The 72089-nt window shown below is 41.6% G+C and overlaps 2 protein-coding genes across 7 annotated transcripts; both read left to right on the forward strand.

Moving 5' to 3' along the window:
- Positions 1–2428: 2428 nt before the first annotated feature.
- On the forward strand, positions 2429–5045 carry LOC106590033 (ATP synthase F(0) complex subunit C3, mitochondrial). 4 transcript variants are annotated; one of them, XM_014180525.3, is made up of 5 exons: positions 2429–2534; positions 2745–2840; positions 3963–4040; positions 4352–4542; positions 4727–5045. In XM_014180525.3, the coding sequence occupies exons 2-5, from the start codon at positions 2802–2804 to the stop codon at positions 4839–4841; spliced, it is 423 nt and encodes a 140-aa protein (XP_014036000.1). In that variant the 5' UTR covers positions 2429–2534; positions 2745–2801; the 3' UTR covers positions 4842–5045. The 4 variants fall into 4 exon arrangements, with proteins under 4 accessions (XP_014036000.1, XP_045566656.1, XP_045566654.1 ...); XM_045710698.2 differs by lacking the exon at positions 2429–2534 and adding an exon at positions 2541–2559; XM_014180526.3 differs by lacking the exon at positions 2429–2534 and adding an exon at positions 2548–2633.
- A 1902-nt stretch (positions 5046–6947) lies between these two features.
- Positions 6948–51249, forward strand: LOC106590032 (N-chimaerin). Of its 3 annotated transcripts, XM_014180521.3 has the most exons (15): positions 6948–7076; positions 7394–7467; positions 9206–9244; positions 9334–9389; positions 20380–20411; positions 20505–20618; positions 22558–22846; positions 26415–26492; positions 31139–31223; positions 42544–42717; positions 42910–42987; positions 43361–43498; positions 43603–43708; positions 46952–47081; positions 51074–51249. In XM_014180521.3, exons 1-15 carry the CDS (start codon positions 6979–6981, stop codon positions 51188–51190), a joined length of 1608 nt encoding a protein of 535 aa, XP_014035996.1. In that variant the 5' UTR covers positions 6948–6978; the 3' UTR covers positions 51191–51249. The 3 variants fall into 3 exon arrangements, with proteins under 3 accessions (XP_014035996.1, XP_014035997.1, XP_082826769.1); XM_014180522.3 differs by lacking the exon at positions 51074–51249 and having other exon boundaries at positions 46952–47401; XM_082970643.1 differs by lacking the exons at positions 6948–7076; positions 7394–7467 and adding an exon at positions 8444–8673.
- The last annotated feature ends 20840 nt before the right edge of the window (positions 51250–72089 follow it).

The raw sequence follows: 72089 nt of genomic DNA on the forward strand, positions 1-72089 counted from the left end.
GACAGAACCGGAGACCACTAATCAAGCCTGTCTATTAGCCTGCTGTCAGATTGCCAGCCAACCGGTAACCCATGGCAACAGAATGAAAAGTGAAGATTAGCCAGTCAATTTGAGATCAGTGTGCTGTAAACAGCCTTATAACTGGCCTTGTGGTGCTCCAGAAGGAAAAAGGATATGTCTATATACCAACAAACATGATTTTATGTATTTTTTTAATGTTGCGTTTCAAATACAATTGTGGAAACTAGGACTGGTTTCCCTCCACACTTGAGTTTGTACTTTCAAATTACCTTTTTTAAGAGGACTCTAATAACCTGAAGAGTCAATTGGCCCAGTTGGGCTGTACAAAAGCATTGATAGTTGCATCTAAAGCTACATTCTGGAATTCGAAAAACAACAAAACGGTAACGCTGACATTTTTTCATTTACTGAGGTATAGTTCTCGTTATCCCCTCTCAAATTCATAGACAGTGCTCTAGATGCAAGAACTGACAGTTCATGACATCTTATCCACATGCTGGTTTTTAAAAAGGAATACAACCTTTTACTAGGAAATCGATATACAAAAAAATGAGGGTTCCTCAATGATTCTTTGGGAAGGGTGAAGACTCTATGTGGAACCATAATGATTCAAAAAAACATTTGAGTTCTTCAATGGTTCTTTACAGTTCTTTGCTCTTTTAGTGGTAATTAAAATGTAGGGGAGGAGGCTTGTTACAATATTATGGGGCGTGGTTTGCTCACAGCTGTTTTTGTGCAACCGTAAGTAAGATTCACGTTTATCTAATGTGTTGTGTTATGGGGGAATATATTATATATATATATAAATGTCGTATTGATGTGAGGAAAAGGTCAAGCACAATACATTAATGATACATATCTCCAAGCCTTTTAATCAGCTTCAGACTGCCGTTATTTAAGAACCATGGAGATGCAGTATAATATCTTTATTTAAATGTTTTACCTCTATCCTTATTTTAGAGGTAAGTTCACTGAGAACACATTCTGATTTACAGCAATGACCCGGGGAACAGTGACAGGGGAGAGGAGGGGGGATGAATGAGCCAATTGGAAGCTGGGGAGGATTAGGTGGCCATGATGGTATGAGGACCAGATTGGGAATTTAGCCAGGCTACATCTACATGTCCTTGAAGACAAAGGCAGAGACCCTGTCTATGAACCAATCATTGCATGTCCGTCCACCCCTGTCATTCCCTCACATACCCAAGTACAGGCATGGACCCAGACACACACACACGCACAGCTTTAGAGCTGCCAATCATGTTGAGGACAGATCTTTGAGGGAGGTAAGGGCATGAAAATAGTAGTTTATAATTATTTCGCTCTCATCTCTAAGTCCATTCATTTCAGGGACAAGGAATGTCGAGCCAATTCTTTTTTTAAAGCTGGTCATATGTTTGTGTGTGTGTATGCATGTATGCACCTACTTAATACACAGTGGCCAAATCTCAATTTTAATCATAAGACCCTACGGCCTTCAAACTCATTCTGGACTTCGAACCCAGTTTGACTACATTTTTCCATTGTTCCCGTCTAATCAGGGACTGATGCAGACCTGGGACACTAAGTGTGTGCAAATAATTATCACGTATAACAGGAAACTAGCAGGCTCCGGACCTAGTAGGGTAACAGTTAAATACCCCTGCCCTACACCCTGTGCAGTTTGGATATCTGAAAGGGCATGGCATAGGTATGGTAATAGCTCCACCTAGGCTTCAGATAGGCTAGTTAGGTTTAATGCCATATTGCTAACACCTGTCAAACCTTCTCAGATCTCTGAAGTGCACAGGGCGTTAGGGTTGAAGTTTCACATTGGGATTGGGTCAGTATAGCAGGAATGATACCTTGCCTAGCTGCCGCTACATAACATAGGCCTACACAACAGATCTCTCTGCTGGACATGGATCATGTTACAACTGATCTGCTCCAAATAGTGAAAACCAAACTCTATAAATAAATCTTATGGTTTTATCAATTTTTGTTAAATTCTAATAGACAAGAGAACATTTGAAAAGGATGGCACTGGGTATATATGAATACAACAAAAGGCTAAAGAGCAGGAAAACTAGAATTCAAAATGATTATTGGGTTAAAACAAATATGTGGGGTAAAACTGATACATACATTCCCTGAGAATTAGAAAATAGCATTTCAACATCATTGGTGAACAGTGTGGCACACACACAAGTAGAAAGAAACCCTTTTGAGTTTGTCCTACTACCACCTTGAGTTTGAGTTTGAGTTTATTATCACTAGTAGCATGAGTAAAACATGTCACATTTTCATTGAAACGAATACAATAGATATTTGATTGATATATAGAAACATAGATGGTTGATAGAAACAACATTGAAAACGCTGTGATTGTACTTTTGTACTTTTTTCTTTCCAATGTTCCAATAAAGCTGTTAGGGAATGACGTCTGATGTCGTAAATCGCAATATCCGGGAATCTGAGTAAACACGGCTTCTGGCATGCGCAGTTGTTCCTCGGCGCTTCGACCTCTGCAGCCGGTAAGTGAAGGGGAGACTATTGGAGGTCTGCGCGGAAACATTTTAACAATCGATCTTCTATCTAAAGTCGTTTTGGATCCACACCGACATATACTTTATGTGAAGACAGTTGTTTTGCACATATAATAATTAATGGATTCGCTGTTTTTTTAGATTTTTTTTGTGAAATTCTCATTGACCTTAGCAACTGTTGTCTCTCTTTTTTTTTAGAGACAAAACCAGGTGACTCGTCTTCAGTTGATGTATCAGTGAACACATTAAACCAATATGTACGCCTGTGCGAAGTTCGTCACTACACCTGCACTGGTGAGTTGTGAAAGTAATGATAACGTTACATATAAGTTGTCATAGCATAATGTTGATTAGGTACGTGGGCCTGCTGAACTTGTACTTATTTTTTGACTTAGGAACTGCTGTAACGTTTCAGTGCATGCAATTGTGCACACTGAATGGCAAGTAACTTGGTTTAAGTCTATTATTTTTTAAACCAGCTCTTGGAAAATAACGTTACTTGTCACCTAAGCTAGGTAGCTAGTTTTAGCTATGCTAACGTTAGGTTGCTAACCAGCGCTCGTTAGGTAGCTAATGAGCTTTCTTTGTAATTTCAAGGTCATGCAGAAATAAAGCACCAAAGACAGCCAAATGAAGCCCTTCGTATTTCAGAAGCAATGTGAATTGGGGTGGGTATAATTTGTGGACCGTTCCAGCAGGATCTGTTCCAAAAACTTCATAAATAACAAGGTTGCCAACAAACAACGCATACAAAGTTGTATAGCGGCCGAAATAGAGAGTGGGTGGGTATAATTTGTGGAACGTTCCAACAGGAATCTATTCCAAAAACTTCGTAAATAACAAGGTTTCCAAAAAACAACGCATACAAAGTTGTGTAGCGGCAGAATAAGATACCGGGTAGGGAGTGGTCTATTTCATTGCGTTTTTCACTCATCACGTCTATTCCGAAAAATGTCTCTCCTCACATGTCTGTTTGCCTATGGACAAACATTAAGAATAAGCTACGTGGTGAGTTGATGCCTATTCGGCAGCTAGTTAGCTAGGTTTGTATGCGTTGCTACTTTGTATGCGTTGTTGGTTGGCAACCTTTTACTTTAAGTTTTTTGGAACAGATTCCTGTTGGAACGTTCCACAAATTATACCGACCCAGTGGGTAGGGAGGGAGTGGGCTATTTCATTATGGTTTTCACTTACCACGTTTATTCTTAAAAATGGGGGCAAGCTACTAGTTATGTACCATGTGGTACTGCCCACATCTGACTTTTTAAAGTTGGTCAGTTGTGATGTACATGATATTGTCCATGTGTCCCCCTGTGACTCAATTAACAAATGTTTTTTTTGGGAGGTGGTGTGTTTGTAATCAAGTTGATGTTATGGAAGTTGCATCGCTTAATGTTACTGTTTTTTAATGTACAGGTCCGTTCTGGATCCAGGGCCTTATACAGACCCCTCTCTGCGTCTGTCCTTTCCCGACCGGATGTCAGAACAGGAGAGGTGAGTGTCTACCTGCCCCTTTACCCTTTAGTTCCCTTACCTCCAGGAACAACAACTTCTATGGACAACTGATGCTACCTTTCTAGATTTTTTTCCTTAGGTAAAATGTTGCAGATAGACATGTTATATAAGAAAACAACCCTCTGCTCTCTTCTAAATGATAATGATTCCCTCTGCAATGATCTGAATGTTGTCTTAATCTTACATGTTTAATATTTATCTTATACCTGTTTTTATGGTCATTTTAGTCCATTTTTTTTTTTTTAAATATGATTTTAATTTAAAAAACATTTTTTTTTTATTGCTCCCAGGCTAGTACTACCCTTGTGCCACAGAGCACCTTTTTCCAAGTAGCACTGAGGAGTTTCCAGACTAGCGCTGTGAGCAGAGACATTGACACAGCAGCCAAGTTCATTGGCGCTGGAGCTGCCACAGTTGGAGTGGCCGGTTCTGGTGCTGGAATCGGGACTGTGTTCGGCAGCCTTATCATCGGATATGCAAGGTAAATATTGCCATTAGTAGATATGGTGCCCTACTTTATACCCTCAACTATGTGAATTTTTGCTGATTTTTCTCAGATGCATTTTTGACAATGTTTAGGAAAATGGTTAACAATTGCTATGGCTGCAAGTCTCTCCCACAGCTTTGATTCATGGATCTAACAACCTTTTTGTTTTTCTCCCCAGGAACCCCTCCCTAAAACAGCAGCTTTTCTCTTATGCTATCCTGGGATTTGCCCTGTCTGAAGCCATGGGTCTGTTCTGCTTGATGGTTGCTTTCCTGATCCTGTTTGCCATGTAAATATATCTTCTGCTGATGGTGATCATGATTTTGAAACTACAGCTGTGATTACCTATTTTACTCGAGCAACCAAAATTGTTCCGTGTTGGTCATGAAATTGTACATTTTCCAAGTTTTTGTTGAAGGATAACAAAACCAAAAGGCATGTATTGTAAAGATGTTACCAATTACAGAATAAAAATGCATGTATTTCACTATTTAAAATGTATGAGTTATTTTGTGTATTTCCTTGCAAAACACTTTCAAAGGAACACCAGATTTCTCTCTAGTGTGTGCCCTTGAGCTCAAAACAAAGCATATAGTTATGTTAACTGCAGGTTGGCTTTTGATTAAGTGAGTTTTATTAAATTACACTGTACTTTTGGTTATCATGTGTTTCTTAATTGCAATAAATCAACTTTCACTGGTGTAATACAATTTCCTCTATTGCTGTTCCATGAGGATAAATTGTCAACATGATTCTGCTTTACATTTATTTTTAGTGCTTTTGGAACTTCCATTTGATATATGTTAAAGTTGCCCATAGATGCTGATCTTGGGTCAGTTTTGCATTAAGATTGGGGAAGTTGATCTGAGATCTTTACCTAGGGGAAAATGTATCCCAACGCCATACATTCCTCTCGATCTTGGAAAATATTTTAGATTTGGGATGAGATTTAGTTCAGCTGTTGGATTGTATTTCAATAGACACTTCCAATTTCTTTGTAGTGAGGTAGATCACAAACTTGCATTTTGAGATTATAAACTTCCTGAGCACTATATTAATAGCGGTAAGTAAATATCTTACAGCGGTTGGATCCTGTGCAGAGACATGAGCACTAGGCTTACTCCCTGTGACACAAGTGCCTGGGCTTTTGAATTGACCCCCACATTATAGCTCGCATTGCTTTGTAGTACTGGGATAGCCTTTGGAGCATACCTGTTGGCTTTGGCTTGGCACAAAGGAGGATGCAACTGGCTGTATGTGAGTGGACGGTGAGCTGTGCTGATGTCTCTGGACCTGTCTGATTCTGACCCCCCCCCCCCCCCCCCCCCAGCTATGACCATTATTCTTCAACCGCTCAGCCCATTGACACTTCCAAAAACAAACTGCTTCTGCTCCCATCCTGATTTAACTGTTTTTGTTTAATTACTTATGTGCTATGTATGTAATTCAGCTCTTAGCTGCCAACTACAGCCTACATGTGTAATAAAACAACTGCTATTATGGTGCCTGGCACAAGGCCTGGCCTTTATCTGGCTATCCTGCTCATGACCCTACAAGATCGAGTTGGTAGCACACACCTTCCATAGGTATTTTGTATTTCTGTTACTCTTCCTGGGGTCCAGCAAAATGAAGGCAGTTATACAACTTTTTTTTAAACATTGCATTCACAACATATTTCACAACATATTAAGTGTGTGCCCTCAGCCCCCTACTCTACCACATATTTATAACACAAAATCCATGTGTACGTGTGTAATGACCGGTGGCACAGGAAGTAGTGCTCTTGCCTCCGCACTGCAGGATCTATGAATCGATAGCTCAAACATTGCCTGTACTAGGCAACATTGCATGTAATAGGCTTATGGATTCTCTCCTTTTTTTTAAAATGTTTTTATTTCACCTTCATTTAACCAGGTAGGCAAGTTGAGAACAAGTTCTCATTTACAACTGCGACCTGGCCAAGATAAAGCAAAGCAGTTCGACACATATAACAACACAGAGTTACACATGGAGTAAAACAAACATACAGTCAATAATACAGTAGAAAAATAAGTCCATATACAATGTGAGGAAATGAGGTGAGATAAGGGAGGTAAAGGCAATAAAAAGGCCATGGTGGCGAAGTAAATACAATATAGCAATTAAAACACTGGAATGGTAGATTTGACAGTAGATGAGTGTGCAAAGTAGAAATACTGGGGTGCAAAGGAGCAAAATAAATAAATACAGTTATTTACAGGTATGTTTGGCAGCATATTCTCACATGGTGGAATTAACTGCATTGCTGCTGATGGTCCATGCTTTCCAGAATCCTTGGGACTTCCCAACTCTGACGTTACTTCATTGAAGTTGAAATTTAAAATGGGTAGGGACATCCTAAGGATCCCGGATAGCACTAACCCTGCCACATCCTATTCTGAGCAGCATCACATGGTAACCATGGTAACACTTCGGCCTAAAATTGAGGCTGATGGTCACGTGATATCACAAGATGGCGACTTCGTGAAAGATGGATACGGTGATGTGGTGTAAGTACAATGTGTTGGGCTCAACTATATTATCTATATGCATCGGATAGAATACATATGGACTTTATCCTCAATGCAGATAAATTAATGTTTGCATCTACGCCTGTTCGCGATCTTTGTATTTGTTTATTTATTTTTGCCATGAAGTCGGCGGCGTCTCACAGTGTGAGCAAACGCGTCAACGTTAAGTGGCTAGCGCTAGCTAGCCTGGACTGGCTCTGTTATTGAAGTAGAAACGTTTTATACAGCTTAACATTTTGTTGTTGCTATATGTTTTCTCGCAGATTAATATTTATTCACTGTATTCCCATTATCAGCTTTCTAACTGCGGTGGAAATTGTCATCTATTGCGCTTCAATTAACGCACCAAGAATGGCTCTAAATGTCTTTGGTAAGTTACCTAGCTAGCAAACTGTTCTCCTCTGTCAGTTTGATACCTCTCTAGTCCCAATACCAGCTACAACGTCATCTTCCTAGTAATGCATGTGACAGATATGCAAATGTTATGCTATAGAAATGTGGTCAGTGTTTGGCTATCCAGCTACCTTTTTTGGCCTTGTCGGAAGGCCTGTAGAGTTCTTTCGCGCGAGATGAAAACAACAGATTTGTAGATACGATGTTGGCTGGCTAACTAACAGTTTAGTCTAGTCATTATCAACGTTAATGAATTAGCGTTACAGCCTTTTAGGTAATGTCAAAACCCCCTTGATCACCAGAGGGCATCACATGGTGTTGAATGACACACTTTGTCAGCTTGTCTGTGATGATTGACAAAGGACCCTTTTCAAGAGCTGGAATAGTAGACTACAGGCTATTTCCTTGTTTTTGTCGTTGTTGCATCAAACAAAAAACATTGGCAATTTAGCAACAATGGTAGGGGGATGCTATACTGGGGTAGGCATCGACATGTCTGTCACTTTTGGTCCAACTAGGAAAGGGAGAGAAAATGCATAAAGAACAGTTAGGGGACAGGAAATTTAGTGCATTTCAAGTTTAAGATAGAGCTGACATCCAGGCTGTGGGGGATGAGACGGGAAGCTCTGTGCTTCTGACAGATATCCAGTGTATTCTGTCAGAACACGCATGTCATAGTCCTTTCAGGATGTGGGATGTGGTTGAAAGCACAGTCTGCAGCAGTCTGTTGTGCAGTAGTTATTTGAAGGTCAGAACATCCTTGTAGTAGCCTAATTCAAATCTTTGTTAGTAGCTATCTTTTAAAGGTATCCTACGCAATGGTATTGACCCAAACTGCATGTGCTACAGTAGTGGTACGGTTTAGTATAGAACAGTGGTAATTTTTTGTAAGGATATGTTGCTATGAGTGGAGACAGCGCGACCGTATCAACAATGGCGGACGTGTTAGAAGAGTTTTGTGTTCTGCCTCTTTTTTATGTTTATGCTTCCTATACTGCTATGTGGCTGAGGCATTAAAGGAGAGCATAACTGTCTCTTGAACTCTGCTCTACGAGTTAAATGACAACAAAACGGTGCATTACTGCCAGTCCACCACCAACATGGATGGATGTGCGGAGCCTATGCCATAACTCCATGGCCAGATACCGTGTCTTTGGGCCAGCTGCACCTCCTTTTTAGCGAGGTGAGCAGCGCTTAAAAAAGTGTAATATGAAACGTCAATTCCATGCCCCCATAAAACAGTTTGGCTTGGCACCATGATGTATAAATGTTTTAATGTATGCATGCTCTTACTTCTCAAGTACAATAAGTCTAAGCTAATACTAATGTTAGTTTTATTGTGAATGTGCATAAAATCCACTGCATTAGTTTGGTATTGTTGATTAGGCTAGTCTCAAAGTATCTTGCGTGTAGCCTAAAATGAGTAACCTATATTATTCTCGAAGGCAATTCACATGTGCTAAAGGCTCGCTAGTGTAATATATTTTTTTTGTAAAACATATCATGTCTGTGTTACTGAATCTGTTCACTTGCTGTAGATTTAGCAAATCAAATTTGTCAGGGTGGCTTAATCAGCACAGTTTAAGTGTAGTGTGATACAATGGCCACCCGGAGGCACTGTAAATCAGGAAACAAAGATTTTTGTTAGTCTGTCAATGTTTATTTAAACAATTTTATTTTTTTAAAGACTTGATATTATGTCATTCTTTCCTCAGACCATGATGAATACAGGCCACCAGTGTGGAAATCTTATCGTGAGTATAGATGTATTCTAATGATGAAAATATTGAAGGGAGCACTGTAATCATGATGTTTTACTGACTGTGTTCTGTTTTCGCACCAGTGTATCAGCTTCAACAGGAGGCACCACATCCACGGCGATTGACCTGCACCTGTGAGGTAAGCAAACAGATATAGAATACAGACAAATTGCAGGTATTCGTAATAGATCCTCAACCTTACTACAAGATTATTAAACAAAATGCTTCCAATATGACAATTTTATATGAACTGAAAACAATTTACTGCAACACTTGATGAACTGTGACAATATAGGTCTGCACAGGACTCATTTCTTCATCCTGCTCCCGCAGCTTTTTATACCACACCCACCACTTCCTGCTGTTTTTTTGTCTAACTCCCGCCTGCTCCTGCAACAACTGGTCCCACCCAACAGCAGTTCCAAAATGTTATTTTAGGTTAAGCTAACTTGGGAGCCCTGGTCTCAGCAATTTTGCCACCCTAGGCAATATCAAAATGCACAAAAACAGCCAAATAAATAGGTTAAATAATCAGATATTCTCACATGGACAGTTTTTATTTTAGGCTACTGGTAGGCTATTATTGGGTTACATATCAGCCAATAGGCTAGGGGTTATTTGAAAGAGATCCAGATTTGGAGAGAAGTAGAATAGAGTGGTTACTTGACTTGAGGTACGTTTGGCATAATTTTTAGGAGCGGGATGATTTTCAGGCGGAGACGTGTTATTTCCAGTCAATGTAGTAAACTACACTCACCGGCCAGTTAGTAGGTACACCCAGCCTGAGTTCTTCGGTGCATTCTACTAGGTGTCGGAAACATTTCACAGGGATGTTGGTCCATGCTGACACAATGGCATCATGCAGATGATGCAGATTGGATGCCAGTACATTCATGCCGCGAACAACCCGTTCCATCTCATCCCAAAGATGCTCTATTGGGTTGAGTTCTGGGGAGTGCGCAAGCCACTCAAATAAACTGAACATGCTGTCATGTTCTAGGCAATTTTTTTTCACTCCTCAATTGTCCAGTGTTGGTGATTGTGTGCCCACTGGAGCTGCTGCTTCTTGTTTTTAGCTGATAGAAGTGGAACACTGTTCACACCCCTCTTGTTGGGGAAGGTAAAATGTTGCAATTTGAACTTAATTTTGTGCAATTCAACCCATTTTGCATGGGGCAGAGATTTTTTGTTGTCGCTGTTTTTAAAGCTAATTTCCTGTAATTCTATGGGTTCTTCCATACCTTTTGTGTGTTTATATGATACCAGGGGTCAAAGCCCGGTCCGTATTGACCCCGTTATGAGTCCGGACCCGGTCCACAGTCCGCCAGTTGATTATGGAGGCCCGAGATAGACACTGTCATGCTTGAAAAACCCAGGAGGGTGGCAGTTTGGCCGGCAGCGACGAGCATACCACGCTTAAAGTTGCTTAGGTCAGTAGTTTTGCCCATTCTAATGTTCAATCAAACATTAACTGGGTGCTTGTCTGCCTACTTTATATAGCAAGCCACAGCCACGTGACTCACTGTAGGAGCGATTCATTTTCATGAACTGGGTGGTGTACCTAATAAACCATTAAACAGGTAAGGTGTCAATACAGGACAAAGATTGAGTCGTACTACACCTGCTCTGACGCTCGTCGGATGTGGCAGGGCTTGCAAACCATTACAGACTACAAAAGGAAGCACAGCCGGGAGCTGCCCAGTGACACGAGCCTACCACATGAGCTAAACTACTTCTGTGCTCGTTTTGAGGCAAATAACATTGAAACATGCATGGGAGCACCAGCTGTTCCGGGAGACTGTGATCACGATCTCCGCAGCCGATGTAAGACCTTTTAACCTCTCTGGGCTAGGTGGGACGCTTGCGTCCCACCTACTCAACAGCCAGTGTAATCCCATGGCGCGATATTCAAATACCTCAAATGCAAAAACTTCAATTTTTCAAACATATGACTATTTTACACCATTTTAAAGACAAGACTCTCGTTAATCTAACCACACTGTCCGATTTCAAAAAGGCTTTACAACGAAAGCAAAACATTAGATTATGTCAGCAGAGTACCCAGCCAGAAATAATCAGACACCCATTTTTCAAGCTAGCATATAATGTCACATAAACCCAAACCACAGCTAAATGCAGCACTAACCTTTTGATGATCTTCATCAGATGACAACCCTAGGACATTATGTTATACAATACATGCATATTTTGTTCAATCAAGTTCATATTTATATCAAAAACCAGCTTTTTACATTAGCATGTGACTAGCATTCCCACCGAACACTGCCGGTGAATTTACTAAATTACTCACGATAAACGTTCACAAAAAACATAACAATTATTTTAAGAATTATAGATACAGAACTCCTCTATGCACTCGCTATGTCCGATTTTAAAATAGCTTTTCGGTGAAAGCACATTTTGCAATATTCTCAGTAGATAGCCTGGCATCACAGGGCTAGCTATTTAGACACCCAGCAAGTTTAGCACTCACCAAAGTCAGATTTACTATAAGAAAAATATTATTACCTTTGCTGTTCTTCGTCAGAATGCACTCCCAGGACTTCTACTTCAATAACAAATGTTGGTTTGGTCCCAAATAATCCATTGTTATATCCAAATAGCGGCGTTTTGTTCGTGCGTTCAAGACACTATCCGAAAGGGTAAATAAGGGTGATGAGCACGGTGCATTTCGTGACAAAAAATGTCTAAATATTCCATTACCGTACTTCGAAGCATGTCAACCGCTGTTTAAAATCAATTTTTATGCCATTTTTCTCGTAAAAAAAGCGATAATATTCCGACCGGGAAAGCGTGTATACGTACAAAGAGAGAGAAAATAAAAACATCTCGTGCCCTCGTGCACGAGCCTGAGTCTCAGAGTACTCTGACTGGCCACTATCCAAACGCGATAATGTGTTTCAGCCTGGGGCTGCCTCGATATCATTCAGCTTTTTCCCGGGCTCTGAGAGCCTATGGGAGCCGTAGGAAGTGTCACGTTACAGCAAAGATCCTCAGTCTTCAATAAAAAGAGCCAAGATGAACAACAACTTGTCAGACAGGCCACTTCCTGTTCAGAATCTTCTCAGGTTTTTGCCTGCCATATGAGTTCTGTTATACTCACAGACACCATTCAAACAGTTTTAGAAACTTTAGGGTGTTTTCTATCCAAAGGCAATAATTATAGTTACTGGTTACTGGGCAGGAGTAGTAACCAGATTAAATCGGGTAAATTTTTTATACGGCCGTGTCAATACTGCCCCCTAGCCCTAACAGGTTAAACAGGTCAACATTCACAAGGCCGCAGGGCCGGACGGATTACCAGGACGTGTACTGTGAGCATGTGCTGACCAACTAGCAAGTGTCTTCACTGACATTGTCAATCTCTCCCTGTCCGAGTCTGTAATACCAACATGTTTTAAGCAGACCACCATAGTGCCTACGCCCAAGAACACTAAGGTATCCTTCCTAAATGACTACCGACCTGTAGCACTCACGTCTGTAGCCATGAAGTGCTTTGAAAGGCTGGTCATGGCTCACATCAACACCATTATCCCAGAAACCTTACCCCTGCTCCAATTTGCATACCACCCCAACAGATTCACAGATGACGCAATGTCTATTGCACTCCACACTGCCCTTTCCCACCTGGACAAAAGCAACACCTATGTGAGAATGCTATTCATTGACTACAGCTCAGCGTAGTAGCTAAGGACCCTGGGACTAAACACCTCCCTCTGCAACTGGATCCTGGACTTCCTGACGGGCCGCCCCCAGGTGGTAAGGGTGGGTAACCACATCCGCCACGCTGATCCTCAACACAGGGACTAAACCCTCAGGGGTGCGTGCTCAGTCCCCTCCTGCACTCCCTGTTCACTCATGACTGCATGGCCAGGCACGACACCAACACCATTAAATTTGCGAATGACACAACAGTGGTGATGTGTCACCGACAACGATTAGACAGCCTATAGGGAGGTGGTCAGAGTCCTGGCTGTGTGGTGCCAGGACAACAACCTCTCCCTAAACGTGATCAAGACAAAGGAGATGATTGTGGACTACAGGAAAAAGAGGACCGAGCACGCCCCCCCCCATTCTCATCGACGGGGCTGCAGTGGAGCAGGTTGAGAGCTTCAAATTCCTTGGTTTCCACATCACCAACAAACTTACATGGTCCAAGCACACCAAGGCAGTCGTGAAGAGGGCATGACAAAACCTATTCCCCCTCAGAAGACTGAAAAGATTTGGCATGGGTCCTCAGATCCTCAAAAGGTGCTACAGCTGCTCCATCGAGAGCATCCTGACTGGTTGCATCACTGCCTGGTATGGCAACTGCTCGGCCTCTGACCGCTAGGCACAACAGATTAGTGCGTATGGCCCAGTCCGTCACTGGGGCCAAGCTTCCTGCCATCCAGGACCTCTACCAGGCGATGTCAGAGGAAGACTCCAGTCACCCCACTCCAGTCATAGACTGTTCTCTCTGCTACCGCACGGCAAGTGGTAACGGAGCACTAAGTCTAGGTCCAAGAGGCTTCTAAACAGCTTCTACCCCCAAGCCATAAGACTCCTGAACATCTAATCAAATGGCTACCCAGACTATTTGCATTGCCCCTTCTCCCCCTCTTTTACACCACTGCTACTCTCTGTTATCATCTATGCATAGTCACTTTAATAACTCTACCTACATGTGTATATACTACCTCAACTAACCGGTGCCCCCGCACATTGACTCTGTACCAGTACCCCCCTGTATATAGTTTCGCTATTGTTATTTTACTGCTGCTCTTAATTACTTGTTACTTTTATTTCTTATTCTTATCTGAACTTTTTGAAACTGCATTGTTGGTTAGGAGCTCATAAGTAAGCATTTCACTGTAACCCATTTTATTCGGTGCATGTGACTAATACAATTTGATTTGACTTTAAACAGGTCTACCGCTTCTTAGACTTGCTTTCAATGAAAATAACAGATCTATAACTAAACATTTTTTCCAGGTCGCCCAAATAGTTACATATTGCAGCTTTAAGTGCTAAATAAATGAAAAGTTCTACAAATGATCTTACTTCATTGTCAGGTTGGTTCAGTATAAAACAGTAAAAAAGGAGAAAGCCCATTTAAAAACCACTTCACTCAAAACATATTTAAAACTTTTATTATGCAGTCCACAAGAGATTAGGAAGTTGGAGAATTGGCCCGTGCTTTTCCACCCATACCTATAGGCTACTTAATTGAGACCATACAAGTCGGCGCACTTCATATCACTCACCCAATATGGATAGGAACTTGAAACAGGAAGGATGAGTGTGTGAATATTGCGACAGAAGTGCTTTTAATTCAATAGATTATTTCAAAAACAATCTGCAGCATTGAACCATATTTAATCCCGACATTGTCTTGGCCACCTGCTCCTGCCCGCAGCATTAAATATGCAGACTGCGCCACAATGACCTCTATGGAGCTCTCTACTGTACAACAGATGTAGTACAAAGCCTGAATCATTACAGGTTAACTTCACATTGCATTTGGGACTTTTGTATTTCAACCACAACACAAGCTGTTCTGCAGCAGTGACACTGTTCCGTAGGTGGTTCCGTACCACCCTCTAGCCTAGAGAGCTCTGTAGGCTCCTTTAGACAGAATGAGCTGATTTGCTCTGTCTCATTGCAGCACACCCTGCCTGCCCCTTTATCGTCTGACCCCCACAACTCTACCTTTAGGGTTGACTGCTGAAAGTGTCTGTTTCTTCTACAACTGTGGTCACCAACCGGTCGATCATGATTGACTGGTCGATCTCCAAGGTATTTCTAGTCGATCACCAAACATTTCTGTAAAAAACCCAACGATCAAGCCTTGCGTTCCTGTATTTTTTTGCACTGTTGGTGGTAGGTGCACTTGATTCAGCAGCCATAGCGCCGGTATGGCAGTTTTCCCACTTTGAACCATTTCATGTGTCTGAAGGTAGAACTCTGCCTCCCTGACTCAATGAATACAGTCATGAGCTCATGTTTAAGTTATTCAGCACTATCAACACTGCACATTTTATGGCTTATAAAAAGGTGTTGAACATTCTCCCTACTTACAAACGCAACAACCAGCACTGAAGCTGCAATGAATGAGTATAGCCAAGTGTTCCGATAAGCTAGCTGCTTGTCTTAAAAAAAAAAGTAAAAACATTTATATTGAGAAATATTTAATCTTCTCTGGTTATAGGAGTAACAACATGAATTGGTATATGAGGCAGAAATAATGCAGTGGGACTTGAGTTTTGCCATCAGCTGGAAGACTGTCCCCTTTTCTCAGTGGAAAGATGGTGAGTCGGGTGATAGGCAGCCTCAACGCTGCTCTCTCCCCTCAGACTGACCATCAGCTGCAGGCCAGATCCAGTAAAAAAGTACAGAAGCAAATTATTATGCTCACTTAGCTGTGGCTCACAAGTAGTACAAAATATGATCTATTACCGTGGTCTGAGAACAACATTGGCAGAGCAATTCAAGCATAGGCAATATACAGTGATAATGTATTGGGCCTACGGCACTAACCTCTTTGCTACAGAACTGTTGTAATTGTTTAATGTTAAAAAAGAAATAGCATTTTTTTACTCTGATCTTGACTCAGAAAAGGTTGGTGACCACTGCTCTTCAAAGATGGGACAAAACCACAGAGAGGTGCTCTCATTGTCTGTGCTTGTGAAGTGCTGAACAGTAGCTGAGGTCTGTCTTTTGTGTCATAAGTGGTGATAAGCAGTATTGGTTTCCTCTACTAACCCACAGGGAGATAAAGTTTTGTTGAAAACCTGCTTACGCTAGCTGTTGTACAAAGAGATGTAATTGCTCTCTTGATGAGCCTACATCAAGCTTTTCCAGCCGCGAACTATGATCGATAATGTCAAAAGCCGCACTGAAGTCTAACAAGACAGCCCCCACAATCTTTTATCAGCAATTTCTCTCAGCCAATCATCAGTCATTTGTGTAAGTGCTGTGCTTGTTGAATGTCCTTCCCTATAAGCATGCAGAAAGTTGGTCAATTTGTTTACTGTAAAATAGCATTGTATCTGGTCAAACACCATTTTTTTCTAAAAGTTTACAAAGGGTTGGTAACAGGCAGATTGATCGGCTATTTGATCCAGTAAAGGGGGCTTTACTATTCTTAGGTAGCATAATGACTTTTGCCTGCCTCCAGGCCTGGGGGCAAACACTTTCTAGTAGGCTTAAATTGAAAATGTGGCGGTATCGTCCACTATTATCCTCAGTAATTTTCCATCCAAGTTGTGACAAGACAGAAGCCACTCTTCAGTAAAAGGCACACTTGGAGTGTGCCAAATGGCACCTAAAGACTCTCAGACCATGAGAGACAAGATTTTCTGGTCTGATGAAATCAATATTGAACTCTTTGGCCTGAATGCCAAGCATCACGTCTGGAGAAAATCTGGCACCATCCCTACGGTGTGCTGTGGGTATGTTTTTTAGTGGCATGGACTGAGAGACTAGTCAGGATCGAGGGGAAAGATGAACGGAGCAAAGTACAGAGAGATCCTTGATAACCTGTTCCAGAGCACTCGGGACCACAGACTGGGGCCAAGGTTCACCTTCCAACAGAACAACGATCCTAAGCACATAGCCATGACAACGCAGGAGTGGACACGTCTCTGAATGTCCTTGAGTGCCCCAGCCAGAGCCCGGACTTGAACCCGATCAAACATCTCTGGAGAGACCGGAAAATAGCTGTGCAGCAATGCTCCCCATCCAACCTGACAGTGCTTGAGAGGATCTGAAGAGAAGAATGGGAGAACTCTCCAAATACAGGTGTGCCAAGCTTATAGTGTCATACCCAAGAAGACTCGAGACTGTAATCGCTGCCAAATGTGCTTCAACATAGTACTGAGTAAAGGGTCTGAATACTTATGTAAATGTGAAAATAAGGTTAAATGTATAAATTAGCAAAATGTCTAAACCTGTTTTTACTTTGTCGTTATGGGGTATTGTGTAGATTGAAGGAAGAAAATAATAAAATAAATACATCTTAGAACAAAGTGGAAAAAGTCAAGGGGTCTGAATACTTTCCGAAAGCACTGTGCATTTTTTAAATATTTTATTATGTCGCCCCTTGTGTGCACATTCGGTATGACTGTATATCCTGGTATGGTACAGAAACGTTCTGAAAATATGAATACTACCCAACTGTAATTGCAACACAATAGTAGTACATTTTCAACACATTTTGATATGTGAATTTCCAGTAGGATAGGCCTAGACAACTACACTGGATTCTCTGATGTTGACCAGAATGATAGTCATGTCAGACACTTCTCGCAAACACTATCATTAATGCGACGATGGCTATTCATCAAATGATTACATACCAAATTCAATTATTACGCGATTAAATTAATCATAACAATTAAGTACCGTAATTTCCGGACTATTGAGCGCACCTGAATATAAGCCGCACCCACTGAATTAAAAAAAATATATATATTTTGAACATAAATAAGCCGCACATGTCTATAAGCCGCAGGTGCCTACCGGTACATTGAAACAAATTAACTTTACACAGGCTTTAACGAAACACGGCTTGTAACAAAAAATAAAAAATTTGCAGTAAGCTTTAGTTGTCTTTTTGCACTGAGTCAATTCCTCACGCTGCTGTTTCCAACGTCTTATCATCGACTCATTAAGACCAAGCTCCCGTGCAGCAGCTCTATTTCCTTTTCCAACAGCCAGATCAATCGCCTTCAACTTGAAAGCTGCATCATATGCATTTCTCCGTGTCTTTGCCATGAGGGTGACAAAATGACTACCATAATCAGAATGATGGGAAGTTTGAGAGCGCTCGATTTAATCTAAACAGTAAACAAAAAAGTTGTTTGACCTTAACCCGTTCGGCAATTTCATTGGTCTAATGAAAGCTTCATGCCGCCAAAAAACTGAGCACGTCACAGAAGGTGGGTTTTTTTGGAAGAAAAAAAATTGAAAGCGGGAAAAATCCATATTACCCGCGTCATTGTTTAAGCCGCGAGGTTCAAAGTGTGGGAAAAAAGTTGCGGCTTATAGTCCGGAAATTACGGTAGTAATCTGTGGCACCATAGGAAATGTATTTAACGAGTTTCCGTTTCTCAAATTAACTCAAGAATAGCTCTATACTATCCGTCATCCATCAATCATTTGCTCCTATTTCCGTCTCATTCTGAACGTCGTAATATTCTATAAATCTACACAAACCCTGGTCTACTTGACTCAGCGATACACAAATTGGCTTAGTTAATTTATTTACTAAATAATCACAGAATTACATAAACACACACACAGGATATATTATACATTTGATTACTTACATAATGCAATGAGAAGTCCCTGGTGGACTTTCCCGATATGACGGCTAGTTACACAATGAAAGGGGTGGGGTAAGAAAGAGCGGGAGGAGAGGCAAAGGAATTCAACTATCGTGCATAATACGCTCATTGTGGATATTTAGCACCCTAACAATCGCTCATTCGGATTTAGAAATGCAATGTACATATTTACGCTTATGTCTTTGTCTCTCTTTGTTGAACTCGCCAGGCCTATTTTATGGGGAGTCAGTCGACAAAGTCTTTGGTTGTCCACCAGAGGTCACCATGTCGTTTGTAGTCGTAACTTCTTGGCTTCGGAGTGTCTGTTAGAACCGGTCCTCCAAAGGTGTACCACGCGGTGTTCAGAGATGCTTGTTAGAATAGATCCTTTAGAGGTGAAAGGATATTGTTCCTTGTCTCTCGTCTTCGGTCAAGTTTCCTAGACTATTTTACATATACAGCTGCTGACTGAATGTGTAGTCTAGTTTTCACCTCCACTTGTCGAGAGTTTGAGGGTCTTACCATTTTCTGGTCTAGTAGTTTTAAATCATTTTACATGCCAGTAGCAACCCGGAATGTTTGAGTCTAACCATTCATGATATTCGGCTCAACACCGTCCGCCTGCTTGGTCTGTAGAGATATAACCATTTGTAAAGTATTCAGCTCGGGCTGCACGTATACTGGTCTAAATGGTTGATTATTCAGGGTACAGCTAGAACCACTACACACCGGTAACCCGTCACACCGGCAACCCGTCATTTTATGGTCTCTATTTAAATGGCAACCATTTCAACGTGTATCCACCGCTCCACATTTTCTGGTCTCATGTAAATTTCATTAGAGTCCTTTTTATAAGCACTCTGGAAAAAGGGGCGTTCCATCCTTGTTCATGCTCGTGTGGTTACTGTCTGGCTAAAATCCCATTTCATCTTCACACACAGTTTCATATTTAATCATAAGTTTTACAACATTTAGATGTAACTCTGACATACATTGTGATAGCTTGTAAAGTTACAATGTTTTCGTTATAACGTCTTTAATGATATCACAAATGATATGACATAATCATTGTTTGGATCCCCACCGACCATTTCCCACATTCTTTATGTTAGGAATATTGTTTCATTATCCATTTTTGGATGTTGAAGTTCTTTGGGCAAGAACCTCTGTATACCACTCGCATTCCATTATTGGATACTGAGAGGCAGAGGGAGAAAGTTAGAAACCATTTGCGACTGGTCGTTAAGTCATTATACCGACCCGGGGGGGGGCTGCTGCTGCTATCTTTGATCCTCACCCAGGAGGGAAAGTCATGACAGTCTTGTCACATTTCCATAGAAGCGCTGAAACCCCTCACAAATATTTATTTTACTTCATAGCCAGTTGAATATATGCAAGCCTTTTGCTTTTATGAGTGTGATAAGCGATGCAAAATGTGTTCTGTTCTAGGCATTACATTCCGGCTTGGCCAGTCCCTAGATGGACACCTGCGCCTGCTTGTGTTGTCTCTGACTATGGTGCTTGTCCAGTGACCTTCCTCTGAAACACTAGATGGTGGGCATTAGATCCTATTTAAGTTTGCTATACGTCTTCACAGTAGTCAAGTCGCGCAGCATACAGCATTCTTTACTTTAGCCTCCCTGACGTTGTATAGTGCCCTACGGGAATGCATCCCAGTGTTATAGCTGATGCAAGTAGAGTACTATTGGGATGACTTAGTTCTCGTCTGGTTGTCTAACTTTGACAATCTTAAAACTACTCTATTTTTTACTTAACAATGGAATATTTATTTGCTTTCAGGTGGATGACCGGCCCAAATACTATGGGAGAGAGTAAGTTGGCTTATTTCCATTTAGAATTTATATACAAAACTAGTTGTTTATCCAGTCAGTATCAGTATTTCCAATGTTCTGTCTTCTCCCCAGGTACCATGGGATGGTATCCAGAGATGAGGCTGACCAGCTGCTGAGTGTGGCAGAGGGCAGTTACCTCATCAGGGAGAGCCAGAGGCAGCCTGGGACCTACACACTGGCCCTACGGTTAGGCACACGCACACCCTTTCTACAGATAGACTTTCCAAAAAAGTGATTCATGACTTGTTTTTGATTAGTTTTTAAACATTATATATTTTAGTTTGTTTGGAGTTTTACCTCTTTTTTTTTTTCTCCCCAATTTAAGGGAGGTTTTGGCCGGCCAAACCCTCCCTTAATCCGGAAGACGCAGGGCCAATTTTGCGACGCCTCATGGGTGTTACGGCCACCTGTGAAAGAGCCTCGAACCCGGGTCTGTAGTAATGCCTCAAGCACTGTGATGCGGTGCCTTAGACCTCTGCGCCACACAGAGGCAGTTTTTTTTACAAATTTTTACAGCTTTGTTATTTAACCTCAAGTCTAACCCATTTGGTGGGGCGGGGGTTCTACTAAGCTAACATATGGAATTGCTTTAAGATAATCATACCGTAGATCATTTAGCTATTTGATTTGGAATTTTAGGAACCCTTTAGGTACGCTATATATACAAAAGTATGTGGACACTCCATCAAATGAGTGGATTCAGCTATTTCATCCACACCTGTTGCTGACAGGTGTATAAAATTGGACACTCAGATGCAATCTCCATAGACAAACATTGGCAGTAGAATGGCCTTACTGAAGAGCTCAGTCACTTTTAACGTGGCACCGTCATAGGATGCAACCTTTCCAATGAGTCAGTTAGTCAAGTTTCTGCCTTGCTAGAGCTGCCCCGGTAAACTCTAAGTGCTGTTATTGTGAATTGGAAACGTCTAGGAGCAACAACGGCTCAGCCGCGAAGTGGTAGTGATCGGCCATGACCGGCCTGTGCAGAAGCGTGTAGCGCTTAAAAATCACCTGTCCTCGGTTGCAACACTCCCTACTGAGTTCCAAACTGCCTCTGGAAGCAACGTCCGCATAATAACTGTTCGTCGGGAGCTTCATGAAATGGTTTTCCTTGGCCGAGCAGCCGCACACAAGCCTAAGATCACCATGCGCAATGCCAAGCGTCGGCTGGAGTGCTGTGAAGTTCACCGCCATTAGACTCCGGTGCAGTTGAAATGCGTTCTATGGCGTGATGAATCACGATTCACCATCTGGCAGTCCAACAGACAAACACATAGTGCCAACTGTAAAGTTTGGTGGAGGAGGAATAATGGTCTAGGGCTGTTTTTATTTTTTCAGTCTGGGGCTTCCCTAAAACCCTTTATTTCTGTCCCATATCTCCTTTGGTCACGCTAAAGCAGATCAGCAGAGGTAATGAGTGTTTTGTAAGGATGGTAAGGATTCTCAGCTAGTTAGTTTAGTCTCCTGAGTTCTTTGTGCCGGTTAGTGTTTTTTGTTTTTCACCCAGGAGGGTGAAGCAGCTCCCTTTATTTCCCATTGGCAGATGAGATTCAAATATTCGTCTCTGGCATCTACCCAATGATGAAGAATACCTTGCATTGCTCTGGCTCATGTTGTGCACAGTGATGGGATTTACTGATTTGTTGGTTGGCTCTTTTGCGGCATGAGAGGCCTTTTTCCTGTGAGATGAGGATGTACTTTTTTTTTTTTTTGCATTCGCTATACACTTGCTGTATTGTCCAGCTCTAATAAAGGTCTCCATTATTTATAACCACTAAATGCAGGGAAGAAATTATTTGATCTAGCAGTCATTAATGGATATAAAAACCTCCTAGAGCTATTGTGAAAACTATTTCATTTTGATTTCCACTGATCTAGGGTATGAGGAAGCAGAGGCAGGCAAAGGGTATTTTATTCCTTTAGGGTCGGCTCTTCTCAGGTGTGTGTGTGTGTGTGTGTGTAATCATCCTAGGATTTTCCTTTTTCCACCCAGCTGTACGGCCTCCTTATTCTCCCTGGCTAAGACAGGGTGTAAAAACGCTCTCCTACCCATAGAAACTGATTGTCACTGATTATTTTAATTTGTTTCTCTTCCTCTTCTATCCTTCTATCCTGGACCCAGCTTTGGAAATCAAACCAAGAACTTCCGCCTCTACCATGATGGGAAACACTTTGTCGGGGAGAAGCGCTTTGAGTCCATCCACGACCTTGTGACAGATGGGCTGATCACACTCTACATCGAGACCAAGGCAGCAGAGTACATCGCTAAGATGACCATTAACCCAATCTATGAGCACATTGGCTACACAACACTCAACAAGGAGCCCACACTGAAGAAACACTTGCCCGTGTGCCAGGAGGTTCCCGATGGGCCTGCTCCACAGGGAGAGCGGGTTGACGAGGAGAAAGGGGTAAGGAACAATCTCAGACTGTCCTGAAAATGTCAGTATTTTGGGTCCCATTTTTGGCCTTCCCTGTGGCTCAGTTGGTAGAGCATGGTGTTTGCAACGCCAGGGTTGTGGGTTCGATTCCCACGGGGGGCCAGTACGGAGAAGAAAAAAAAAAAGAAAGAAAAGAAATGTATGAGATTAAATGAAATGTATGCATTCACTACTGTAAGTCGCTCTGGATAAGAGCCTCTGCTAAATGACAAATGTTAATGTAAATGTAATTATGCCTGGCGAAAAGCAACACTGCATTCCACAGTAAGAACCTTATACCAACGGTCAAGCATGGTGATGGTTTGTGGTTGCTTTGCTGCCTCAGGACTTGGACAACTTGCCTGAATAGAACAGAGCATAATTCATGATTTATATTGAGAATTCTACAGGTGAACGACAGACCATCAGTCTATGAACTGAAGTTGAAGCGCAGCAGGGTCATGCAGCAAGACAATGATCCAAAACACTATCAAGTCTACATGAAAATGGTTAAAAAGTAACACATTTTAAGTTTTGGAATGGCTTAGGTAAAGTCGATCTAATCCCAATTGAGATATTGTGGCAGGACTTGAAACAAGCGGTTCATGCTTGAGAACCCACAAATGTTAAAGCAGTTCTGGATGCAAGAGTGGGCCAAATTTCTTCCAAAGCGATGTGAGAGACTGATCATCAACTACAGGAAGGATTTGGTTGCAGTCAATGCAGCTATAGGTGGCACAGCCAGTTGAGTGAAAGGGGGAAATTTATACTGAGCAAAAATATAAACGCAACAATTTCAGTTTTACAGTTCATATAAAGAAATCATTACATTGAAATAAATTAATCAGGCCCAAATCTATGGATTTCACAGATGCCTGGGGGGGGGGGGGGGGGGGAAGGTAGGGGTGTGGATCATAAAACCAGTCAGTATCTGGTGTGACCACCACTTGCCTCATTGCAGTGCCGCACATCTCCTTCAAATAGGAGTTGATCAGGCTGTTGATTGTGACCTGTGGAATGTTGTCCCACTCTTCTTCAATGGTGGGGGGAAGTTGCTGGATATTGGCGGGATCTGGAACGTCAATCCAGAGCATCACAAATATTCTCAATGGGTGACATGCAGGCCATGGAAGAACTGGGACATTTTTAGCTTTCAGGAATTGTGTACAGATCCTTGTGACATGGGGCCGTGCAATATTATGCTGAAACATGAGGTGATGGTGGCGGATGATTGGCACAACAATGGGTTTCAGGATCTCGTCAGAGTATTTCTGTGCATTCAAGTTACCATCGATAAAATGCAATTGCGTTCGTTGTCCGTAGCTTATGCCTGCCTATACCACAACTCCACCACCACCATGGGGCAACGTTTACATCAGTAAACCCTTCGCCCACACGACGCCCTCTGCCTGGTACAGTTGAAACCGGCATTCATCTGGCAAGAGCACACTTCTCCAGCGTGCCAGTAGCCATTGAAGGTGAGAATGTATCCCCTGAAGTCGGTTATGACGCCAAACTGCAGTCCGGTCACAGACCTTGGTGAGGACGACAAGCATGCAGAAAAACTTCCCTGAGATGATTTCTGTCAGTTTGTGCAGAAATTCTTTGGTTGTGCAAACCCACCGTTTTATCAGCTGTAACAGGTGGTTAGCTTTTTTTGGTGGGGGTATGATATTTATGCCTCCAACTTGCTCACTCTTCATTATTCACGATTTCTCAGGTAGGTGACCAATAACCCGATGGTCTCACTGACAAAGCTCCAGAGTTATTTTGTGGAGATGGGATAACCTTCCAGAAGGACAACCATCTCTGCAGCATTTCACCAATCAGGCCTTTTATGGTAGAGTGGTGAGACCAAAGCCACTCCTCAGTAAAAGGCACATGACAGCCCGCTTGGAGTTTGCCAAAAGGCAGCTAAAGGATTCTCAGACCATGAGAAACATGATTCTCTGGTCTGATGAAACCAAGATTGAACTCTTTGGCCTGAATGCCAAGTGTCACGTCTGGAGGAAACCTGGCACCATCCCTACGGTGAAGCATGGTGGTGGCAGCATCATGCTGTGGGGATGTTCTTCAGCGGCAGACACTGGGAGACTAGTCAGGGTTGAGGGAAAGATGAACGGAGCAAAGTACAGAGATCCTTGATGAAAACCTGCTCCAGAGCGCTCAGGACCTCAGACTAGGGCGAAGGTTCACCTTCCAACAGGACAACGACGCTAAGCACCCAGCCATGACAACGCATGAGTGGCTTCGGGACAAGTCTCTGAATGTCCTTGAGTGCCCCAGCCAGAGCCCGGTCTTGAACCCGATCGAAGATCTCTGGAGAGACCTGAAAATACCTATGCAGCGATGCTCCTCATCCAACCTGACCGAGCTTGAGAGGATCTGCGGAGAATAGGAGTCTACCCAAGTACAGGTGTGCTAAGCTTGTAGCGTCACACCCAAGAAGACACGAGGCTGTAATCGCTGCCAAAGGAGCTTCAACAAAGTAAAGGGTCTGAATACTTATGTAAATGTGATAAATCTATTTTTATTTTCATACATTTGCAAACATTTCAAAAAACCTGTTTTTGCTTTGTCATTATGTTGTATTGTGGGTAGATTGATGAGGGGGAAAAAAATATTGAATACATTTTATAAGGCTGTAACGCAACAAAATGTGGAAAAAGTCAAGAGGTCTGAATACTTTCAGAATGCACTGTACATAATTTATATTGGATCGTTTGTGTATTCATAGCAACCCACCTTATAAATCCAACAATTATATGTGGGAACTGAGTTTTCCACATTGTACTGGATGCAACAATCCAGTCTAGCACTCAATTTCATCATGCTGACCTTATATTCCCATTTAGACAAATGCTGTTCTGCCACATTGGACTGGAGTGGAGCAGCACTGTCTTATTTGAGTGCCATTTTGAGTGGATGGCTGCTCAGTCATTGAGGCATTTTAAACAGCACCACTTTGCATTATAGCCCTAGATCAACTGTAATAATAATGTAATAATTAGGGGTTGCTTATATAGTCCTGTTTCACTTACTTACAAATGGGTAACCTGTACAGGTGTGAAATGGAAATGTTTTTTTGGGGGAATAATCTCGTTTCAGACATACCCTGATCAGCACAGGGTTAAGGACAAGGCACTGTAATTTTAAAGGAATACTCCAACTACTTTCATTTTTTTCCTTTCAGATTTTTGCATTCTTAGTGGATTCTTCCTGCTGCTTTCGTTGGCTTGTTTTGGTTTACCTGCTGCATTGATTTTAATGATGCAAGCAGCGGTGCCGAGTACAGGCTAGCTCTGAGCTGCTCCGAGCTGACTTCTGTGAGCTCGCGCTCCAGTTCTGTCAGTCCTCCACGTAGGCATCACTTCAGCTGTTCTCTGAGAAAATGGGGGGAATTTCTCTTTTATTACCCACCCACCATGTTGTACATAGTCAGGGAGGGGAAGAAGTCTCTGGTACACAAGGCTAAGAAGGGGGTGTGAGGATGGGGTCAGGGACCCAGAAGTCCCCTGCCACCTTCTGGAAATCTCTCAAACTGTTTGCCTATTCACAGCTCACCTCACTGGTCCGTCGAGCCACCCTGAAGGACAAGGACCACGCGACCAAGTATGAGAAAGTCCACAATTTCAAGGTAAGACCTGAATCTGCCTTTTCAGCGCTTCTTACTTTTCCTCTTCCGCTCTTACTTTTTCACTGCCTTTACGGTGGTTATATTACATTTGAGGTTGTTTGATTGGCATATTCTACGTTTTTGGAATGACAGGTGGAGAATTGCCTGTAACTTTAACTTTTTTTTATATCTGATCGGCTTTCCGACCAGTGAGCAGGATTTTGAATAGTTGTGAAGGATGAGGGTTTGTAGTAGTCTTCAGCAACTGATAGTGTAGTCTGACTTGCTACCAGACCTGTCATGGGTAGCTCATATAAACGGGGAGAGGGCGAGGTAGCAAAGGTACCTGACAGAACACAACACAGCCCTTATTTCCATTCTGCCTAGCCAGACGCTTGGGAACCCTCACAGAATTCAGCCTCATCTTGCTAACCACGTCTCTTACCAGTCAAACGCAACAACCATCTTCTCCTAAAATAATCTCAGCCATCAGCCAGATATAATTTCACTAGAGCAGTGGTTCCCAAACTTTTTATAGTCCCATACCCCTTCAAACATTCAACCTCCAGCACTCTCAAATGTTGTTTTTTGCCATCAATGTAAGCCTGCCACACACACTATACGATACATTTATTAAACATAATGAGTGAGTTTTTGTCACAAACTGGCTCGTGGGAAGTGACAGAGCTTTTAGAGGACCAAGGCGCACATAATAATAATAATAATAATAATAATAATAATAATAATCAATAATTTTGCTCTTTATTTGGCTATCTTACATAACTTTTATTTGTTAATTGAAAATTGTGAATAACTCGCCACAGGTGAGAAGGGTGTGCTTGAAAGGATGCACATAACTCTGCAATGTTGGGTTGTATTTAAGAGAGTCTGTCTTACCACTCCACTATGTCTCCCAGTCATGGCTTTTGCGCCATCAGTACAGATACCAACATAAGCAGCAGCTACATTTGGCTACATACGGACCGTTAGTGGAATTCCCCCAAGAGACTAACGGTTAATGTGATTGGATGTTAATTATTTGACAAGGCTACCTGTATTTGACATTGTGATATTTTGCTAGATGGTTTAATTTTGTTTGGCAGTGAAACAAGGCTACTCAGGCGAGGGGGAAAAAAAACTCACCCATTGGAAAATATAAATGGACTGTTTGAAAATGTGAAGAAAAAAATATATACAGTTGAAGTCGGAAGTTTACATACACCTTAGCCAAACACAAACTCAGTTTTTCACAATTCCTGTCTTAGGTCAGTTAGGATCACCACTTTGTATTTTAAGAATGTGAAATGTCAGAATAATAGTAGAGTTATTTATTTCAGTTTTGATTACTTTCAACACATTCCCAGTGGGTCAGAAGTTTACATGCACTCAATTAGTATTTGGTAGCATTGCCTTTAAATTGTTTAACTTGGGTCAAACATTTCATTTGTCCGATTCCTCCTGACAGAGCTGGTGTAACTGAGTCAGGTTTGTAGGCCTCCTAGCTCACACTCTTTTTCAGTTCTGCTCACACATTTTCTATAGGATTGAGGGGACCAGGGGGACCAGTACGGAAATAATGTATGCATTCACTACTGTAAGTCGCTCTGGATAAGAGCGTCTGCTAAATGACTAAAATGTAAAAAATGTGAAATGATTGAGGTCAGGGCTTTGTGATGGCCACTCCAATACCTTGACTTTGTCCTTAATCCATTTTGCCGGAAGTTTAAGTCGGAAGTTTACATACACTTAGGTTGGAGTCATTAAAACTAGTTTTTCAACCATTCCACAAATTTCTTGTTAACAAACTATAGTTTTGGCAAGTCGGTAAGGACATCTACTTTGTGCATGACACAAGTAATTGTTCCAACAATTGTTTACAGACAGATTATTTCACTTCTATAACAATTCCAATTCCACTGTATCACAATTCCAGTGGGTCAGAAGTGTACATACACTAAGTTGACTGTGCCTTTAAACAGCTTGGAAAATTCCAGAAAATGTCATGGCTTTAGAAGCTTCTGATAGGCTAATTGACATCATTTGAGTCAATTGGAGGTGTACCTGTGGATGTATTTCAAGGCCTACCTTAAAACTCTGCCTCTTTGCTTGACATCATGGGAAAATCAAAAGAAATCAGCCAAGACCTCAGAAAAAAACATTGTAGTCCTCCACAAGTCTGGTTCATCCTTGGAAGCAATTTCCAAATGCCTGAAGGTACCACGTTCATCTGTACAAACAATAGTACGCAAGTATAAACACCATGGGACCACACAGCCGTCATAACACTCAGGAAGGAGGCAGGTTCAGTCTCCTAGAGATGACCGTACTTTGGTGCGAAAAGTGCAAATCAATCCCAGAACAACAGCAAAGGACCTTGTGAAGATGCTGGAGGAAACAGGAACAAAAGTATCTATATCCACAGTAAAACGAGTCCTATATTGACATAACCTGAAAGGCTGCTCAGCAAGGAAGAAGCCACTGCCCCCAAAACCGCCATAAAAAAGCCAGACTACGGTTTGCAACTGCACATAGGGACAAAGATCGTACTTTTTGGAGAAATGTCCTCTGGTCTGATGAAACAAAAATGGCCATCGTTATGTTGGGAGGAAAAAGTGTTCTTCGGCTTGCAAGCCGAAGAACACCATCCCAACTGTGAAGCACGGGGGTTGCAGCGTCATGTTGTGGGGGTGCTTTGCTGCAGGAGGAACTGGTGCCCTTCACAAAATAAATGGCATCATGATGACGGAAAATGAAGTGGCTATATTGACGCAACATCTCAAGACACCAGTCAGGAAATTAAAGCTTGGTCGCAAATGGGTCTTGCAAATGGACAATGACCCCAAGCATACTTCCAAAGTTGTGGCAAAATGGCTTAAGGAACAAAGTCAAGGTATTGGAGTGGCCATCACAAAGCCCTGACCACAGTCCTATAGAACATTTGTGGGCAGAACTGAAAAAGCGTGTGCGAGCAAGGAGGTCTACAAACCTGACTGTTACACCAGCTCTGTCAGGAGGAATGGGCTAAAATTCACCCAGCTTGGTGTGGGAAGCTTGTGGAAGGCTATCTGAAACATTTGACCCAAGTTAAACAATTTAAAGGCAATGCTACAAATAATAGTGTGTGTAATCTTCTGACCCACTGGGAATGTGATGAAAGAAATTAAAGCTGAAATAAATAATTCTCTCTACTATTATTCTGACATTTCACATTCTTAAAATAAAGTGGCGAACCTAACATTTTTATGTATTTTATTTCACCTTTATTTAACCAGGTTGGCTAGTTGAGAACAAGTTATCATTTGCAACTGCGACCTGGCCAAGAAAGCATAACAATTCGTCACATACAACAACGAGTTACACATGGAATAAACAAAACATACAGTAGAACAAAAGAAAACAAAAAGTCTATATACAGTGAGTGCAAATGACGAACTGACCTAAGACAGGACATTTCTAGTAGGATTACATTTCAGGAATTGTGAAACTGAGTTTAAATGTATTTGGCTAAGGCGTATGTAAACTTCGGACTTCAACTGTACTTCATCAAACATTTTATCCAACCTTTTTAGATTCAAGACTCGTAATTGAGGACCTTGTATAAACAGAGTTAGGGTAATGTGGCTGTGCTGTCTTTTCATGGCGTCACAACGGTGAACAAAATGGACGGATCGTAGCTGGCCCTCCCACCGACCGTTTCCACATTCTCTAAATTAGGAATAATGTTCAATTCTCAAATTCTGGGATGTAGTAGAATTGAGCCCTTTGTCTTACTGTGAAACTCTCTCCATACTGCATGGTCAAGGAGAGGAGTCTGCACGGAATTTTATGACGTGGGTGTTAGTCATAAAACTGCCCCCTCCTAATGGGGGGGGGGGGGGGGGGGGGTCATGTCTCTGCTAGAGGGCTTGCGTCTTGACAATACATACATTTACAAAAAAAATGTGAATCACATTTTGTTTGGTGTTCCCCCGACGGCATTGCGTGTACTCCTGTTTGGGAATACCTGCACTAGAGTATGGGACATAAAGTGAAAATCTCAAATATTGCGTATCGGTTGTTTTTATAAATTCAATGGATTCATATTTTATTCATGAAAAATATGTATAATTTAAAAGGTATAGCATTTTCACAATAATACATTTTGTTTTGTGAGATTTAAAAAAAACAGGACTGCAGTCCATTAGGTTTTCTCATTTGTTGTTTATCTTGTCATTTGCACAAGATGCCTATCCTCCACGTTCTCATTCCCAAAATAACAATCTAAAACAAGGTGTGATATTTTGTTTTTTTTGGTAATCATAAGAGTAAAATCTTATGAGTCCACCGTGCTTTTCACTGGAGATAAATGTTGAGCATTTCTGATTGGTCTAGCCATTACCTGGCAGAACTAGGCATTTGTTTGTGATGTGGTCCCTTTTAGATTTCAGTGTTAATCCTGGCATTGTCAAACATGGTACTCACCAACACTCCCGCCACACTCCAACCACCATTAAGACTTGCCAGTCTGCTTTCTAGCGCTGCTTATCTCTCACAGGGATAATTCCCAATTGGCTCCTTCAGTGTGTGCAGACTGTGGAGAGCCAGGGAAAAGCCTAGTATGTCCATCTATCCTTCCATCCAGTAAAAAAGTGACCAAGTTTTCCATCCTTTCTTCCTCTCCCCTGCAGGTGCACACCTTCCGGGGACCCCACTGGTGTGAATATTGTGCCAACTTCATGTGGGGCCTCATCGCTCAGGGAGTGAAATGTGCAGGTAAAGGGAGGGTGGGAAGCAAACTGTGATCTCTGCTTTGTGTTTTGTCTTTTTACACACAGCTAGTTTGAACTTGGTTTTGAGGAGATGTCACATACAGCACCATACAAGTGTCTACAGGGCATTCGTAAATTCACTCTGGTAATCTATTTCGAGTTCAGAGCACTCTGGTGTGAGAGTGTCAGAGCGCAGAATAATTGACTTTACGAACGACAAGTTGTGCCTGTTATGACAGGTGCCAGTAAATATTAACTAAAAAAACTAATTGAAATGTTGCCAGTAAGTGACTCACTAACCCTCTTGATAACATGAAAGTAGTCTAACCAGCTCAGGAAAGGGGAGTAAAATGGTCAGTGTGATCTGTTCTCTCATCTTTGTATTTAAAGTAGCTAGAAAGCTACTTTAACCTCTTATGGCTAGGGGGCAGTATTTTCACGGCCGGATAAAAAACGTACCCGATTTAATCTGATTATTACTCCTGCCCAGAAACTAGAATATGCATATAATTATAAGCTTTGGATAGAAAACACTCCAAAGTTTCTAAAACTGTTTGAATGGTGTCTGTGAGTATAACAGAACTCTTATGGCAGGCAAACCTTAACCGCACCGCTAACCTTATTCCTAACCATAAATTAAGGTGGTGTTCTTGTCTTAGAGTAACTATTACAGTGCATTCTTGGGGACCTTCAATGCTGCTGACATTTTTTTGTACCCTTCCCCAGTTCTGTGCCTTGACACAATCCTGTCTAGGAGCTCTACGGGCAGTTTCTTTGACCTCATGGCTTGGTTTTTGCTCTGACATGCATTATCCACTGTGCGACCTTATATAGACGTGTGTGCCTTCCCAAAACATCAAGGATGATCAATGAAAACAGCATGCACCTGAACTCAATTTCGAATCTCATAGCAAAGGGTCTGAATACTTACAGTACCAGTCAAAAGTTTGAACACCTATTAATTTCAAGGGTTTTTCTTTATTTTTACTATTTTCTACATTGTAGAATAATAGTAAAGACATCAAAACTATGAAATAACACATATGGAATCATGTAGTAACCAAAAAAAGTATTGAACAAATCTAAATATATTTAATATTCTTCAAATAGCCACCCTTTGCCTTCATGACAGCTTTGCCCACTCTTGGCATTCTCTCCACCTGCTTCACCTGGAATGCTTTTCCAGTAGTCTTGAAGGAGTTCCCACATATGCTGAGCACTTCTTGGCTGCTTTTCTTTCACTCTGCGGTCCAACTCATGCCAAAGCATCTCTATTGGGTTGAAGTCGGGGGATTGTGGAGGCCAGGTCATCTGATGCAGCACTCCATCACTCTCCTTCTTGGTCAAATAGCCCTTACGCAGCCTGGAAGTGTGTTGGGTAATTGTCATGTTGAAAAACAAATGATAGTCCCACTAAGCGCAAACCAGATGGGATGGTGTATCGCTGCAGAATTCTGTGGTAGCCATGCTGGTTAAGTGTGCCTTGAATTCTAAATAAATCAGTGTCACCAGGAAAGCACACCTTCACACCTCCTCCACCATGTTTCACGGTAGAAACCACACATGCGGAGATAATCCTTTCACAAAGACACGGCGGTTGGAACCAAAAATGTATTTGGACTCAGCAGACGAAAGGACAGATTTCCACCGGTCTAATGTCCATCGCTCGTGTTTCTTGGCTCAAGCAAGTCTCTTCTTATTATTGGTGTCCTTTACTAGTGGTTTCTTTGCAGCAAAATTAAGGCCTGATTCACGCAGTCTCCTCTGAACGGTTGTTGAGCTGTCTGTTACTTGAACTCTGAAGCATTTATTTGGGCTGCAATTGAGGCTGGTAACTCCAATGAACTTATCCTCTGCAGCAGAGGTAACTCTGGGTCTTCCTTTCCTGTGGCGGTCCTCATGAGAGCCAGGTTCATCATAGTTTTTGCGACTGCACTTGAAGAAACTTTCAAAGTTCTTGAAATCCCTCACTGAGGGGGATTGTGTCTCTCTGAAACCCTGCAATAAGTACCATAATACCAGTAGATAGCATTTTGTTGTAGACTTGTGAATGCTTTATTCAGATTATTTGTTTTATTTAGCCAGGCAAGTCAGTTAAGAACAAATTCTTATTTACAATGATGGCCTACACCGGCCAAACCCGGACGACGCTGGCCAATTGTGCGCCGCCCAATCACGGCCGGTTGTGATACAGCCTGGATTTGAACCAGGGTGTCAGTAGTGACGCCTCAAGCACTGAGATGCAGTGCTTTAGACCGCTGTGCCACTTGGGAGTGCAGCGTGCAATACAGTTTAGATGAGAAACTCTGCTCACATAGAATAACTAGCCTACTTTTGTTTGTCTATATATACTGAACAGAAATATCAAGGCAACAATTTCAAAGATTTTACTGAGTTAGTTCATATAAGGAAATCAGTCAACTGAAATTCATTAGGTCTTAATCTATGGATTTCACATGACTGGGAATAAAGATTGCTGGATATTGGCGGGAACTGGAACACGCTGTTGTACTCAACGATCCAGAGCATCCCAAACATGCTCAATGGGTGACATGTCTGAGTATGCAGGCCATGGAATTGTGTACAGCTCCTTGCGACATGTGGCTGTGCATTATCACGCCATCACATGAGGTGATGGCGGCGGATGAATAGCATGATAATGGGTCTCAGGATCTCGTCACCGTATCTCTGTGAATTCAAATTTCCATCGATAAAATGCAATTGTGTTGATTGTCTGTAGCTTATGCCTGCCCATACCATACATGAAGGGAACATTTTGGCATTTACTCTGATTGATGAGAAACTCCATATTGCAAATGTATGGTCTCTTACTAGATGTCCACGAATGTTTGGAAAATTCACAGACGGCGGCGGGCCGTGCACCGGGGCCAGATCTTCCGGGAAGTCATCAAACGAAGTCTCTCGGACATTCGGTTTCCGTTTTATAACATTTTGGTCATTTTTCCACTGTCCTGGAAAATACCACCAGAGGGTGAATGGAATCATATTGCAAATTTACAAAACATCACCAATCACGACGTGGCCTTTTCTCCTAAACGGAAAAGACTGAGAAGACGAAACTTAGGCATAGGTTTGGCATAGGGGGCAGTATTGACAACGGCTGGATAAAAAACGTACCCGATTTAATCTGGTTACTACTCCTGCCCAGTAACTACAATATGCATATAATTATTGGCTTTGGATAGAAAACACCCTAAAGTTTCTAAAACTGTTTGAATGGTGTCTGTGAGTATAACAGAACTCCTATGGCAGGTCAAAAACCTGAGAAGATTTCATGCAAGAAGTGGCCTGTCTGACAATGTGTCGTTCTTCTTGTCTCTGTTTATTGAAGAGTGAGGATCTTAGCTGTCCCGTGACACTTCATACGGCTGCCATAGGTTCTCAGAAGGCGGCAAAAAGCTGAATCGTGGCTTTGCAGGCTCTGGCTGAAACAAAGTAGCGCGTTTGGGTAGTGGCTGGTTACAGTACTGTGAGACTCAGGCTCGTGCCCGCGTCGACCGAAAGCTTTGTTTTCTTTCCTCTGTTTAGCTAAATGGACATTCCCGGTCGGAATATTATCGCTTTTTTACGAGAAAAATGGCATAAAAATGGATTTTAAACAGCGGTTGACATGCTTCGAAGTACGGTAATGGAATATTTAGTTTTTTTTTGTCACGAATTGCGCCATGCGCACGACCCTGATTTACCATTTCGGATAGTGTCTGGGACGCACGAACGGATATAACGATGAATTATTTTGGACCAAACCAACATTTGTTATTGAAGTAGCAGTCCTGGGAGTGCATTCTGACGAAGACAACAAAAGGTAATAACTTTTATAATAGTAAATCTGATATTGGTGAGTGCTAAACTTGCCGGGTGTCTAAATGGCTAGCCCGTGATGGCTGGGCTATGTACTTAGAATATTGCAAAATGTGCTTTCGGACATATCGAGTGCATAGAGGAGTTCTGTATCTATAATTCTTAAAATAATTGTTATGCTTTTTGTGAACGTTTATCGTGAGTAATTTAGTAAATTGTTAGTGAATTCGCCGGAAGTTTGCGGGGGGTATGCTAGTTCTGAACGTCACATGCTAATGTAAAAAGCTGTTTTTTGATATAAATATGAACTTGATTGAACAAAACATGCATGTATAACATAATGTCCTAGGGTTGTCATCTGATGAAGATCATCAAAGGTTAGTGCTGCATTTAGCTGTCTTCTGGGTTTTTGTGACATTATATGCTAGCTTGAAAAATGGGTGTCTGATTATTTCTGGCTTGGTACTCTGCTGACATAATCTAATGTTTTGCTTTCGTTGTAAAGCCTTTTTGAAATCGGACAGTGTGGTTAGATTAACGAGAGTCTTGTCTTTAAATAGCTGTAAAATAGTAATATGTTTGAGAAATTGAAGTAATAGTATTTCAAAGGTTTTGAAAATCGCGCCACAGGATTCAACTGGCTGTTACGTAGGTGGGACGAATTCGTCCCGCTTGCCCCAGAGAGGTAAAAAAAAAAAGAGTTACAGATCCAATTTGCAGCGTGTTCAGATGAATCCGTTAAGGCGGGTTTTGGAGCTCTGCGAGATTTCTGTGATTTTCTGAAATAACACACACTCATTCAACCCTCTGTAAATAAGTCAGTTCTTAACGTAAGGATTTAAAACTCAATATTCTATAAGAGCCTAACCCAAGGAGGATATGTGTTCACTTTCAGCTTCCTGTGCCTTAAAATGGTGTCATAGGGGCTGTTTCGAAGGGTTAAAAAGGTCAATCTTTCCACAACTTCATATGTGTGATTCGGCAACCCTCATGAACTGTAAAACAGTCATTTCTCCAAACAGATGTCAAAGAAAAAACTCTCACACACACATAAAGAATGGAGTGACACAGTGCGGGGCTTAGACACACAGAGCATGCAATGGCATTACCATAATCTCTTGGCTGTGCCGAGTTCAACGAGATGCCCCGCTTGACAGGAGCTTGCTCGGTCTGAGCGCAGCGACCATGAAAAAAGTAGGCCCATAATGAAGCCTGGCCCTAAATTGCAGGTGCTTTTGGGTGACAGCGGGAGAACCGTTAGGGTTAGAAGCACAATTCGACCTCAGGAACATTCCCGAGGTCCTCCTGATCTGTGCAAGCATCACCTTGACCATTTGGCATTAACCCTTAAAACCTGTTGAGGACAGACGATCCGCTAGCGGAACCCCTCGCCAATAGCCAATGGAATAGCAGGGCGCGAAATACAAAACAACAAAAATCTCATAATTTAAAATTTCTCAAACAATCAACTATTTTACACCATTTTAACATAGGGCTATATATCATTTGGGCAGTATAAATGCCATTTGGACATGGTTCACTGACTTTTGGTTTTGGAAACCGACTTCCTATGATCATACATGGCAAATGGACAAACATCCTGATTTGGCACATTCAATACTTTCATATTGCATTTGGACATTTCTTATGGCATTTGGCAAAAAAAAAAAAAAAAAAAGTGACTTGACTTCGACTTTTGACTTCCTATGAAATCATATTGCAAATGGACAAAACATATGCCTTATGGACAAGCAAAAAAAAATACGTTAACCTGTTAGGGCTAGGGGGCAGTATTGACACGGCTGGATAAAAAACATACCCGATTTAATCTGGTTACCACTCCTACCCAGTAACTAGAATATGCATATACTTATTACATATGGATAGAAAACACCCTAAATTTTCTAAAACTGTTTGAATGGTGTCTGTGAGTATAACAGAACTCAAATGGCAGGTCAAAACCTGAGAGATTCCTTTACAGGAAGTGGCCTGTCTGACCATTTCTTGAACTTCTTTTCCATCTCTATCATTTACTAAGGATCTCTGCTCTAACGTGACACTTCCCACGTCGTCCATAGGCGCTCAGAGCCCGGGAAAAAACAGAATGTCGTCATTCCAGCCCCAGGCTGAAACACATTATCGCCTTTCTCAAGTGGCCGATCAAGGGACTCTGGGCTTATGCGCGTGACCCGACCGCCCCCGCCTTTGGGATTTTTTCCTCTGTTTGCCGAAAAGGAGATTCCCTGTCGGAATATTATGGCTTTTCTACGAGAAAAATGGCGTAAAAATTGATTTTAAACAGCGGTTGACATGCTTCGAAGTACGGTAATGGAATATTTAGAATTTTATTGTCACGAATTGCGCCATGCGCGCGACACTTCTTTACTATTTCGGATAGTGTCTGGAACGCACAAACAAAACGCCGCTATTCGGATATAACGATGGATTATTTGGGACCAAACCAACATTTGTTATTGAAGTAGCAGTCCTGGGTGTGCATTCTGACGAAGACAACAAAAGGTAATCAAACTTTTATAATAGTAAATATGATTATGGTGAGTGCTAAACTTGCCGGGTGTCTAAATAGCGAGCCCGTGATGCCTGGGCTATGTACTTAGAATATTGCAAAATGTGCTTTCACCAAAAATCTATTTTAAAATCGGACATATCGAGTGCATAGAGGAGTTCTGTATCTATAATTCTTAAAATAATTGTTATGCTTTTTGTGAACGTTTATCGTGAGTAATTTAGTAAAATGTTAGCGAATTCCCCGGAAGTTTGCGGGGGGTATGCTAGTTCTGAACGTCACATGCTAATGTAAAAAGCTGGTTTTTGATATAAATATGAACTTGATTGAACAAAACATGCATGTATTGTATAACATAATGTCCTAGGGTTGTCATCTGATGAAGATCATCAAAGGTTAGTGCTGCATTTAGCTGTCTTCTGGGTTTTTGTGACATTATATGCTAGCTTGAAAAATGGGTGTCTGATTATTTCTGGCTTGGTACTCTGCTGACATAATCTAATGTTTTGCTTTCGTTGTAAAGCCTTTTTGAAATCGGACAGTGTGGTTAGATTAACCTCTATGGGCTAGGTGGGACGCTAGCGTGCCACCCGTGGTGCACTCCATCAACAGCAGGTGCATTTCAAGAGCGGCAAATTTGAATCCAAATAAATGTCAAAATTCAAATTTTTCAAACATACAACTATTTTACACCCTTTGAAAGATAAACATCTCCTTAATCTAACCATGTTTTACGATTTCAAAAAGGTTTTACGGCGAAAGCATAAATTTAGAGTATGTTAGGACAGTACATTTACAAGAGTTGTGTGTAATGTTTTGTCAATTCAAAGACAGGGTCACCAAAACCATAAAACCAGCTAAAATGATGCACTAACCTTTTACAATCTCCATCAGATGACACTCCTAGGACATTATGTTAGACAATGCATGCATTTTTAGTTCTATCAAGTTCATATTTATATCCAAAAACAGCGTTTTACTATGGCATTGATGTTGAGGAAATCGTTTCCCTCCAATAACCGGCAGTCAAGTCAGCGCCACTAATTAAATAATTAAAATTAGAAAACATTGGTAAAATATTATATTGTCATTTAAAGAATTATAGATTTACATCTCTTGAACGCAATCAACTTGCCAGATTTAAAAATAACCTTACTGGGAAATCACACTTTGCAATAATCTGAGCACTGCGCCCAGAAAAATACGCGTTGCGATACAGACTAGACGTCATGTTGGGGAGATCTAAAATCGAAAATACTATGTAAATAATCCATTACCTTTGATTCTCTTCATCAGATGTCACTTCCAGGTATCACAGGTCCATAACGAATGTAGTTTTGTTCAAAAAAGCTCATCATTTATGTCCAAAAATCTCCGTCTTGTTAGCACATGATCTAAGCCAGCCGGACTTCTCGTCATGAACGAGGGGAAAAAATATATTTACGTTCGTTCAAACATGTCAAACGTTGTATAGCATAAATCATTAGGGCCTTTTTTAACCAGAACATGAATAATATTCAAGGTGGACGAATGCATACTCTTTTATAACGTATTGGAACGAGGGTACCCAACATGAACTCGCGCGCCAGGTGTCTAATGGGCCATCATCGTTCCATGGCTCTTGTTCGGTCAGATCTCCCTCCAGAAGACTCAAAACACTTTGTAAAGGCTGGTGACATCTAGTGGAAGCAATAGGAAGTGCCAAAATATTCCTCAGCCCCTGTGTTTTTCAATGGGATAGGTTTAAAGGTAATACAACACATCAGGTATCCACTTCCTGTCAGAAAATGTCTCAGGGTTTTGCCTGCCAAATGAGTTCTGTTATACTCAGACACCATTCAAACAGTTTTAGAAAATTTAGGGTGTTTTCTATCCATATGTAATAAGTATATGCATATTCTAGTTACTGGGTAGGAGTGGTAACCAGATTAAATCGGGTATGTTTTTTTATCCAGCCGTGTCAATACTGCCCCCTAGCCCTAACAGGTTAACGAGAGTCTTGTCTTTAAATAGCTGTAAAATAGTCATATGTTTGAGAAATTGAAGTAATAGGATTTTTAAGGTTTTGAAAATCGCGCCACAGGCTGAAAGTGGCTGTTACGTAGGTGGGACGAATTCGTCCCGCCTAGCCCAGAGAGGTTAATAAAATATGACAAGTATGTTCATACATGTGTAATTGACAAAAAAATCTAAAGAATTTCAAAAAACGGTCTAGAAAGCACTTTTATAAGGGGTGATAAGTTTTCGAAAAACTTCATATTTTACTCTTGGGTCTTGACTTGTGTAACACAAGTCAAGACCCAAGAGTAAAATATGAAGTTTTTCGAAAACTTATCACCCCTTATAAAAGTGCTTTGTAACATTTGCAATAAGAAAATTCACGGTGGAGCGCGCTCACCATCTATTGGATTTTTGCTGTGTGACACTTGGGATTTGCCATATGACATTTGCAATATGTTTTGAATGAAATGGCGTCCAAATGAGTGGTATTGTACATTGTGTATATGTTTCGTACAGTGCCAATATGTTCCCATTTCATTTTTGTCCATTTCATGGGGGTCTTCCCTTACATATCGTCACCGCCACCATGGGGCACTGTTCACAACATTGACATTAGCAAACCCCTTGCCCACACAACGCCATACACTCTGTCAACCATCTGCCCCTAGTACAGTTGAAACCGGAATTCATCTGTAAAGAGCACACTTCTCCAGTGTGCCAGTGACCATCGAAGGTGAGCATTTGCCCACTGAAGACGCTTACAACGCCGAACTGCAGTCAGACCCTAGTGACCCTAGTGAGGAAGACGAGCACGCAGATGAGCTTCCCTGAGATGGTTTCTGACAGTTTGTGCAGAAATTCTTTGGTTGTGCAAACCCACTAGTTTCATCAGCTGTCCGGGTGGCTGGTCTCTGACAAGTGAATGTTAGTGATGGTGACGCATGATTCATCACTCCATCTGGCAGTCTGACGGACGAATCTGGGTTTGGCAGATGCCAGGAGAATGCTATCTGCCACAAGGCATAGTGCCAACTGTAAAGCATGGTGTAGGAGGAATAATGGTCTGGGGCTGTTTATCAAGGTTCGGGCTAGGCCCCTTAGTTCCAGTGAGTGGAAATATTAACGCTACAGCATACAATGACATTCTGGACTGTTCTGTGCTTCCAACTTTGTGGTAACAGTTCGTGGAAGGCCGTTTCCTCTTTTAGCATAACAATGCACCTGTGCACAAAGCAAGGTCCATACAGAAATGGTTTATCGAATGGTGTGGAAGAACTTGACTGGCCTGCACAGAAGCCATTGAGCATCTTTGGGATGAATTGAAACACCGACTGCGAGCCAGGCCTAATCGCCTAACATCAACACTAATTGTGTGATGGCGGGGATGCAGGGCTTTGTTCCAAACAAAAAACGACAAGTGTGCTTGCTTTATTTCTTCAATGACAATGCTAGGAGAGGGGGAAAAAAAGTTGAAGGTTCTTTCCTTTAGTAATAAAAGTGCTTTGGAATTAGAGTGGAGAGGTGTGTGTATGGCCACTTTGAGACACCAGTTAGACCTCTCACTCAAACCCTTTTAATCATTTTTTTATCTAGCACCTCTGACCTAACTGATGCCGGAACTTCTACAGATGTGTAAGCTGGAGCATTGTGGGAAGCAACCCGTCTGTCTAGAGAGACTAATATTAAGGAGTAATATAACTGTTTATTACGGCTTTTCCTGGCACGGAGGCTTGCTACACTCTCACACAAATGTCACGCCGTTGACGGGAGTCTCCCCATGTGATTTCGGCTTAAGGATATGAGTGATTTGATCTGGAAACTTTTTTTGGGCTGGTGCTCGGTGGGCTAGCCTCTACCAGCATGTACCAGTTTTCTGTGCCCTACTCCTTCAAGACTACACACCTTTAGCCCCTACTGCATAGCAGCACCATGCCTGTGAGGAACAACACCAAAACTTGTGTGTCAAATTAAATGATAGAAGCTTGTCATATAAACGTGTGTGTGTGTGTGTGTGTGTGTCTCAAGATCACATGGTGATCATTAGTTCATTGCCTACTAGCCTTTTCATCCTTGACCTTAAGATGCCAAATCATATCAGAGCATCTCACCACTGACCTTGCACTGAGAAAGAAGCTGACGTCACAGGATTTAGACTGCTGTCTGTGGGTGCATGCGTGTCCTGTGTGCTGTATTCTAGGTTCTTTATCGGCCAACACAAATACTACTCCGATAGTAATTTTTATCAAAGTTGCCAGGATGTCAAGTGCATTCACTAATGCAAGTACATTGGCACTGGCATAACTGGCTGTAACAACCTAAGCATTATGAAACTTTAATTATTTCAAATAGGCATAACGTAGCAAGTTAGCAATAAATGTATGTTCGACACTTTCCCATTTGCCCTCAATACAACAACAAAAAAACTACCATTGCTTTATTTTAGCTAGGAAATAATTAAGGGTGGAGTTAGATCTTGCTTTTTCTATTCTTCTCTTGAGTGCTCAAGGTGACACCTGCAGCCTTGGCATCCCACCCGGAACTGACATCATGCTCTAGTTTTCAATGCCACTTTAAGGGCAAATTGATCAGAGACCTTAAGAAATTATGTGCATGATAGAGTGGGTTCTTACTCTTGTACTGTTTCTTGATTTGAAGTACTTGTCTCTATCTAATGTGTAATTGCTTGATGCTCTTGTAATACAGGGCTCCCTTGCAAAGGAGACTGGTCTCAATGGGACCGCTTGCATAAATAAAGGTTCAATTAAAAAAATACACAATTCATCTCCAATTGGAAATAACATTGAGGACAGTCTTTATGCATTGTAACAGAATAATACTTTAGTGCTGCTCCACTACAACCTTCCGTTTTTAATTGTGATAATGAGACTTCATTTAGGCAGGACTCCCCTGACTAAATAAAGGTTAAATTAAACGATACAGCATTTTTGCTAATCCCATCTCTTTTTCTCCCCAGATTGTGGTTTGAATGTCCACAAGCAGTGTTCCAAAATGGTGCCAAATGACTGCAAGCCTGACCTCAAGCATGTCAAGAAAGTATACAGTTGTGACCTTACGACACTGGTAAAAGCCCACAATTCCAAGCGACCCATGGTGGTGGACATGTGCATACAAGAGATTGAGTCTAGAGGTGAGCAGTAGAAAATGACCCACTTGGGATGTTTTTTTTGCTATAGGGTTATGGTTTGACATCCTCCAGTAACAATGTTCATGTTACTTTGTTCAAATTTCCTGATGAGTAATGGAGAGATGTTAATTTGATGAAAATGTAAAGCTGTTTAATTCGTCATTGTCTTTCTCTCCCCTCCTCCTCTAACTGGAGGTGTTCAGTCTGAGGGCCTGTACAGAATCTCAGGCTTCAGTGATCTGATTGAAGATGTGAAGCTGGCTTTCGACAGAGGCAAGGTCCTTTTTCCTTTGCCACTGTATCTCATTCAGTTACCTGCTTTCTGGGTGGGGCAGTCAGTGGGTATCAATTGGACTTAGGCCTGGACAGCATTTTCAAGGACTATTGTTGATATTGTTGCAAGATTCGGGAGAACTAGGTTCGACAAAAACTGATTTCATTGTTCATTAATTACAGTTATTTAATTGTTGATTGGCCTTACCTGATAACTGCCATTGAGTGCCAACTGAGTTTATAATCTCTAGACTGGCTGTACAGCCACAGAACTATGTAATTCTAAGTTATCCTTTTGGATGCTTGCAACCTTTGTGGCATCTTTTAATTAACTGTATAGCCAAGTTAAAATCCTCCCTCTGTCTCCCAATAGATGGTGAAAAGGCGGACATTTCTGTGAATGTATATGAAGACATCAACATAATCACTGGCGCACTGAAACTGTATTTCAGGGATTTACCTATTCCTCTTATCACGTACGACGCTTACCCAAAGTTCATGGAGGCAGCAAGTTAGTCCTAAACTTAGCACATTTTATGAATTTTTGTTATTGGGTGTAATGTATTACGGTTCCTGTACTGCAGACGCTGATTGTGTGCATTTGTCGGGTTCTAGAGATAACGGATCCAGACAAGCGGTTGGAGGCCCATCATGAAGGTCTGAAGCTGCTGCCACCTGCACACTGTGAAACACTGTGTTATCTCATGGCCCACTTAAAGAGGTGAGACCAGATATTGTTGTATATTATGGTAAAACCGGCATACAGTGCCTAGTCTATGTGAAGAGACAATGATTAGATGTACAGTCTATTAAAAACAATAAAAATAAAAACATCTGGAGACGTCTGGATTGCATAAATATTTGCGCCCCTGAAGCAATACTTGGTGGAAGCACATTTGACAGCCATTAGCCTACTGCCTTGTGCGTATTGCTGCGCTAATAAGGTTAAGAAATAGTTGATCAACGTTTTAAGCTAAACGTTCTGATCTGTTGCATCAGATTCATTGCTTCAAAAAAAATGTATGGCACCTAGGCCTACTGGTTTTATGAATTTGAGATATATCGTCCCACAACTCTTCCAGAGTCTGTCTGGGCTATTTCTTTCTCGACCAGCTGACCAATAGAGTAGGTAAACTTTTCTACTTTGGGGGATAGTAGATTTCCCAAAGTAATTTGAATTAAATTGATAAAATGATATTGCCTAATTAGCCTACTCCTGTCTATAATAATTCAAAATGGACTACTAAAGCAGGATTTGGCCACAGAGGATCATTAACTTCAGTCGGAAGGAAAGGCAGCGAGCGCTGCAAATACAAAATAGATGATTGTTGAGTTGCAACTGTCACTGAAAAGCAGGGGCCCAGCCAGGCATATTACAGTATTTATAAATTCAATCGCAGGAAAACATAGTTTGGAAAGCAAATGGCTATTTCTGTAAAGAGAAGCAATGAAAATACATTATTTTAGTTATCAAAATGTTCAATTTAATTCACCAAACAACAGTAGGCCTATAGTCTATCTTATTGGCACCAGCGGAGAGCATCGGCCATATGAATTTACACACTGCGCATATTCACACTCATTGTTGGGTCAGTACCACTTAAGTTTGTTTTTGGACAATAATTTCCTCCTCCAGTTTAGATGGACGTCATATTCTATTTCTGTCTCCCCTTATCATTGGCCTATTATATGGACAAAGTCATTTTTATTGCTTGTCAGTTTTAGCAGAGTAGGCTACCCTGTAATTTGCCTAATTAAAAAAGATTCTGCTAACGTCTCCAGTCATATAAAGTGTACTAGAATTGCATGAAATGTGTTTTTCACATGCAAAGAAAGAAGAAATGTATCTGATATAGCCCAGGCCCTTACACTATATTTGCTCAGCCATGCATTGATTGGTCTTTTTTTGCAAACAGTGATTGAGTCATCACATTAAAAATAGTAGGCTATCTTGCATAAGTCTGCAAATGTGATGATGCATGGTATTTTATATTATAAAGGTGCATTTTTATGGTGAACATTTGCTCCCCCAAACTTTAAACTCACGCGCCGCCTATGCATAGATTTTGCTGTTCATTGCTGGTCTTGTTGGCTGAGAAAGTAAATGTGGACAGTTATTCTAACATCTTCAGTGTGCTGTAAGGACACACGTCATCCTCAACTTGCATGTTCTGTTGAGATGAATTGCCATAATCTAAATGTGATTTATGTTGATCTGAACACTGTGTGTGGACGCTGTAATCAGGTTACGCACCCAATGCATATGGGTCTGGTACATTTCTCAAATGTCCGGTAAATTCAAATGTTGCCAGTCAAATTTCCAGCGCCACGTTTTCTTAACGAAGTCCCTGGCATGCACATATGTTGAATGGTTGATTCCTGCCATGTCAATTGATTTCTGCTGTTATAGTATTTTATAATAATACAATACAATAAAATAGAACATTTAAAATATAACGTTTTTCCATATGAATAACTTGTGAGATGTTCCAAATTCTAATGCATCTCCAATACAGTCTGCACATCTATTCACTTTGTTTTTCTTGCCATTGTGAACTACTCGTTGTACATTGTAAATTCAGTCACCCCCTTCATCGTCATGATCCGTATTCAGATATTTCAAATTCAATCATGATGTGAGGAAAGACACATCAGCGTGTTGGTACCAATGCTGTTTGTCTTGGCAATTAGGTGTTACAACAAACAAATACTTAGGAAAAGTCAGGGAAGGAGGATGATATTGCAGATTTATTTTAATGGAGTGGCTGCAGTCCTATCTTCTCTGTACCCATCTTCACGAAAGCTAAAGGTCCGAAGCATCTGCGCATGTGCTGGATTCTCTACTTTGCACAGTCTCTGCTCTATTCGTTCAGCTGCCCAGAGAACAGGCTACTCTGGCGAATGATGCTTGTTTAATAAAGTTGGATCAAAGCTGAATAAATGTCTACAAGATCACATAATGATATTACAGAACCTAATATTTTTTTATTTTTATTTTACCTTTATTTAACTAGGCAAGTCAGTTAAGAACACATTCTTATGTTCAATGACGGCCTAGGAACAGTGGGTTAACTGCCTTGTTCAGGGGCAGAGCGACAGATATTTACCTTGTCAGCTCGGGGATTCGATCTTGCAACCTTCCGGTTACTAGTCCAACGCTCTAACCACTAGGCTACCTGCCGCCCCAATAATAGCATAGTATAACGTACTGTACTAATTTCTTATGAGATTTTAGGATGATTGTGCGAATGGTCACTTTTTTCTCATGCGGCCAAAACTCAGCAGCATGTGCCAATAGACAAAATATGTGCATTTATTGAAACAAAACACAGGTATGCTACAGTTAACACCATCTGCTCTAAAATTTGCTCACTGTACATAATTAAAGCAACACTGTAGGCCTACATAATTGAAGATCTAAATATATATTCCCATGAAACTGATGGAGATCGGCATGCAGATGCTGCATGGATGTTTCAGTGGTAAAACTTGAAGAATTATCATTCACGATTGACAGTAAGAAATGTGGAGGGTGACCACAAAAATGTGTGCGTAAAGTAGACGTAAAGAATCACATGCACAACGTGATTCGGATCTTCAGTTCTGGGGGAATGGGATCCATGGGGTGCGGGATGGGACGGTTACCTCCGGATCTGCAACCTCCTGCCTTATTTTAATTACAAAATCAAATGCCAGTGACCATCTGCCAATGGCGGTTCTAGTGATTAAAATGAGTAAATATTTGTGTAGCAACTTATTGTGTGACTTAAGGAAATTCTTAGCACAAATACTTATGCAATCAAGACAAAGGCCTTTTTTTATTATTAAATGTTCATATTTTTTACTAGGCATGATATGTTAACAGTGGGCAATAATTGTTTTATGGTAGAAAACTCATTGGTCTTGAATGAGCATGTCAATGATAATTTTTTTTGCTGTTACCCTTTCCTGCTCCTCTTCAAAGGGTAACCCAAAATGATAAAGACAACCTGATGAATGCAGAAAACCTTGGCATTGTTTTTGGGCCCACCCTCATGCGTGCCCCAGACCTGGATGCGATGACGGCACTCAATGACATCCGCTACCAGAGACAGGTGGTGGAGACGCTCATAAAGAACGAAGACATTCTGTTCTGAAAGGGGATGACAAACAATGAAGGAATATTAAATCTTGAATAAGTGATTTACTCATCATTTCGAAAGGAGGAAGTGACCATGTGTTTTGAATATTTTCCCTTTGTTAAACCAAGACTTTAATAATAATGGAGTATTTGAGCCATTGTACATTCTCTCCCACTCCCAGTGAACCCTGTCTGAAGAGATGTCTGTTGGGTTTGGATCACGTACCTTAGACTTGTCTTTTGCATGTTCACCTCCCCCCCCATTTCTGTCGGGGGTAATTGATGGAACACACATTCCTTCTGGATAGCCAGTATGTGTTTTGTTTTCAGATATTGGGTCACACCAAAGAGATAGAGGACTCATCTTTATTGCTGACATTATAGCGTCTGTGACAGCATGGGCAGTGCCATTGAAGCTACAACCCATAGGAATCCCCACCCCGTTGGCTACTTTTACTACTTTAAAATGGCAGAAGCATGGTGTAAGCCCTCAATGTCCATGCCAAAACGGGTTATATCCATGACGAGTCCTATCTATCTTCATGGGTCACACTCACTCATTAACTGCTCTCTCTGATCTTGTACTGGTAGATGTGGCTCATTGTTTCATGATGGGTTTATTCTTCCTGTGAATCACTAATGTACCTGGATTTAACATTGGTTAAAAACCTTTTTTATTTTGTTTAATGTTGTTTGTATGTTCTTTTACATTCAAACACCTTTTTGAGGTGACTTTTTTTAAAGCGATGCAGTGGGATATTTATATAATTTCAGCCAGTAGTCCTAGCACTCAAAAGCCATAATGGGCGCCTTAAATGTACTATGTCATATTAGCGGTGTGTCCCGTGTACATCTCCACAGCATTTACATTATAATGACATGCCACACAATTGGCTCTCACTGCCCCTACTGTCAAAGAGCAGCCAATGTGATCAAGCCTCCCACTTTTACCTTGCAGCATTGTTGTATGTGATGGTGCCTTTCAACCTTCCTATCAACATTGTCTATCTGTTTTGGTTGTTTGAAGTTTATTTTCATTTTACCTTTATTTAACTAGGCAAGACAGTTAAGAACAAATTCTTATTTTCAATGATGGCCTAGGAACAGTGGGTTAACTGCCTTGTTCAGGGGCAGAAAGACAGATTTTTACCTTGTCAGACTAGTAACTTTTCGGTTACTTCATGTAATACTTCATGTAACCTTTCGGTTACTAGTCCAACGCTCTAACCATTAGGCTACCTGCCGCCCCAGTGTCTGTGTCCCTTTATTCCCTGGTCAGACTATGGCAAAATAACTTAAACTGTACATTTCCTGAAGAAAATGTGTGCTTTCTTTAGCTGTCTAAAAGTAGTAGTAGCAACCGTTGTAGTGGTAGTTTTGATTGATTGATTGTATTAATATCAACAGCATTAGTGACTAGTAAAAGTAGTGTTTTCATTTTAACATTCTGAAAGTTTCAACAGTGGGAAGTTAATGTTGAGGTAAATCTGCCTATCAAAGTTTGGTCATACGCGCATCCTTAAAAACATAGGCGTTGGGCTAGTGAAAAATACTAGTATAGAACAAGAAGGCCTGCACACTGTTAAAGCTCCCAATTCACCGCTTTATTGACAACGTTTCGATCTGAAACGGATCTTCGTCAGGTCAAACACACTGAGTGTTCACATCCCAAAATATACAGTCGTGGCCAAAAGTTCAGAATGACACAAATATTAATTTCCACAAAGTTTGCTGCTTCAGTGTCTTTAGATATTTTTGTCAGATGTTACTATGTAATACTGAAGTATAATTACAAGCATTTCATAAGTGTCAAAGGTTTTTATTGACAATTACATGAAGTTGATGCAAAGAATCAATATTTGCAGTGTTGACCCTTCTTTTTCAAGACCTCTGCAATCCGCCCTGGCATGCTGTCAATTAACTTCTGGGCCACATCCTGACTGATGGCAGCCCATTCTTGCATAATCAATGCTTGTTTGTCAGAATTTGTGGGTTTTTGTTTGTCCACCCGCCTCTTGAGGATTGACCACAAGTTCTCAATGGGATTAAGGTCTGGGGAGTTTCCTGGCCATGGACCCAAAATATCGATGTTTTGTTCCCTGAGATACTTAGTTATCACTTTTGCCTTATGGCAAGGTACTCCATCATGCTGGAAAAGGCATTGTTCGTCACCAAACTGTTCCTGGATGGTTGGGAGAAGTTGCTCTCGGAGGATGTGTTGGTACCATTCTTTATTCTTGGCTGAGAAGCCATCCCACACATGAATGGTCTCAGGATGCTTTACTGTTGGCATGACACAGGACTGATGGTAGCGCTCACCTTGTCTTCTCCGGACAAGCTTTTTTCCGGATGCCCCAAACAATCAGAAAGGGGATTCATCAGAGAAAATGACTTTACCCCAGTCCTCAGCAGTCCAATCCCTGTACCTTTTGCAGAATATCAGTCTGTCCCTGATGTTTTTCTTGGAGAGAAGTGGCTTCTTTGCTGCCCTTCTTGACACCAGGCCATCCTCCAAAAGTCTTCGCCTCATTGTGCGTGCAGATGCACTCACACCTGCCTGCTGCCATTCCTGAGCAAGCTCTGTACTGGTTGTGCCCTTATCCCGCAGCTGAATCAACTTTAGGAGACGGTCCTGGCTCTTGCTGGACTTTCTTGGGCGCCCTGAAGCCTTCTTTACAACAATTGAACCGCTCTCCTTGAAGTTCTTGATGATCCGATAAATGGTTGATTTAGGTGCAATCTTACTGGCAGAAATATCCTTGCCTGTGAAGCCTTTTTGTGCAAAGCAATGATGACGGCACGTGTTTCCTTGCAGTTAACCATGATTGACAGAGGAAGAACAATGATTCTAAGCACCACCCTCCTTTTGAAGCTTCCAGTCTGTTATTTGAACTCGATCAGCATGACAGAGTGATCTCCACAGCCATGTCCTCGTCAACCTGGGTTAACGAGAGAATCACTGACATGATGTCAGCTGGTCCTTTTGTGGCAGGGCAGAAATGCAGTGGAAATGTTTTTTTGGGGATTCAGTTCATTTGCATGGCAGAGGGACTTTGCAATTAATCTGATCACTCTTCATAACATTCTGGAGTATATGCAAATTGCCATCATACAAACTGAGGCAGCAGACTTTGAAAATTAATATTTGTGTCATTCTCAAAACTTTTGCCCATGACTGTACACATTTCACTTCACATGGCCATTGCAGACATGACGCATGGTGGGTGCAAAAAACATGTGTATATCTCCAATAATTAAATAACAATGAGATGGGTGCATGTAATGGTTCCAGAAAATATATATTTACAAAATGACCAAGTGGGTAACCTGGAAGGCAAAATAAATCAAAGTAATGTAACATTCAGGTAAGAAGTGGTCTGATATCAAACCTCTAGGAGACCTAGTACACAAACGGTGAATCAATACAATTCCCTTCTCAATAATAGTTATCAGTATCTCCGCCCCTCCTAAAAGTCTTAACACGTTCGATGTCAATGTATCTCAAAGAGTTAATGTTGTGACGAGCCTCCATGAAATGCGCAGCAACAGGGTTTCTCTGGTCAAGGGTTCTGATATTACTCCTGTGTTCTGCCATCCTTGTTTTCAGAGCTCATTTTGTTTTTCCTACATAGCATAGACCACAAATACACTTGATCAGGTATATCACATTTTTTGTGGAACATAATGATGCCCTTAATCTTAATGGCCAAGCCCGTAGAAGGGTGATTGAACATTGTGTATTTGTGGTTTAGTAAGGTACTCTATGTCACCACTTCATTGCTCCAGACCAGCGCAAGGGGGAGTTAGAGCGCTGATTGTGCTTTTGGGTCCTACTGTGTCTCTAACTGACAATGAATGGGTGACATAAACCTAAATAGAAACTGATAATTGTGCACGACTTCAGTATTACCTACTAAAACTTGTTACACTAAGGTTTTTTATTCTTGTATTTTGTTCTTACTGTAGGCCACTCCCGACCGATTACATTGTACAGCGCAACGGTTTAAGACACTGCATAGCTGTGTTGCTACAGATGCTGGTTCAATACCTGTGCTGGCCACGACTGGGAGACCCATGAGATGACTGTAGGTTTTTGGTTTCTCACCCTCTAAAAACATCAATAAATAATTCTAAATAACAAACTGGCTTTATTTACAAATTATTTACTATCTCACCCCATGTTCAAGAATGGCATTTTTCTCACCCATTTTGTTATTTGAAGACAATCATATCCAAAATATTGTTATTTTCAAAACAAAGTGATTATTATTATTAATAATTTTGAATTATATAAAAGCCCATTGGATATTCTCACATATTATTAACCCTGTTATTAGCAGGACAATATATATTGGTCATGGCTCCCGAGTGGCGCACAATGGGCTGCCTTGCAGTTCTCCAGCTATATCCACTGAAAGCGCGCAGGGTTCAAGTTACGAGGGCACGGGGTGGGCCGCAGAGCCGCACACAGAAGACTGACCTAGCCCATGGGGAAGGGGGGGAGGGGGTGGCCACCCACTGCGCCACACTGGCACCACTTCAGGGTGCATTGCGCTAATAATGGCGCTGACTAAGGAGCGGTTCCCGGTGTTCTGTTCTTAGTGCCAGTCTGCACATTCAAACTAAAACAATGTAACTAATAATGACATCTCTTTCAAACAACCAATGTTTATTTAGTTATGAATCCATAATGAATTACTATGGGAATAAATATGACTGAATTACAGAAATATCCTCCAATCCTCTATGTAATTATTGGCGGAGAGTCACATATTTTTCAATATACTGTAGGCCTACTGTAAGCGACATGAGTCTCACTAGTGTTGAGTAAAGTGCTGCTAAAAGTGGTGTAGGTCTTTATTTATTTAAAGAGCATATTGAAGTTAGAAGCAATAGGATTTGAAGCAATTGCCTACAACTATTTTAGCACCGTTGTGGGCTGCTCTGAGACAAGCATGGGGACTGGTCTTGATAAATCAATGAGATTTTTATTTTCACTGAATCTCCGTTTGGGTATTGGTTAGACTAGAATTTGAAAATGAGGGTGTAGAAATGTTACTCTCTTAGTGTAACCTTTATTTAACTTGGCAAGTCAGTTAAGAACAAATTATTTTTTACAAGGACAGCCCACTCCTTCTTCCCCATCAGGGAATTGAACCCCGGTCTCCCACGTGCCCGTAGGAGACTGGATTTATTTAGCTAAATAGCCAGGCACTGTACCCCCGACCGTCACGTTGTACATATTTTCCATTCCATCCTAATGGAAACACAGAGGGTTTTTCTTTTTCTTGGAATAGAAACACCACAATATTAATCAAATTAATTAAGCAAGAACCAGTCAAAAGTTTAGACACATCTACTCATTCCAAGGTTTATTTTTACTATTTTCTACATTGTAGAATAATAGTGAAGACATCACAACTATGAAGTAACACATATGGAATCAGTTAAGAACAAATTCTTATTTACAAGGACAGCCTACTTCTTCCTCCGCTCTCGGGGAATTGAACCACGATCTCCCGCGTGCCTGCATTCTCTAGTACAGCCATTATTGATGGCTATCAAATGCTTCTCAAAGATGCCCTCTGGTGGTCAAACTAGCACTTGCCCTCTTGTGGTCAAACTAGCACTAACTACCATTTAATGGTACCAGTGGTTCACACTTAAATAACATGCCATAGAATTCTGCGGCACCATGCAAGCTGCGCCGCAGTACGCTGCAACTTTTAAAGGAGGAACGACTGTATGCTAAGCCTGTAACAAGGTCTGTGAGAGGGTTTTATGCAAACAGGATCAGTCAGATATGCTTTTTTTGGCATAACAGTGTAGGTTAACAGGAAGAATAAACCAATATCATGACATGCCTTGCTCATATCGCTATCAAAATATTAGATTCCTATCGAATTATCAATATTGGTGCCCACCACCAATAATCTGCGAAAATGTAGGGCCCTATAAAATCAACATTTGTTTGTCTTCAGTTTTTCCCCGTTTTTATTTTTATTTTTTTATTTTTTATTTTTTTGCTCTCAACATGTCTGTAGCACTCGTGATTGCAGGGTTTGCTAAACAAATGGCCACTGGATTGATGCAAATAATCATATAATTCTGGCAGGTAGGCATACTGTAGGCTACTTTGTAGTAACATTTAATTGAGAAGGTTTTTGGGAAAGCCTTCCCATCTCTACCAGAAGACGGTTATCATTAGCATCATCGATAACGGCTACACAAAGTGTGGACATACCCTCGCACCACACACACATGGAAGGAAATCGCAGGAAAATAAGAATCACTGATGCATTTTGTTCAGGTCTTATGATTCATTTAGTATAAAAATTATTCATTTGCCCAAGTCCAATACATTTTTGAACACTGTTGAATTCTGTTTTAATGTTTGTATTCCGTTTCCTTCCACAATCTCCGGAACACAGATTTGATAGAGCCCTAAAGATTATACCAAACCATGGCAAAACTGCCTTCCTCGAGCGAAGAAGTGGGACTTGTGGCGGGATAGTGTAATTAAAATGTTTAACCTCTTACATCTAGACGTTCCGCTAGCGGAACACCTGCTCCAATATCCAATGATAGGCGTGGCGCGAATTACAAATTCCTCAAAAATACAAAAACTTCAATTTTTCAAACATATGACTATTTCACAGCATTTTAAAGACAAGACTCTCCTTTATCTAATCACATTGTCCGATTTCAAAAAGGCTTTACAGCGAAAGCAAAACATTCGATTATGTCAGCAGAGTACCCAGCCAGAAATAATCAGACACCCATTTTTCAAGCTAGCATATAATGTCACAAAAACCCAGAAGACAGCTAAATGCAGCACTAACCTTTGATCTTCATCAGATGACACACCTAGGACATTATGTTATACAATACATGCATGTTTTGTTCAATCAAGTTCATATTTATATCAAAAAACAGCTTTTTACATTAGCATGTGACTTTCAGAACTAGCATACCCCCCGCAAACTTCCGGGGAATTTACTAACAATTTACTAAATTACTCACGATAAACGTTCACAAAAAGCATAACAATTATTTTAAGAATTATAGATACAGAACTCCTCTATGCACTCGATATGTCCGATTTTAAAATAGCTTTTTGGTGAAAGCACATTTTGCAATATTCTAAGTACATAGCCCAGCCATCACGGGCTAGCTATTTAGACACCCGGCAAGTTTAGCCTTCACCAAAATCAGATTTACTATAACCAAAATGTTATTACCTTTGTTGTCTTCGTCAGAATGCACTCCCAGGACTGCTACTTCAATAACAAATGTTGGTTTGGTCCCAAATAATCCATCGTTATATCTGAATAGCGGCGTTTTGTTTGTGCGTTCCAGAAACTATCCGAAATGGTAAATCAGGGTCGTGCGCATGGTGCAATTCGTGACAAAAAAATTCTAAATATTCCATTACCGTACTTCGAAGCATGTCAACCGCTGTTTAAAATCAATTTTTATGCAATTTATCTCGTAAAAAAGCGATAATATTCCGACCGGGAATCTCCTTTTCGGCAAACAGAGGAAAAATCACAAAGACGGGGGCGGCCAGTGCACGCGCCTAAGCCCACAGTCCCTTGATCGGTCACTTGAGAAAGGCGATAATGTGTTTCAGCCTGGGGCTGGGATGACGACATTCAGGTTTTTCCCGGGCTCTGAGAGCCTATGGAAGACGTAGGAAGTGTCACGTTAGAGCAGAGATCCTTTGTAAAAGATAGAGATGGCAAAGAAGTTCAAGAAATGGTCAGACAGGCCACTTCCTGTAAAGGAATCTCTCAGGTTTTGACCTGCCATTTGAGTTCTGTTATACTCACAGACACCATTCAAACAGTTTTAGAAACTTTGGAGTGTTTTCTATCCAAAGCCAATAATTATATGCATATTCTAGTTACTGGGCAGGAGTAGTAACCAGATTAAATCGGGTACGTTTTTTATCCAGCCGTGAAAATACTGCCCCCTAGCCATAACAGGTTAAGTACAAACACTAACGGATCAGTTATACTAGGCACTACCTCAAACAATGAAACTACTGGAAACCAGTAATTTTCTATGGGGGGAGGAGACACGAGGATACATTCAGCTACTTAACTTCATCGGGGTAGGGGGCAGTATTTTGACGTCGGGATGAAAAGCGTGCCCGTAGTAAACTGCCTGCTACTCAGGCCCAGAAGGTAGGATATGCATATTATTAGTAGATTTGGATAGAAAACACTGAAGTTTCTAAAACTGTTTGAATGATGTCTGTGAGTGATTCTCTATCTAATACACAGTGTCTGTGGGGTCATTTTGCACTTCCTAAGGCTTCCACTAGATGTCAACAGTCTAGAACGCTGTTTCATGCTTCTACTGTGAATGGGGAGAGAATAAGAGCCATTGTAATCAGATGACTGAGAAAATGACATGAGCTCAATCGCGCGCACTCACGTGAGAGTTAGTTGTGTTCCTTTTCATTTCTGAAGACAAAGGAATCGTCCGGTTGGAATATTATGGAAGATTTATGATAAAAACATGCTAAAGATTGATTCTATACATCGTTTGACGTTTCTACGAACTGTAATATAACTTTTTTGACTTTTCGTCTGAACTCACAGCGAGAGCACAGTGGATTTGGATTACTCGACTGAACGCGTGAACAAAATGGAGGTATTTGGACATAAAGATGAACTTTATCGAACAAAACAAACATTTATTCTGGAACAGGGATTCCTGGGAGTGCATTCCGATGAAGATCATCAAAGGTAAGTGAATATTTATAATGTAATTTTTGTCATTTCTGTTGACTCCAAAATGGCGGGTAACTGTATGGCTTGTTTTGATATCTGAGCGCTGTACTCAGATTATTGCAAAGTTTGCTTTCGCCGAAAAGCTTTTTTGAAATCTGACACAGCGGTTGCATTAAGGAGAAGTGTATATATAATTATTTGAATAACAGTTGAATATTTTATCAACGTTTATGTTGACTATTTCTGTAAATTGATGTGCTCATTCACCGGAAGTTTTGGGAGGCAAAACATTTCTGAACATTACACGCCAATGTAAAATTGTTTTTTTGGATATAAATATGAACTTTATCGAGCAAAACATACATGTATTGTGTAACATGAAGTCCTATGAGTGCCATCTGATGAAGATCATCAAAGGTTAGTGATTCATTTTAGCTGTATTTCTGGTTTTTGTGACGCCTCTCCTTGATTGGAAAATGGCTGTGTGGTTTTTCTTGTCTAGGCGATTCACAAATGTGACGTTGTGCAAAGGAAGATCTTGGTGATTCCTAGTCTTGAAGGGACAATCTGCAGTTGCTACATCCATTTATAGACTTTTAAATGAATGACATACTCTTTGATTCTTCAAGAATATAACGTGTAGATGCCTCGTGAACCTAGTTCAACTGTTGAGCTTGTTTTACTAGTTTGTAAGCAATGTAAACAAACTGTGTAGCCTCAACATGATCAAATCAATCAAATCAAATTTTATTTGTCACATTGCCAAGTAGCAATTGGCTGTCCTAAAAGTCGCTAATTGACGTCATCGCTTAATTTGCATAATTGACCATGTGCATGTAATTGTGATGGACGCTGTAGGAGAGAGGAATAACGTCGTGGGAGAGACAAAGTGAGTAAAAAACACCCTAAATATGTTTAGAACTCCAAATGAACTTTCTTTTGTCTATTCTTGTTTTGTTAATAACACAATTCCAACCCTTCTCCTTTATCTGGGCTTGGGACCGTCAGTGACCCAAAAGAGACACTGGCGGAGTTACTTAGTTTTAAATTTTTTAAATTAAATTTTTTTCCTTAATTTGGTTTGGTTTTTTAACCTTATGGTCCACTTAGGAGCCTACAACAAGTCACAGTAAAACATGAACATTTTTAATCATAACTTTTTTTTTTGTATACAATCTACATTAACAATCTAAATGGACCAAAAAGAGACAATAGAGAGAACAGTCAACGGCAATGTGAAAAAATTATGGTAACTAGTCTGGCCCTAATTCAGGTTAATTATTTGCTTTTTCCAGACGCCCCTCCACACACACAGGCTGTGCTGGCTCACAGAAAGAATGGGTCATAGTCATTTTGGCCAAGGCTCTCTATGGCAGGTTCAGCAACTGAGGGAGCTGACTTAATTGAGTAAGCAGCTGATGTGCCAAAAAGCTGCAAAACATTATCAGGCAGCTGGTGCTCAAGCCTTACCAGACAGCTTCAGTCCATATCGAATGTACTGTATACATCAATGATGTCGCTATCGCTGCTGGTGATTTTTTGATCCACCTCTACGCAGACGACACCATTCTGTATACCTCTGGCCCTTCGTTGGACACTGTACTAACCTCCAGATGAGCTTAAATGCCATACAACTCTACTTCAGTGGTCTCCAACTGCTCTTAAATGCAAGTAAAACTAAATGCATGCTCTTCAACCGATCGCTGCCTGCACCTGCCCGCCCGTCCAGCATCACTCCTCTGGACGGTTCTGACTTAGAATATGTGGACAGCTACAAATACCTAGGTGTCTGGTTAGACTGTAAACTCTCCTTCCAGACTCACATTAAACATCTCCAATCCAAAATTAAATCTAGAATCTGCTTCCTATTTCGCAACAAAGCATCCTTCACTCATGCTGCCAAACATACCTACGTAAAACTGATCCTGGACATCGGCGATGTCATTTACAAAATATCCTCCAACACTCTACTCAACAAAATGGATGCAGTCTGTCACAGTGCCATCCGTTTTGTCACCAAAGCCCCATATACTACCCACCACTGCGACCTGTATGATCTCGTTGGCTGGCCCTCGCTCCCTCGCTTGTGCAGGACACAAGTCATTTTTCCAACAATTGTTTACAGACAGATTATTTCAATTATAATTCACTGTATCACAATTCCAGTGGGTCAGAAGTTTACATTCACTAAGTTGACTGTGCCTTTAAACAGCTTGTAGAATTCCAGAAAATTATGTCAAGGCTTTAGAAGCTTCTGATAGGCTAATTGACATCGTTTTAGTCAATTGGATTTATTTCAAGGCCTACCTTAACTCAGTGCCTCTTTGCTTGACATCATGGGAAAATCAAAAGAAATCAGCCAAGACCTCAGAAAAAACATTGTAGACCACCACAAGTCTGGTTCATCATTGGGAGCAATTTCCAAACACCTGAAGGTACCACGTTCATCTGTGCAAACAACAGTACGCAAGTATAAACACCATGGGACCACGAAGTCGTCATACCACCCAGGAAGGAAACGCGTTCTGTCTCCTACAGATGAAACGGGTACATAAGTATCTATATCTACAGTAAAACGAGTCCTATATCGACATAACCTGAAAGGCCGCTCAGCAAGGAAGAAGCTACTGCTCCAAAACAGCCAGACTATGGTTTGCAACTGCACATGGGGACAAAGATCATACTTTTTGGAGAAATGTCCTCTGATCTAATGAAACAAAAATAGAACTGATTGGCCATAATGACCATCGTTATGCTTGGAGGAAAAAGGTGGAGGCTTGCAAGCCGAATAACACCATCCCAACTGTGAAGCACGGGGGTGGCAGCATCATGTTGTGGTGGTGCTCTGCTGCAGGAGGGTCTGGTGCACTTCACAAAATAGATGGCATCATGAGGCAGGAAAATTCTGTGGATATATTGAAGCAACATCTCAAGACATCAGTCAGGACGTTAAAGCTTGGTCGGAAATGGGTCTTCCAAATGGACAATGATCCTAAACATACTTCCAAAGTTGTGTCAAAATGGCTTAAGGACAACAAAGTCAAGGTATTGGAGTGGCCATCACAAAGCCCTGACCTCAATCTCATAGAAAATTTGTTAGCAGAACTGAAAAACCGTGTGCGAGCAAGGAGGCCTACAAACCTGACTCAGTTACACCAGCTCTGCCAGGAGGAATGGGCCAAAATTCACCCAACGTATTGTGGGACGCTTGTGGAAGGCTACCCAAAACATTTGACCCAAGTGAAACAATTTAAATGCAATGCTACTAAATACTAAATGAGTGTTTGTAAACTTCTGACCCACTGGGAATGTGATGAAAAATAAAAGCTGAAATAAATAATTCTCTACTATTCTTCTGACATTTCACATACTTAAAATAAAGTGGTGATCCTAACTGACCTAAGACAGGGAATTTTTACTAGTATTAAATGTCAGGAATTGTGAAAAACGGAGTTTAAATGTATTTGGCTAAGGTGTATGTAAAATTCTGACTTCAACTGTAGATATGTAATCCTGTGGGAAGCCCTGGCTGAATGGGCTGGCTAAAAGCCATCTCACTGTTAGTACAATAAGGTGGACTTATTGAAACAAGGCTGGCACTGAGAACCCTGCGGAGGGGGGGATTTATTTGTTAAACGGCGGGAGGCTGATAAACTTTTGATCAACGCTGTGTTTTTGTGTTTTTCTTTCATTTCCCTAAAGACTAAATGGGGTTAATCATAGATATCATTCGTACGTGCGTACATGCATACATACAGTGAGGGAAAAAAGTATTTGATCCCCTGCTGATTTTGTACATTTGCCCACTGACACAAAGAAATGATCAGTCTATCTTATTTGAACAGTGAGAGACAGAATAACAACCAAAAAAATCCAGAAAAACGCATGTCAAAAATGTTATAAAATTATTTGCATTTTTATGAGGGAAATAAGTATTTGACCCCTCTGCAAAATATGACTTAGTACTTGGTGGCAAAACCCTTGTTGGCAATCAGAGGTCAGACGTTTCTTGTAGTTGGCCACCAGGTTTGCACACATCTCAGGAGGGATTTTGTCCCACTCCTCTTTGCAGATCTTCTCCAAGTCATTAAGGTTTCGAGGCTGACGTTTGGCAACTCGAACCTTTAGCTCCCTCCACAGATTTTCTATAGGATTAAGGTCTGGAGACTGGCTAGGCCACTCCAGGACCTTAATGTGCTTCTTCTTGAGCCACTCCTTTGTTGCCTTGGCCGTGTGTTTTGGGTCATTGTCATGCTCGAATACCCATCCACGACCCATTTTCAATGCCCTGGCTGAGGGAAGGAGGTTCTCACCCAAGATTTGACGGTACATGGCCCCGTCCATCGTCCCTTTGATGCGGTGAAGTTGTCCTGTCCCCTTAGCAGAAAAACACCCTCAAAGCATAATGTTTCCACCTCCATGTTTGACGGTGGGGATGGTGTTCTTGGGGTCATAGGCAGCATTCCTCCTCCTCCTCCAAACACGGTGAGTTGAGTTGATGCCAAAGAGCTCCATTTTGGTCTCATCTGACCACAACACTTTCACCCAGTTGTCCTCTGAATCATTCAGATGTTCACTGGCAAACTTCAGACGGGCAAGTATATGTGCTTTCTTGAGCAGGGGGACCTTGCGGGTGCTGCAGGATTTCAGTCCTTCACGGCGTAGTGTGTTACCAATTGTTTTCTTGCTGACTATGGTCTCAGCTGCCTTGAGATCATTGACAAGATTCTCCCGTGTAGTTCTGGGCTGATTCCTCACCGTTCTCATGATCATTGCAACTCCACGAGGTGAGATCTTGCATGGAGCCCCAGGCCGAGGGAGATTGACAATTCTTTTGTGTTTCTTCCATTTGCGAATAATCGCACCAACTGTTGTCACCTTCTCACCAAGCTGCTTGGTGATGGTCTTGTAGCCAATTGCAGCCTTGTGTAGGTCTACAATCTTGTCCCTGACATCCTTGGAGAGCTCTTTGGTCATGGCCATGGTGGAGAGTTTGGAATCTGATTGATTGATTGCTTCTGTGGACAGGTGTCTTTTATATAGGTAACAAGCTGAGATTAGGAGCACTCCCTTTAAGAGTGTGCTCCTAATCTCAGCTCGTTACCTGTATAAAAGACACCTGGGAGCCAGAAATCTTTCCGATTGAGAGGGGGTCAAATACTTATTTCCCTCATTAAAATGCAAATCAATTTATAACGTTTTTGACGTGGTTTTTCTGGATTTTTTTGTTGTTATTCTGTCTCTCACTGTTCAAATAAACCTACCATTAAAATTATAGACTGATCATTTCTTTGTCAGTGCGCAAACGTACAAAATCAGCAGGGGATCAAATACTTTTTTCCCTCACTGTAGATACATACATACATATATACATGCATACATGCATGCATACATACCAGGGTTTCTGTTCGCCGGTGATAGACGGCTTTTTTTGCAAAAATTATAATAATGACAAGCCCTAAAATAAAACTGGCTCTGGCCAATTGTCCGGGAGAACAAAAAAAATACCATTTGTAAAATAATACTTTTTAGCCAATTAATTGATGGAAATATCAGTCGATGTAAACACATTTGACTGGTCATGCTTATCGATTTATAGGTTAATTTGCATAATTTAGTGGATTTACGGACCTTTATGAAAGCTGTAGCACAGCATACAGATACAGAGCCTATGAGCTGAAAATATGTCACACAGTGCGAAACCTGCTGCTACAGCTTTCATAAAGGTACTTCGTTGCTGCTGGAGTGAAACGTGCTTTTACAAGCCCAATCATTGAGTAACAATTCTAAATGCAATTCACGTGGTAGAAAATGTTTTTATGACCATGATTAAAAAGAGCTACTATTTTTATTTCTCAAATGTTTATTGAAGCGCTGTAGGCAGACTTCAGCGCATTACACACCACTTTGCAATGAGCTGGAGGCAGTATGCATTTTGAAAGCGTAATTGTTTGAAGCCTGAACGTTTTACTTCATATTATGAGGCATATCTTACCTTGCTTCAAAGTAAAATCCGAACATAGAAACGTGGAGGCAATTATTTTATAAAGACTTCCATATGCCATTGAAACCAGTAGCCTATTTTTCTCCTGTTCTAGGCCTATTGTTTTTCAAATAAACAATTATTGTCATATTAGAAACCCATGCTAGTTTTTGCATCCTTAGATCTCCCCTCTTTCTAAATTCCTAACAGATATTTTAATCTCTGGCTGCGGTGCAGTTTTGACAACAGTGTTTTCCGCGAATTGCATAGCCTACTGCCTTGTGTGAATTGCTGTGCTTATAATGTAAAGAAATAAATACTTTGAGGCTAAATGTTCTGATCTGTTGCATCAGCCTCATTGATAAAAAAAATATAGCCTAGGACTACTAGTTGTATGAATTCTACTGAATCATCCCTCAATTGTCCCATAGTCTGTTTGGAATAGGCTATTTCTTTCTTGCACAGAACAACAAACTGACCATTAGAATAGGTAAACTTTTCTACTATGGGGGATATTACTATGGGGTATTAGATTGACATAGGCTAGTGATTTTGCTTGTCTTTATGGCTGAGGAAGAGTAAATGTTGCAGTTATTTAAACATCTTCAAAGTATGCATCGAAATTCGGTAAGAAGAACACGCTGTTGCATCCTCGATTTGTATGTTCTGTTAAGATGAAAAACCATAATCTAAATGTGATTTCTGTCATTCTGAGCCCTGTGGGTGGACGACCTAATCAGGTTACTCATCCAATGCATATGGGTCCGGTATATTTCTCAAATTTCCGTAAAATTAAAATGCTGTGGCACATTTTCCTAACGGAAACCACAATGCATACATACTGTACATAAATATAAATAACTGTTTCATTTTGTGACATTTTAATATCCAATTTAGCTGTAAGACCATCAAAAATTAAGCTAAACCACACTCACAGGGATATGGGAGAAATAGTATGTAGTGTTTATGACCCAGGCCTTTCAATGACTGTCATCCCCTGAAGAACATGTCTGCATCCCAAGGCACCCTATTCCCTATATAGTGCACTAATTTGGACCAGAGCCTATGAACTATATAGTAGTGCACTATATAGGGGACAGGTGCCATTTGGGACATTGACAATGGGTTATTTGCTTTGAGATCCTACAATGATCAACTTCAATGTCGTCCCACAGAAAGTCGCATTCCTTTAGCTTCAGTGGAAGAGTCTCCTCTTAGTGTCGTTGAAAAGACCATTGTGCAAACTTGACTTGTGGGCAATCTCTCCAATAACGACACCCTATCTTTCTGCTGAGGAGAAAACGCATGGCGGAGGAGCTTACAAAATGATACTTAGAGAGCAGAGCAAAAGGATAGACATAGAAGAGAAACACTTCACTTTAGGCATTTTTCTGTGAGACAAGTGAAGAAAACCCCCAGAGGTCGTGAGGTCAGACCACTCTGCAAGCCCATGCCCGGAAACCAAGTCAGCAACCAAGATGAAAGTCAGCCTAAATAATCCTGCAAAGTGCTGCTCGCCCCCGGAGCTCAAACTCCTACACACACACACACACACACACACACACACACACACACACACACACACACACACACACACACACACACACACCCCTTACCCTTCCCAATCCGTACCAACTACAGGCTCTTAAGTTCACATCCATTGGGCAAATGAGCAATTCATGGACATAGTGGAACTAAGAAACTGTCACAGTAACAGGATTTGTGTTTAAGGATGGGATAGGGTTAAGCCTGTCAGCCTGAGAGAGGGAGTGGTCACCTACCATAGCCTGGGGCTTATTTAGGCATTTCAGACATGATGTCCTGTCACTGATAAGCTATGGGACCAGTTTTGACATGCCATCATCCCTCTATCCATCTGTCCCTCCCTCAGTCCCCCCATTCCCTTTCCCTCCTTCCAGACAGTCAGTATAGTTATATAAACACACACACTCATATACAGTATGATGACCCCCTGCAGCCTCTTTTGAGCGGTACAATTGCTTCTCAAATTTTTTCAAAAGTAAGATTGACACCATCAGAACAAACAGCATGGCCTCTAAGATGACCTGCAGCCCATCTCCTAAGCCCCCAACTCAGACTGCCCCTCCCCTTAGCAACTTCACAGAAGTCCCATCCACCGCTGTGCAGTCAATCATCTTTAAAATGAAGGCCACCACTAACTCCCTTGACCCTATACCTACATCCATACTCCAAACCTGCTCATCTAGCCTGCTTCAGTTTGTCACCACCCTCATCAACAAGTCCCTGATGACTGGGGAGAGATAATCACTCTTCAAAACAGCTGCAGTCACCCCCTTTCAGAAGAAACCCAACTTTGTCCACAACATCATATCCAACTACAGACCCATCTCCAACCGAATACTCATACTAACCACACTAACCATACTATTTGTGATGTAAATTGAGTATGTAGTATGCTTATTGGTCATAGTATGGATATAGTTAGCATGCCAAAAGTTCCCGGATGTCGTACAACATTGTCCAAAATACAAAGTATACAAGCAGTGGACACTATTTCCGAGCTTTTAGGGCCCATAATGCAATTCTTCATTTAAAAAAGCGTGTGGCTTAAAAAAATATATCAGATTTGAAGAAAATGGCGGAAAATATGCAGCAGAAGTCTGAGAGTGGATACAAATTCATTGCTTTAACTAATTATGGCAAATCTTAAGAAATGTTGAGCAATGTAATAAGTAATGACTTTTCAAATAAGTTACGTGACGTTGGCTGACAATTTGTAAGCTATGCTAGCCTTACGAACCGCATAGCATATTACAGCAGATGCTTGTATGTTCCAGTATGTTAGCTAGCTACCTAACATTAGTTGGCTGCTAATACATTAAATTGCCAGTAAATTTACTTTACACTATCAAACTAACTACCCAACATGTATTGACTTTATTATTCATGTCATTCTTATCTTAGCCTAAGTGGTCTAGTCGTTGTGCGTTCTCAATGGACATTGTTAATGAAGTCAAAATATGTCTAGCTATTAATTTGTTATGCTAACAAGCTAGCAAGAAGTAGCATAGCAACAGCATCAACTTCCAGTAGACAAGCAAAGCGCAAGTACACTCAACTGAAAGTATCAAATCAAACACAAATACAATTGTATTGGTCACATATACATGGTTAGCAGATGTTAATGTGAGTGTAGCAAAATACTTGTGCTTCTAGTTCTGACAGTGCAGTATTATCTAACAAGTAATCTAACAATTCCACAACAACTACCTAATACACACAAATCTAAAGGGATTAAATAAGAATATGTATATATAAATATATGGTTGAGCGATGATCGAGTGGCATAGGCAAGATTCAATAGATGGTATAAAATACAATATATACAAATGACATGAGTAATGTAAGATATGTAAACATTATTAAAGTGGCATTATTAAAGTGACTAGTGATCAATTTATTAAAGTGGACAATGATTTAAGTCTGTACGTAGGCAGCAGCCTCTAAGTGTTAGTGATGGCTGTTTAACAGTCCAGATAGAAGCTGTTTTTCAATCTCTCGGTCACAGCTTTGATGCACCTGTACTGACCTCGCCTTCTGGATGATAGTGGGGTGAACAGGCAGTGGCTCAGGTGGTTGTTGTCCTTGATGATCTTTTTGTCCCTCCTGTGACATTAGATGCTGTAGGTGTCCTGGAGGGCAGGTAGTTTGCCCCCGGTGATGCTTTGTGTAGACCGCACCACACTCTGGAGAGCCTTGCAGTTGTGCGCGGTGCAGTTGCCGTACCAGGCGGTGATACAGCCTGACAGGATGCTCTCAATTGTGCATCTGTAAAAGTTTTAGGTGACAAGCCAAAGTTCTTCAGCCTCCTGAGGTTGAAGAGGCGGTGTTGCGCCTTCTTCACCACACTATCTTTGTCGGTGGACCATTTCAGTTTGTCTGTGATGTTTACGCGAAGGAACTTAAAACGTTTCACCTTCACTGCTGTCCCGTCGATGTGGATAGGGGGGTGCGCCCTCTGCTGTTTCCTGAAGTCCACGAGCATCTCCTTTGTTTTGTTGACATTGAGTGAGAGGTTGCTTTCCTGGCATCACACTCCGAGTGCCCTCACCTCCTCACTGTAGGCTGTCTCGTCGTTGGTAATCAAGCCCACTACTGTTGTGTTGTCTGCAAACTTGATGATTGAGTTGGAGATGTGCATTGCCACGCAGTCATGGGTGAACAGGGAGTACAGGAGGGGGCTGAGCACACACCCTTGTGGGGCCCCAGTGTTCAGGATCAGCGAAGTGGAGATGTTGTTTCCTACCTTCCCCACCTGGGAGTGGCCCGTCAGGAAGTACAGGACCCAACTGCACAGGGCGGAGTTGAGACCCAGGGCCTCAAGCGTAACGATGAGCTTGAAGGGTACTATGGTGTTGAAGGCTGAGCTGTAGTCAATGAATAGCATTCTTAAATAGGTATTCCTCTTGTCCAGATGGGATAGGGCAGTGTGATGGTGATTGCATCATCTGTGGACCTTTTGGGACGGTATGCAAACTGAAGTGGGTGTTGGGTGGCAGGTAAGGTGGAGGTGATATGATCCTTGACTAGTCTCTCAAAGCAAATCATGATGACAGAAGTGAGCGCTATGGGGCGATAGACATTTAGTTCAGTTATTTTTCCCTTCTTGGGTACAGGAACAATGGTGGACATCTTGAAGCATGTGGGGACAGCAGATATCTGAAACTTTGAACATCCCACGGAGCACCATTAAATCCGGTGTAAAAAATGGAAAGAATATGGCACCACAACAAACCTGCCAAGAGAGAGCCGCCCACCAAAGCTCATGGACCAGGCAAGGAGGGCATTAATCAGAGAGGCAACAAAGAGACCAAGATAACCCTGAAGGAGCTGCAAAGCTCCATGAAGTATCTGTCCATAGGACCACTTTAAGCTGTTCACTCCATAGAGCTGGGCTTTACGGAAGAGTGGCCAGAAAAAAAGCCATTGCTTAAAGAAAAAAATAAGCAAACATTTTTGGTGTTTGCCAAAAGGCAGGTGGGAGATTCCCCAAACATATGGAAGAAGGAACTTTGAAATTGAGCTTTTTGGCCATCAAGGAAAACACTATGTCTGGCACAAACCCAACACCTCTCATCACCCCGAGAACATCATGCCAGTGAAGCATGGTGGTGGTAGCATCATGCTGTGGGGATGTTTTTCATCGGCAGAGGCTGGGAAACTGGTCAGAATTGAAGGAATGATGGATGGCGCTAAATACAGGGAAATCCTTGAGGCAAACCTGTTTCAGTCTTCAAGAGATTTGAGACTGTCCTGCTGGAAGGTGAACCTCCGTCCCAATGACCCTAAGCATACTGCTAAAGCAACACTCGAGTGGTTTAAAGGGAAACATTTAAATGTCTTGGAATGGGCTAGTCAAAGCCCAGACCTCAATCCAATTGAGAATCTGTGGTATGACTTAAAGATTTCTGTACACCAGCAGAATCCATCCAACTTGAAGGAGCTGGAGCAGTTTTGCCTTGAAGAATGGGCAAAATCCCAGTGACTAGGTGTGCCAAGCTTATAGAGACATACCCCAAGAGACTTGCAGCTGTAATTGCTGCAAAAGGTGTCTCTACAAATTACTGACTTTGGGGGGGTTAATAGTTATACACGCTCAAGTTCAGTTTTTTTGTCTTATTTCTTGTTTGTTTCACCCAAAAATATTTTGCATCTTCAAAGTGGTAGGCATGTTGTGTAAATTAGATGATCCAAACCCCCCAAAAATCTATTTTAGTTCCAGGTTGTAAGGCAACAAAATAGGAAAAATGCCAAGGGGGTGAATACTTTTGCAAGCCACTGTATATACTCATTAAGTACTGGTATTCCAACACAACTCTGGAGAAGGTAGTTTCTAACCAGCTTCAATCCCATCTATCTTCGAATCAGCTGTACAACCTTTTCCAATCTGGCTTCCATTCCTTGTACAGCACTGAAACAGCTCTGGTAAAAGTTATCAATGTTTTACGGATGGCTGCAGCTTCTGGATCACTTAGCATCTTCCTACTCTTAGATCTCAGTGCTGCTTTTGACTCCGTTGACCACAACATCCTCCTGCAGCATCTCAGAGGGCACACTGCAGTCTCTGGAACTAGTCTGAACTGGTTCTCCTACCTCTCCAATAGGAAGCAATACCCTGTGCCTGTGCATCGACTACTGAGGTCTCAACGACATCCTGGTGATGAACCGCTACCCACTACTTCTCATCTCCTTGACCTTCGAGCCGCTCCAGGGGCCCACCGTGTTCTCCAAGCTGGACCTATGGAACGCTTACCACCTGGTGCGGGTACGGGAAGGGGACGAGTGGAAGACTGCCTTCAACACGGCCATCGGCCACTACGAGTACCTGGTCATGCCCTTTGGCCTTACCAACGACCCTGCTGTGTTCCAGGCTCTGGTTAATGATGTTCTCCATGACATGCTGAACCGGTTAGTCTTTGTCTACCTCGATGACATCCTCGTTTTCTCCCGCTCCACCCAAGAACACCTGCTCCATGTCCAACAGTTTCTCCAACACCACCTGGAGAACCAGCTTTTTGTAAAAGCAGAGAAGTGCGAATTCCATCGTTCTGGGATACATCATCACTGCATTGAGCGAACAGTTGGATCCTGGGAAGGTGAGAGCGGTGGTCGATTGGCCCCAGCCTACGTCCAGAGTACGGCTACAGCGGTTCCTGGGTTTTGCCAACTTTTATCACCACATTATCTGGGGCTACAGCACCCTGGCTTCCCCCTGTCTGCACTCACCTCTCCTAAGGTTCCGTTTACTTGGTCCCCAGCTGCTGATCGGGCGTTCTGGGATCTCAAACATCGCTTCACCACAGCTCACATCTTGGTTCATCCTGACCCATCCCGCCAGTTCGTGGTGGAGGCCAATGCTTTGGATGTCAGAGTAGGGGCTGTCCTGTCCCAGCCATCTGCCCTGGACCTCAAGTTGCATCCATATGCCTTCTTCTCCCACCACCTCAACACCACGGAGAGGAACTACGATGTGGGGAATCGTGAGCTTCTCGTGGTGGAGATGGCGTTGGAGGAGTGGAGGCACTGGCTGGAGGGGGCGGAACATCCATTCATTGTGTTGACTGACCACAAAACCAGGAATATGTCTGCACCGCCAAGCACCTCAATTCCAGGCAGGCTCGGTGCGCCCTATTATTCACCCAGTTCAACTTCTCTCTCTCCTACCGGCCGGGATCCAAGAATGTCATGCCGAGCCGAGCGGAAAGAGAGAGAGAAGAGAGGAAAGCCCTGCAGTAGCCTCCTGCAGCTTGCTTCCCTCCCTCTCTCTCCGTGGTGAAGAGATGTTTTGTGCGATGCTCCAGTGAAAAGGATTTTCCAACCAGGGGCGTTTGGTAAGGAGGGGAACATTTTAAGTCAATCACCACACTGTGAAGCATCAACTGTTATGTGGTGCTGGTGGCGCTCATAATATTCCTGTTAGAAAGCGTGTGGCTGAGTTCCAAATGGCACCATATTCCCTATATATGGCTCTGGTTGAAAGTAGTGCACTACGTAGGAAATTAACAGTATAGAGTGTCATTTGGGATACAAACTGCGATTCATATTGCTGGTGTTACTGTTATTCTCCAATATGAGGACCAATATTGAAATGTGCACTCAGACAACAAAGACAATACAGTTCAAGTCTATTTCCAAACATTCACATTCAAGTATTTAGTCCAGGTTTGAAAGACAACTGAAGGAACACCTTGGGTGTCAGACAATCCTTTTGATCCAAGAAGAGAGAAAGAAAGCGACACAGGTGAACTATATGTGAAAAAAAATTATGGATGCTGCTGCTACTCGCTGTTCATTATCTATGCTTTACCCCTACCTACATGTACATATTACCTCAGTTGCCTCGACAAAGCAGTACCCCCTCACATTGACTCGGTACCCTTGTATATGTAACAGTTCCGTCCCTCTCCTCGCCCCAACCTGGGCTCGAACCAGGGACCCTTGCACACATCAACAACTGACACCCATGAAGCATCGTTACCCATCGTGCCACAAAAGCCGCAGCCCTTGCAATGCAAGGGGAAACCCTACTTCAAGTCTCAGAGCGAGTGACGTCACTGATAGAAATGCTATTAGTGCGCACCACCGCTAACTAACTAGCCATTTCACATCGGTTACATATACAGCCTCGTTATTGTTACTCTTATATTTTTTTACTTTAGTTTATTTAGTACATTTTCTTTAGTCTTATTTTTCTTACAACTGCATTGTTGGTTAAGGGCTTGTAAGTAAGTATTTCATGTTAAGTTCTACACCTGTTGTATTCAATTTGATTTGACAATGATATTATCCTAACAAACTAAGAAACTGTTGGATGGGTATATTGACTGTAGGAGATGAGGGGCAAACTATGTTGTTGTTTTTGTTGTTTTTGTCTCTATCTCGCTGTCACTTTTCCGTTGTAATGAGTAACTTGCATAGTTTGCTGTGCCCTAGTGTGCTATTCATTGAAACAAAATTGCATGATTTGCTGTGCCATAGTGTGCTATCCATTGAAACAGAATTGTATGGGTTGCTGTGCTTAACAGTGCTACTCATGGAAACAGAATTGTGTGATTTTGTATGCCAAGTTTGGGATTTGCTGTGTTTTGGAATATTTACTTTTTGCCGCATAAATTTGCCATTTCTTTTTTGATTTACACTGCCTGCTTTTACTTCTGGTCAGGGAAAGTAAATAGGGCCTCTTTAGGACTGTTTTTGACTCTGGACTTGTCTGTGCGCTTGCCAGGGTCAGTTCTTACTGCTGTAGGCCCCAGGTGGACCTGCTGTTGATGTCTGTTAGTTTTGATTTGATCTACCAAGGAGTACTGACTACTCCCTTTGTATGGATTTACTTGCTACAATAAAGATTGTTTGTAAGTGCAACCTTTTGTTCTGTATAGTGTGTTCTGGGGATTGAAACAAACCTGGTGTAACTAGACAAGTGTAACTTACCTGGTACTTACCTAACTAGTTATTCCCGTGACACAGATGATGCAGGAGGGGGTAGGAATGGAGAGGAAAAAGAGAGGAAACGGGAGGGAAGGTCACACTGTAAAAGTTAGAATACCTACTCTCCTTTCTTCTCTCCTCGCAACTCCTCTCCAATGTGTCGGCACAGACCCCAAATCTCATATGAATCAATCAGCAGGTAACCCCATACTTCTCCTGTCTGTGGTATTTAACAGAAGCATTTGACATCACCATGCTCTCTCAGACAGAGTGAAACTCTGCACCCGTTTACTGCCCATGTCAGACACTACACCCCTCATTCACTAAACAGTAAGGGTGGGGCTGGAAAAGGGACAAGGAGATGACAGTGGTGTACTGAGTACGTGTCATATTTTGTCAGTCGGTAGAAGGGGTACAAAGCGGACGCCTGTGTGCAACAAGATTTTGAATTTAGATAATATTTCACTGTCTATATTCTGCCTCCCTCCAACTGTGCTCTGAATAAGATGGGCATCTCTTGCCTGCCCTGGATATTATGAATGTTGAATTGTTTCTGTTTTCATTGAAAATTACACTGATCTTTTTGTTTATTTCTACTACACAGGTGTAGAAACAGCTTGATTTGTTTCATAATATTCACATATGGGATTAATCATAGGGCTAATTAATGGAGGTTCTGTTCCGTTTCATGTTTACACTGGGCTAAAGCAATTACAGGAACCTTACTGTTTGGAATACAGTGTCAAATAAATGTTTTTTTTCTTAGCAGCACTTAAGGGGAGTAATAGTTTATCCATAGGGATGTGTGTGTGTGCTCCCGATGTGCGAACGAGATAAAGACTTGCATGGCAAAAGAACGCCCAGGCCAACACAAGACCATTATTACACCAATGCGTGCATTTTTCTTCCCACCCCCTCTTTTTTTCTCCCTCACTCCACCAAACAATATCTGTATTCAACATTTTAAAAGCAATGTCAGTCACATATGAGTGAAGCAAATGCTGAGAGACATGCCATTGGAGTAGTCAGAGGCATTTTTCCAGGGCGCTCCGCTCGCCTTGCTCACAAGGCATTGCAGCAAATCAAAAGATCTGACTTATCTTGGAGTTATCGTTGCATTCCACAGTGTCTGTGTGTGTTGTTTGCCTGCAATGACAACAAGCTCAGTCCGATGATGCTGTGACACACCGCCCCAGACCATGACGGACCCTCCACCTCCAACTCTACATTCGATGTCCTCACCCACCTGCTTTGTAATTCCATGGAGCCTCAGGTTCCACCTGTGCTG

The sequence above is a fragment of the Salmo salar genome, chromosome 29, assembly GCF_965601325.2.
Source record: "Salmo salar chromosome 29, fSalSal1, whole genome shotgun sequence".
Lineage (NCBI taxonomy): Eukaryota > Metazoa > Chordata > Actinopteri > Salmoniformes > Salmonidae > Salmo > Salmo salar.

Bases quoted from the DNA above. Each gene is read 5' to 3' on its own strand.
- LOC106590033 (XM_014180525.3), top strand. From the start codon at position 2,802: ATGTACGCCTGTGCGAAGTTCGTCACTACACCTGCACTG. The intron at 2,841-3,962 runs GTGAGTTGTGAA...TTTAATGTACAG, and splicing joins TCGTCACTACACCTGCACTG to GTCCGTTCTGGATCCAGGGC. The intron at 4,041-4,351 runs GTGAGTGTCTAC...TATTGCTCCCAG, and splicing joins CGGATGTCAGAACAGGAGAG to GCTAGTACTACCCTTGTGCC.
- LOC106590032 (XM_014180521.3), top strand. From the start codon at position 6,979: ATGGTAACCATGGTAACACTTCGGCCTAAAATTGAGGCTGATGGTCAC. The intron at 20,412-20,504 runs GTAAGTTGGCTT...TCTTCTCCCCAG, and splicing joins CCCAAATACTATGGGAGAGA to GTACCATGGGATGGTATCCA. The intron at 26,493-31,138 runs GTAAGACCTGAA...TCTCCCCTGCAG, and splicing joins AGAAAGTCCACAATTTCAAG to GTGCACACCTTCCGGGGACC.